The sequence below is a fragment of the Mytilus californianus genome, unplaced genomic scaffold, assembly GCF_021869535.1.
Source record: "Mytilus californianus isolate M0D057914Y unplaced genomic scaffold, xbMytCali1.0.p SCAF_10, whole genome shotgun sequence".
NCBI classification, from domain to species: domain Eukaryota; kingdom Metazoa; phylum Mollusca; class Bivalvia; order Mytilida; family Mytilidae; genus Mytilus; species Mytilus californianus.
In genome coordinates, this window is record NW_026262582.1 from 57,126,593 (window position 1) to 57,198,681 (window position 72,089).

General features: G+C 34.0%; 1 protein-coding gene across 1 annotated transcript; it reads right to left on the reverse strand.

Annotated features, from left to right (window-relative positions):
• Positions 1–5,230: 5,230 nt before the first annotated feature.
• LOC127718919 (protein D2-like) lies at positions 5,231–24,775 on the reverse strand. The gene is made up of 4 exons (XM_052225019.1): positions 24,470–24,775; positions 14,319–14,417; positions 6,440–6,485; positions 5,231–5,473 (listed from the first exon to the last, which is right to left on the reverse strand). The coding sequence occupies exons 1-4, from the start codon at positions 24,668–24,670 to the stop codon at positions 5,289–5,291; spliced, it is 531 nt and encodes a 176-aa protein (XP_052080979.1). The 5' UTR covers positions 24,671–24,775; the 3' UTR covers positions 5,231–5,288.
• Between the last annotated feature and the right edge of the window lie 47,314 nt (positions 24,776–72,089).

The window sequence follows — 72,089 nt, forward strand, 5'->3', positions numbered from 1 at the left end:
AGATCTTTGGAATTTTTTAGTATCCACATCTGATTCACGCCACCTCTAGAATAGGCAGTTTCACAATAACTTTGGAGCCCGGCTTTGATTGCTGATAAAATAGATGTTAATAATTTAGATAGAGGTTTCGTGGAGCACTTGGAAGACCCAGCAATATACCGTTGTTTGTAAGGACACTTATGTAGTTTAGGTATCCCAATACTGTGATGGAAGATCCAGTTCTTCATCTTTGGTTGAAATTCCAAAGGAACATAGAACAGACCTATGATTATCCAGGATTTCCTCTTTGGTAAGTGTCGTGAGGGTATATGTTGAGTTTCCAAGTGAATTGTCAATACCTAATTCATTTATCAAGTTGTCTATGTAATGATATTTACACACAAAAACGATGTTGTTTGGGGCTTTATCTGCAGGGGCAACAACATATTTGTCATGGAGGTAGGACAAGTGTTTTGCAACATTTGGGTCTTTAAAAGTTGACGTAGCGTGGGTATTGATATGCCCATTTAGTTTCTTAATTCGGATTTGTATCAACGACCTCAAAGCCTTAATCCATTCGGAAAGAGTATCTACGTCTTCTTTCTCGCGTTTAGCCCATTGCCTGGCATAATCCTCGACTGAATCCATCAGTATTTTGAAGTTGTATTTCCAATTGATGGATTTAGGTTCACGATATTTCGGACCTTTGCATAACAAATTTCGCATGGAAGTGTTATTGACAATGTTGAGGTCTCCGGTAATAACGTGGCCGGCCGGATTATATGTGAATTGGGAACTAGCACAGGTGCAATCAGGAGGTTTAGACTTGAAGTCGTCAATGTTGAGATCCTGCAAAACGTGTTTGTAATTGAAAATTTTGGTTGCAATTGGTTTGGTATAGGTATAAGAAATTATTGGTACAGACTGATCTTTAAAATAAGGTGGTATTTTCGACTGAACTAATTTATGATGAAGGATATTGCCTAAGTTGACGCCATCGAGACCTTTGTTGGCAAAGGAAAGTTTAAGAAAAGATCTTTTCTCTTTTTCATCTTTTCCAATGCGAACTGGTTTGAAAAGTCTGAGACTTGCAATAACCGAAATGATAGCTGTAAGTTTGTATTGGTTTAAATGAGGGTTTATAACAGTGGTTTCCAAACATAAATTAAACAGAGAATGAAGTTTTGAAAGGGGTAATGAATACAGTTTCGTGCGAATGTGATGAATGCCTAACGGCTTTTGTATAAATGGCAGCAAGTCATTAATAGAGACATCATGCAAAGTAGGTGATGTATAATGACGACGACCATGACTGCGTCTACGTCGAGGAGTAGAGTTGAAAATATTCATTACATTCACCGAGCTACAGGAAGGACTAGATAGAATACCTATACCATCAATTTTGTCATTGCAACCATATGGTGTCGCAGTTCCCAATTGTCGAATCCAGTAGTCCTCTTTTTGTTTTCTTGAAATAATGCTAAATATTTCTTTCGTTTTTCTGCAATTAAATTTTCTTCTAATCATTGCACAAGATCTTTCTTTCTTTACTGTTATGACGTTGCTGTGTGAACTCTTCTATTAGATACAGCAACCGATTTGTTTAGTTATTTGTATCATTAAAAGTATATGTAACGTATACCAAGTATCTCTTTTTATTCAATTGCAATCAATGCTTACTTCAAGCCATATATTTTTTTCATTAAATGAGCAAACCCCAATTTAAAGGGGTCTGATATGACAAACTGAAAACAATTCAAACGAGAAATCTCACGATAAAACAATAAACGAATATGGCAGACAGCAACTAACGACAACCACTTAGTTACAGACTCCTAACTCAATTATCTATCATGGCGAGTTTGAACATGTTTGCAGCGCTTAACCCTTCTCCTAACCTTGTATAGTTGTGTAACAGCCAAACATATTAACAAACTGTAAAAATCAATTGAAAAGGGTTTGTTGACTCATCACGTCAGCACGAAGCACAAAAAAAAAACATCATTAGTGTGTGATAACATTTTGTGAGGGAATTCGATGTTTGCTATACCTCGGTTCATTTCAATGCACTTTATTGACAATACCACTATACCAATCAGAATGAATTATTTTGCAGTGTTTTAAGAAATGATTTTACTTTGCATCCATGTATTATTTGAGAAACATTAAATGTTTTAAAAGGGCGAATTCTGTATAAAGTCAATAATTATGTAGACTTTTGAAGCCCCAACTTTCTATAACCTTAAATACACAAATGAAAAATCCAAAAATTATACCAATACAAAACGAAATGTTTTTACAATTATAGCAAAAGTTTTGGTTGACAAATTTTTATTCGTTTTTGCAAAAAATGAACTTAAAATATCTGTCATTTTCTCCCTACCCAGTTTACCCCCATTACGATATTATGATGTGGACCGGTCATTGTTATTGAATCTGAATACGCAATTTGATTGGATTAAGTTATTATTAGTTTACCTGCAAACTGTTTATTCTTTTCATACACGTATTTTGCTTAAATAGGAACATGCATGAATGTGTACAGTAACTTAAATTACCATTTCATTCCATTAAACAAGTCATTTTTCGAAGGAAATGCCGAAATACATTTTACGCACAGCTACGCCAGGTAAAATTATTGTTTATCTTAACAAAAAAAAATATTTTTCAGTCTCATTATAATGTTTTATTAACCAACTTACTACAATATGTATAGAAATGCCCATGCTTTATAAAAGGAAAATTTCGACAACTGGTCATTATGAACGGAGAAATTGCTACAGCCATGCATAACGAAATCTCAGTCATGCATTACGAAATCACACCGATGCATTACGAAATCACAGCCATGCATTATGAACAAGATGAAACGGGACATCGATTAAATCAAAATGTCGTTTATTTCTTCAAATAAGTGACAATTTTTTTCAAATTTCTTTTAACTTAATATCATAAAAAAATAGTTTAAATGATGTTCAGTGTTTTGTAACGACTTGAAACGGAAATATTACACAGCCTTTTTCGAGTACGACTTTCGATTATTATCACTGTTTCATTTCCGTTGATCAATTATCAGAACGCAGACTACTCAGAGTAAGAATAGTTAAACTGTCTGATTTATTCTTCCCAGCTACTTTATATTTGCTAGATGAAATGAATTGTAATAGCATAAAATAAAGTACTTGGATGAGAAATCAGAAATTACATCTGACAATGTTGACCAAAAATCCATCGTGAATGCGAAAAGACAAGTTCAGCTATGAATTCCTGTATCTTCTTCACGGTAAGATTTTTACTCTTTGTTTAATCGAAGAATTAAACCCATTTACGGTAATAAAAGTGTTATGAACTGGCTTTTTTTTTTTGTATTGGTCCTGTTATAGATTCGTGGTTAGCTGTATTTGGATCCGAGACTCGAAGACTGTTTTTGAATGAAGTTGCCGTAGTTGGTTAATAAAAGTATCAATATATGGACTTTTTCATATTGGCCCTGTAACATGCCCTTGGTATTAATAATGGCCTCGGACAGTTGTAATGGCTCTCGGCGCTGCCTCGGGGCCATTACAACCATCCTTGGTCATTATTAATACCTCGGGCATGTTACAGGGCCAATATGAAAAGTCCATACATTAATACTATAATAATTATTATAATTACAATTAATCCCAAACAAAAATAGTCAGTAGATAAAGCCAAAATATGTCCGATCTTCTTATTTTCGGACATCAAAATTCAATACGATCGTTTTCAGGTCAATTTCGTCTACTTCACAAAATCTTGTAAGGAACTATAATAAAACGAAGAAAGTCACAAAAATACATACACAAATCATATAAAAACAAATTCTGCTTATAAATCTTCAATTAAGTTGCAAGACAAAATTATACAAAATTTCAAAGTTTAGATAACTTGTGCATTTATCTGATAATGAATATGACAGTAAATACGGTGAAATAAAATAAAGGAAATTGATACATGTATAATTATAAAGAAAGAATGAATGAAAAAACGAAACGGAGATTGTATCGCAAGGAAATGATCAGTTTGAACAACAAAAGAAATGTTCATGTTAGGTTAAGTTGACAATACGGAATTCAAAATAAGACACTTTACTTCAGATCCATCAAGTGCCCGCTACTTCTCAGGATAGGTTCTAGTAATCTTTTAAACATTAAAGAATAAGATTTATTATCAATATGATGCAAAAGTGTAGGCTTTGTTTGTTTCAATTCGTCATTAATTAAAGATCTTTTTCCTTTGAGTTATATGTACTTAATTCTTAGGTGAGGGTATTACATGCTGTTTAAAAAGATTAAGTTAAATAAAAGTATAAAGATCCGATACAATCTTGATTTTTTGTTTAGAAAACAAAAAATATCACCAGAAGTTTGGTCTGTCAGCGCAATTTTTCAGCTGTTATAAATCACCACAAAAAAATCAGCAGGGATTTATTCGAAAAACTCGGGAATGTAGTCGTTCTGACAGGAAATTGAAAGTAATTATCTAATTTAGACTTAAAAAAGGAAAAACCTTATAATAGGGCCTCCTGAGATACGTCATTTAGTTAAATCTTTGAATAAGAATGTTCGCTGTAAGCGTTTCTTATGGGAATTTGAGCATAACTAATCGGAAATAAAGACAACAACCCAAAGATAAAGAAGACGAAAATATAACTAGAGATCAACAAACAATCTTCAACAAGTATAGACCGTTGTCTATACAATAGTTCATTTGGTATTTCAAGTCAAAACATTAAATAGAATGCTCTCTTTGGAGATCGTTAAAATGGTTTCGAAGTTTAATTCACTTGTATCGAATAGAATGTTTCAGAATTTTAAACAAATGTATGAAGTAAATACATGTTTACCCAAAGCAATAACAATACCGTCGACCAAAGGTCGGTGGTGTTCCACAGGGCACTACGGCTCCCTCCACCAACTGGCCGCAATGGTATTTAGTGGAACGGAGCAAAAAATCACGATAGACGTACATACAAATTTCCAATTGCATACAAAATAGTCGCAATAAGGTAATTTTCCTAAATACAAAGCATTTGTATCAAGACATTTGTTATGAAAATTAAGCGAATGAAGATCATAGCATTCGCATTGTGTTTACATGCTTTAAAGTACCTGTCCTTCGAAAATGTTAAAACGACCATTTACCGATGAAAATCTAGCAATGACATATAAAGGTGATAACTCATTATGTGTAAAACCTCATTTCCCGTAAACATACAAGGCAAGAGTAATTCACAATCTGTAACTAGTCATTTATTTAATGAAATGGAAAGATCTAGACAGAATTAATTATGCATCGACTTTGTATTGGAAAGTTGCTACATCATTGCAATCAAACTTCTCGTTAGCGAGGAAGTCCTTCAGCTGGAAACGTGCTCTACTGCTTGGCTTTGCAACAGTGATCTGTCCAGTCTGCTTAAGCAACAAGAACTGGTACCTGTGAGTTCCTTTTGGTGGACTTGGCCCTTCGTACTCTACAAAAAAGAGGATCAATAATTATAATCACATATCAAATTGATTTAAATGAAGATCTGTTTGTTCAGTGGTTCCTAACTTCGAACTTATATCATGCATTCAAATGTATTGATAAAGATTGGTTTTTACGTTCCACTTGAAGCAAAACATGACATATTAAGCCAATGATATGTTCTGCATGTCAATCCCGATTGCCGTCATATAATTATCTACTTTGTATGTCCATACCCCCATAACTACTGGGATAATTTTGAAGTATTAAGTTTGTAATGAGTCGTCCGTTTTTCTTCTTATTGATCATTTAATTGTACTTCTTTTTTCCTTTTTTTTATTATACTGTTTTTTTCCAGAAATTGTAACTTCATTACCATGATTACAGTAACAAATCAAATGATTACCAGAAAGCCTTTAAGTCAAAAGATAACCTATTTGAATGTGTAATCTTGTAGAATCAGTATTTAATTTACATCATGTACATGGACATGTATAACTCGGAACTGGTACCATCAATACTGGTGCATTTAAAGGATCATCTTGTTTTTGAATCAGGTGCTACAAGTGGTTTGTGTATTCCCACATATTCTTACAACATTTTTTTTCTGTTTACACGGAACGGTTGCGTTAAACAGGACACAAATCATCATTCTAAAAAGTCCAAACGAATTTTTCCATTGAAACAATAATAAAGTTCTGAATAATAAAGTTCTGCATGAATTTCTGTTTAAACTTTAAGCATGCTAAATGGGTTTTATTTTATTTTTCTACAAATAAAAACCTTCATAATCCTGATTTGTAGTAAAACTCTGCCCAACTTGGTTGAACATGTGTTCTGACTTTAACGCTTTCCTCACCTTATCTAATTAGCTATATCACATGACTCTGATAGGTCCAAAGAGACAAAAAAAATAATACATTGAAAAATGTATCGAGGAATCTGTATGTTTTCACAAAAATGAAAAACTTACTCATAATTGTTGTGCCACCGAGATCTTCACTCCCAAAGTCTGATCCCTGTTGAACAAAAATACAAGCTTGTATCACATTCCAGGTCAAATTATATTCATTGGAATTATTTAAACACGTCTCAACATTTAGAGGATCTCTTTATTTAAAGCATGAGGCTTTCTGTTTAATAAAAACAAAACTGTAAAGGAGGAGGTATACAAAAAGCCCTTATTTCGCCCCTGAAATTGAAAAAATAGTAAACTCATTCGACCTTTTCAAAATTAGGTTAATTTGATTGATACATGAACAGGTTGATATAAACTAGACATTCAGAGCTGTTACACTTTTAAAAAGAAATCGCTGCTGTTCCTTCAGTAACTATAGTATATGCATGATAGTACATGCAGTGCTTTTTTTACTACTAGAAGCCCAGATACAGTTGAGTCATTGTCATTTCTGATGATATTAACTAACCATTGTTTTAATACAACTATTTTATTCATAATATTAATTTTTAAAAAGCATTTTCATCGACTTCATTTGAACTTTGGTGGATAGTTGTCTCATTTGGCAATCATATATCTTTATTTTCATACAGTTCGAACGAGCACATCTAAAAAATGAAGAAAAAAAAAACTGAGGCGATCGTTTGCCGATTGTAGTAATAGTATTTTCTGTTGAACATAGACAGTAAACAATGACCAGTCAAATACAACGTCAACTGAATTAAAAAGGTTTATGTCTTATAGACAGTTTAATTATTTGAAGTAAAAATGTAACAGTCATAAGCTTATTGAAAATTTAAAATCTTATTTTTTTTATCTGAAGTTTTTCAAATGATATTTAAACCTGCATGGCGGATAATACATATATAGCAGGAGAGGCCTATCCTGTGGATGCACATTGTCACACATAGTTTGCATCTCAGGAGAGGCCTATCCTGTGGATGCACATTGTCACACATAGTTTGCATTTCAGGAGAGGCCTATCCTGTGGATGCACATTGTCACACATAGTTTGCATTTCAGGAGAGGCCTATCCTGTAGATGCACAGTCACACATAGTTTGCATTTCAGGAGGGGCATATCCTGTCGATGCACATTGTCACACATAGTTTGCATTTCAGGAGAGGCCTATCCTGTGGATGCACATTGTCACACATAGTTTGCATTTCAGGAGAGGCCTATCCTGTAGATGCACAGTCACACATAGTTTGCATTTCAGGAGGGGCATATCCTGTGGATGCACATTGTCACACATAGTTTGCATTTCAGGAGAGGCCTATCCTGTGGATGCACATTGTCACACATAGTTTGCATTTCAGGAGAGGCCTATCCTGTAGATGCACAGTCACACATAGTTTGCATTTCAGGAGGGACATATCCTGTGGATGCACATTGTCACACATAGTTTGCATTTCAGGAGAGGCCTATCCTGTAGATGCACAGTCACACATAGTTTGCATTTCAGGAGGGGCATATCCTGTCGATGCACATTGTCACACATAGTTTGCATTTCAGGAGAGGCCTATCCTGTGGATGCACATTGTCACACATAGTTTGCATTTCAGGAGAGGCCTATCCTGTAGATGCACAGTCACACATAGTTTGCATTTCAGGAGAGGCCTATCCTGTAGATGCACAGTCACACATAGTTTGCATTTCAGGAGGGGCATATCCTGTCGATGCACATTGTCACACATAGTTTGCATTTCAGGAGAGGCTTATCCTGTGGATGCACATTGTCACACATAGTTTGCATTTCAGGAGAGGCCTATCCTGAAGATGCACAGTCACACATAGTTTGCATTTCAGGAGGGGCATATCCTGTCGATGCACATTGTCACACATAGTTTGCATTTCAGGAGAGGCCTACCCTGTGGATGCACATTGTCACACATAGTTTGCATTTCAGGAGAGGCCTATCCTGTAGATGCACAGTCACACATAGTTTGCATTTCAGGAGGGGCATATCCTGTCGATGCACATTGTCACACATAGTTTGCATTTCAGGAGAGGCCTATCCTGTCGATGCACATTGCCACACACAGTTTGCATTTCAGAATATGCATATCCTATCGATGCACATTGTCACGCACAGTTTGCACTTAATGTCATTCACTCCAATGTGTGTTTATTCATAAATAAACTTTGGTTGATAAGTTGTTTAATTGACAATCATAGATTCATACCACATCTCCTTATTTTAGATTATGTCAGCTACAATTTACTTTTTAGAATAATATGTCAACTTTTTTATCAATCGCACCAACAAAACTTGTGGCGTAATGATATCGTCCTCAAAATCAATTATGAAATCTACCATGAACTTCTAGTCACCAAAAAACCACCAATCTAGTGATAACTTATAGGTAATGTCTTCAAAAAATGAAAACAACACGTAAATACCCTTTAAATGTTTTACCAGCAAGTGTAGCCAGTAAACAACTTAACTAAACCTTATATTTGTTACCAGCCGGTGTAGCCAGTTAGGCACCAAATTTAACGTTCATACATTGTATGTGTTAACTGCCAATGTAGCCAGTTAGCTACCATACTAACCCTCATATGTATCATCAGCCATTGAAACCAGTTAGCCACCAAACTTCCCGTTATAGTGTTACCAGCCGGTGTAGACAATGAGCCACCAAACTTACCGTTTATACGTGTTACTTACCAGTATAGCCAGTTAGTTAGCCACTAAACATTCCTTCATGTGTGTTACCATCCAGTGTAGCAAGTTAGCAACCAAACTTAACTTTATATGTGTTACCTTCCAGTGTAGCCAGTTAGTTAGCCACTAAACATTCCTTCATGTGTGTTACCATCCAGTGTAGCAAGTTAGCAACCAAACTTAACTTTATATGTGTTACCTTCCAGTTTAGCCAGTTAGTTAGCCACTAAACTTTCCTTCATATGTGTTACCAGCCAGTGTAGCAAGTTAGCAACCGAACTAAACTTTTATATATGTGTGATCTGCCAGTGTAGCCAGTATGTTACCAAACTTCATAATGCTTACCTGCCAGTGTACCCTGTTAGCCACCATACTAACTTTCTTATTAAGAAATAAATGTGGATATTGTCCACATGTAGACACATATGATGCCCCCGCTTGCATATCATATAGTTATAAAGGGACATAACTGAAGAACGGTAAAAGTGACACTACCCAAATTTGAACTTGATCTGAGTTTTGTGGTAATAAGCATTGTGTGTACGTCTCATAACATTTGGTTGAGAATAACTTAAGTAGAGAACAGAAATTAAAAATTCAGCAATTTTTCTATTTGTAAACACGCATAACTCTAGAACGATTGTGTATTAATAAGTTTTATAACATTTGATTGAGACAAACTAAAGTTAGAGAACGGAAACGAAAAATTCAGTAATTTTTATGATTATAAAGGGACATAACTCAAGAATGGTAAAAGTATCGCCACCAAATTTCGAACTTGATCTGTATTATGTAGTAATAAGCATTGTGTATAAGTTTCATAACATATGGTTGAGGCAAACAAAAGTTAGAAAACGGAAACAAAAAAATTGTACTTGATCTTAGTTTTGTGGTAATGGATATTGTGTATAGGTTTCATAATGTTTGGTTGGGGCAAACTTAAGTTACAGAATGGAAAATTTTGCAATCTTTCGATTTATAAAGGGGCATAACTCAATAATGGTTAAAGTGACACTACCCAAATTCAACTTGATCTGTTTTTTATCAGTGGAAGTCACAATTAAACATTACATTGTATAGAGTATTGATTGTAGTTGATTAAACTATAATCATGGACAAAGGAAGATAACTCCAATTTTAAAAATTACTTAGAAGAAGAAAAAATTTTGCAATTTTTCCATTTATAAAGGGGCATAACTCTAGAACGGTTAAAGTGATGCCGCCAAAATTCAAACTTGATCTGTGTTTTGTGGTAATAAGCATTGTGTATAGGTTTCATAACATTTGGTTGATGCAAACTTAAGTTAGAGAACGGAAACTAAAAATTTTGCTATTTTTCCATTTTTAAAGGGGCATAACTATAGAACGGTTAAAGTGACGCCACCAAAATTCAACTCGATCTGTGTTTGTGGTAATAAGCATTTTGTATAAGTTTCATAGCATTTGGTTGAGGCGAACTTAAGTTAGAGAACGGAACCTAAAAATTTTGCAATTTTTCCATTTGTAAAGGGGCATAACTCTAGAACGGTTAAAGTGACACCACCAAAATTCAGACTTAATCTGTGTTCTGTGGTAATACGCATTGTGTATAAGTTTCATAACATTTGGTTGAGGGAAACTAAAGTTAGAGAACGGAAACCAACTTTAGGACGTACGGACGTACGGACGTACGTACGGACGGACGGACGTACGTACAGACGGACAAGGGTAAAAATTAATGCCCCCTCCGCTACGGCGGGGGGCATAAAAATTCACTCACCTGATTAAATGGGCATTTAAAAAGTCAGAATGCGAATATATATGCTCAAACCCTTTTAGGTCATTTTTTAATAACAACAAACAAAAGAACTATGTCAATTGGACCTGCCCTTGAATTTTTACTAGATAACCTTTTTGTTCGCAATGGAGATTCCGTTTATCGTCAAGTTATCGGAATTCCCATGGAGACTAACTGTGCACCACTTATTGCGGACCTGTTTCTGTATTGTTATGAGTTACAATTTATGACTAAAATCAGCAAAGGCCCATCGAAACAACATCTGATCACAAATTTAATAACACTTTTAGATAATTAGATGATATATTGGCTCTCAATAATGACGACTTCAGTATGTACACTAAAGAGATTTTTAATTAAATCAAGCTAATACTAACAATGAACACTGCCCTTTCCTGGATCTTGATATCTATATCTTTAACGGGAAGCTTAATACCAAAATTTATGATGAAAGAGATGAGTTTTCATTTCTTATTGTTAATTATCCATTTTTAGATGGTGACGTTCCCTTGTCACCATCTTATGGTGTTTATATATCTCAACTTGTTCGATTCGCTCGTGTATGTAACAACGTATTTGATTTTTACGAAAAAATCTCTGTATTACTGAAAAATTATTACACCAGGGTTTTCGATATCACAAACTTGTCAAAACATTTACTAAATTTTATCATCGGTACAAGGACATCATTTGTAAATATAAATCAACATGCAGACATCTTATACGTTCAGGTATTTCACATAAATTTTTTTATGGTAATATTCTTTACAAAGCACAAAAATGTCGGCATTCATCTCAAAAGCTAACCAAACCTTTAAACAGACTTATTCGAAAGGGATATAGTTACGATACTGTTGTCAGGTCATTAAGGATTGCATATTTTGGTATTAATATTAATTCACTCATAGGGTCTTTGCATCGCAAATAAACACATTTATTACTTTTATAAATTTTGACTTGGATGGAGAGTTGTCTCATTGGCACTCATACCACATCTTCTTATATCTATATACATTTATTCTAAAAACCAGTTGTTGGCATGATACGGGTTATGTTCTTCTCATATATTTTATGATGGTATGATACTAAACCACTAACGGGAGGAATTGTGCTTGATTTTCATATGATGAAGACATAAACTTTCAACCAGTTTGCTGCTCACTAGGAAGCTATTAAACCAAGAGTTCCAAATGGTGAAGATGAAATCATCCCTTCGTAAATTTTACTGACGCCATCACGAGTTGGTTGACCGTTATAGAATAACCGTTTCACAGATGATATCGGATATGTTCCTTATGTCGTAACTACAATACCCTTCCCTTTTCACGAATGTGACCTACCGAATTAGACTATTTACCGGATTTGTAATATTAACATAAGCAACACGACGGGTGCCACATATGGAGCAGGATTTGCTTACCCTTCCGGAGCACCTGAGATCACCCCCAGTTTTTGATAGGGTTCGTGTTGCTTAGTCTTTAGTTTTCTATGTTGTGTCATCTGTACTATTATTTGTCTGTTTGTCTTTTTATTTTTGGCCATGGCGTTGTCAGCTTGTTTTCGATCTATGAGTTTGACTGTCCCTCTGTTATCTTAATTTCGTCCCTCGTTTAATTGAGGTCTGGAGCTAGTATGTCAGTAACTGCTAGTAGTCCTTTGTTAATTTATGTATCACTGTCATTTTACTTAGTTTCTTTTGTTACCTATTCTGACATCGGACTCGGACTTCTTTTAAACTGAGTTTTACTGTGTGTATTGCTGTTTTAACCCCGCCGCATTTTTGCGCCTGTTCCGTCAGGAGCCTCTGGCCTTTGATAGTCTTGCATGTTTTTTAATTTTAGTTCATTTATATGTTTTGGAGTTAAGTATGACGTCCATTTCTCACTGAACTAGTACACATTTTTATTTAGGGACTAGCTGAGGACCACCTCCGGGTGCGGGATTTTCTTGCTGCGTTGAAGACCCATTGGTGGCCTTCGACTGTTATCTGCTATTTGGTCAGGTTGTTGTCTCTTTGACATATTCCCCATTTCCATTCTCAATTTTATTTACCAGCAAGTGAAGCCAGTTAGCCACCAAACTAACCTTTATACGTGTTACCATCCAGTGTAGTCAGTTAGCCACCAAACTTACCTTTATACGTGTTACCATCCAGTGTAGCCAATTAACCACCAAATACTAGTAAACTTTTATGTTACCAGCCGGTGTAGCCACTTAGCCACCAAACTTACCTTTATATATATGTTACCAGTCGATTAGCCATCAAACTTCCCTTGATATGTGTTACCAACCAGTGTAGCCAGTCAGCCACCAAACTTACCTTTTTATGTGTTACCAACCAGTGAAGTCAGTTAGCCACCACGGTTCTCTTTATATGTGCTACCTGCCATTGTCAGTGTAGCCAGTTAGCTACAATACTAACCTTTATCGGCAATTAGTACATTTTCCCTTTGATCTTACTGCCTATCATTTTTCTATATCATGGTCAGGACCTCCTACTCGAAAATATTAGGCAATGACGTCACGTAACAGTGCTGCAACGTCACGTGTTCATGTCCACGATGGCATCCGCAACGTTTTATCAATGAAATGCACGCGACTTCATTCATACAACCGAACGACCATCACGACATTGTGTACTCTTAAAAACGATTTTACTTACAATTTCATTTTATTTCATATTTTCAAACATCAAAAATGTTGTAAAGACAAAATTGCCGATAAACAGAATAATGACATTTCATTTTTAGATGCTGACTTCATCAGCTCGAACATCAGCTCGCCCTTGCGGGCTCGCTTGATATTCTTGTTGATAAAGTCAGTATCAAAAACAAAATGCAATTATCTATATTTATATGTGTTACCAGCCAATGTGCTAGTTACCTACCAAACAAAACTTTATATTTTATACCCGTTGGTGTAGTCAGTCAGCCTGTGCAAGCTTATGTCACCATACTAACCTATATATTTGCCTCAAGCCAGCTAAGCTAATGAGTCACCAAACTAACCTTTATATTTGTTACCAACAAGCGTTACCAGTCAGCGTGTGTAAGGTTTGTCACCAAACTAACCTTTATATTTGTTACCAACAAGTGTAACCGGTCAGCGTGTGAAAGGTTTGTCACCAAACTAACCTTTATATTTGTTACCAAAAAGTGTAACCAGTCAGCGTATGACCGGTTTGTCACCAAACTAACCTTTATATTTGTTACCAAAAAGTGTAACCAGTCAGGGTGTGAAAGGTTTGTCACCAAACTAACATTTATATTTGTTACCAACAAGTGTGACCAGTCAGCGTGTGTAAGGTTTGTCACCAAACTTACCTTTATATTTGTTACCAACAAGTGTAACCAGTCAGTGTGTGTAAGTTTTGTCACCAAACTAACATTTAAATTTGTTACCAGCCAGTGTAGCATGTCAGCGTTTGTAGGGTTTGTCACCAAACTAACCTTTATATTTGTTACCAGCCAGTGTAGCCAGTGAGCCAGTGATGGGTTATCAGGTGCTGGAGCATCCGGATCTACCATAATCAACGTGTACAAATTGTCCTTGAAATAGAAAAAAACGTACTTATAATGCTATGTTAGTTTTACTCGTTTTTAATTCATAAATTCTGGCGTATATATGTCAGAAATTTTTTAATACTTAAAGGTTTTTAAAAGAAATGGGATGGCATCTTTTTCGACATGTGTTCATTTGTTGCTTACTTATTAGTTTAGAAACTTTAGTAACTAAAAAGCAACTTGACCATATTTTTAATGGATATTCGAATCTCAAAATAAGAATCCATGAAAAAGATCAACTTTAAACACAACACATGTAAAAATCACGAAGTTGCAACAATGACGCGAGAAGAGCAATCGAAAAAATTAGGCATGAGATCGTCATTTCACTATTTTTCCGGAGTATAAAGGAGATACGGGGTATATGTCAATGAGACAACAACCAATCGACACAAACAACCAAACGACATACAATTCTAAACAATAGACATCTATACAATGAACAAAGATCAAAATCTCCCCAAGTCAAAACAACTGTTAATAAGTTAAACAAAGACTGTTATAGTTCTACCATCAACAAAAATTCTGCAAATTAACATAGAAATATGACATAAGAGAAGCAATGGCCTTCTTGACTTTGAACAGGCACATGCAGTTTATAAATTTCACAATTATGTATGGCGCGGAATCAGTGTCAAAATGCATAATTTGTGTATACACGTAAATAAAGACGTAATTGAAAACAACGTTCAAACCTATGATTGCGTTGGATAATAACCGTAATTTTTATACATGTGCATGCAAAACAAATTTCTTAGTAGAGGAGTCTAAATACAGCACAAACAACATTTTCCAAAAGATCAAAAAAGTGAAAAAGTATATTTAAACAAATCGCATTTGACTAACAGGTCGAACAACGGATGTTTCTTAAACCCTGTTGACTGCCATTGGCGATTGCCAAATAAACGGATCACAAGATGTCACAAAATGGATCTTTATTATTAATTTAATACCAAACAGAAAACAATAAACTTGCGGAAAAGATGGTATACTGCAAACATGAGGTGCAAAAATTTGTACATCATATCCGGATTTCGACAATTAATGTCTCTTCAGTGATGTTAGGAATCGAAACGGTATTTGGAAGGCCATATAATTTACCTCAATTTAGGATAGACTCTTGAATTTTGAAGAGTCGAAATAGGATGAACGGATCATATAAACCCGGAGGCAAATATAATACAAGCCCAAACGAAAAAATATAAATAAGTCTAAATTGAAAACAACGTTCAAACCTATGATTGCGTTGGATAAAAACCGCAATTTTTATACATGTGCATGCAAAACAAATTTCTTGGTAGAGGGGTCTAATTACAGCACAAACAACATTTTCCATAAGACCAAAAAAGTGAAAAAGTATATTATTAGACATATCCGGATTCGACAATTAATGTCTATTCAGTGATGTTAAGGATCGAAACGGTATTTGGAAGGTGTATTTTTCTTAAATATTTATGTAGATATATACAGAAATAATCAATACTCATGTTTTATTCTAAATATGGTGGCAATGTTTGTCAACTAACCGGAACAAAAAACACAGATTGCATACCAGATACCCAAAGGACTATTGACCCAAAGTAAAGTTGAAAATGGTTCGGTAGTTTCAGGACAGGAAAATAAGTCTAAAATCGTAGTTTACAGTCAAGAATTCATTAAGGAGTTATCTAATGGTTTCCGTCGTTTTGGTATTTTTTGTAGTCTTGTATTGGTGATCATTTTTGCTGTTTAATGTTTCTGTCTATCTGTTAGTTTTCGAGATAATTGGCAAAAAAAATAAATTAGTCAAAATGTGTCATTTAGGGGCAATAACTACCTAGGAATCATCAAATGGTTTCGGTCATATTGAGATTTTTATAGATCTTGTATTGCTGACCACTATTGCTATAAACAATTTCTTCCTATCGATTACAGTTTTAAGGTAATAACCAAAAACACAAAACATCAGTCATAAATCGTCTGTTAAGATATATGGTGGAGTATAAATCAAAATCGATAGCATTTTTGATAACTTGTCAAAATGTAGTTTTAACATCATACTTTTTTCAAAAAATAATAAAATGTATGGGTCACAGAGCTTTTTTTTCATGCTACAGTTGTGCAAAATTGTCATCTGGTATAGATTACGCATAAAAAAAGGCCAATTTGGAGCGATAGAAAGAAAACAAAACGATAGAATTTCAAGGTAACATATAAGAAGATACCTCTTATCATGTGCTTTCAAAAAATAAAAATAAAATTGGGGTCACAAAATTCGTTTTCTTGCTAAAAAACAAAATAAGTACATTAAGTACACATTCCTTTGAAAAAGTTAGAACATCCGAGTTACCTCCTCTTACGTGGCTAATTATCAAACAAGGAATATTCGGTTACTATATATGTAAAAACAGTCGTGATAATAAGATAAGGCACACGATTATCTTCATTTAGATGAAACGGCTTACTAATGAATATCTTTCCTCTCTTAAAATTGGCATATTTAATAAAAGATCTAGACCGATTGTTTTCTGCTATTTTACAAGGATCTTTACCCCATGTTTGGTAGAAATTGCTTCAGTGGTTACAGAGAAGAAGATCTTTAAAAAAAGTTTACGACGGACGACAAACACCATGACTGACGGAGACGGACATCAAACGACGACGGATGCCAAGTGATGCAAAAGCTCACACGGCCTAGTTGTAGGTGAGTTGAATATATATATTTAACACTTTTTTGCCACGGAAATTCAGAAGAATTCTACTTAATTTTTCACATATTTTACTATTCGTCACTAGTTGGTAAGTTCCAGTAAGTTTGTGGTCGTAAGCGAAATCTCCTTTCCTTCATCAAATTAAAGTTTAAACGTTGATTAATGTACTTGTAGTGTTAAAATAAGCCAAGATCACCTTAAACAAATGCAAAGTTTAACTCGAATGATCTAGACGTTATATTCCGCTCACTACAATCGCAACATTAATTAACGAGTTCAGTGCCACAGGGCCGATCATCGGCCTAAAGTACGACTCCTTTCAGTGCCAAAGGGCCGATTCATCGGCCAATTCAAATGATGTTATGAAATACGTAATGTACTATGACGTCGCCGTTTTTGCGCTTCAATTAATTCTACCGTCTCTAAATTTTCGCGCGTTTTTTTCTAATATTAAAAAATACGGAAGTCGAGCTTTTTTCTTGAAAATTATGAAAATAAAATCATGTGAGGATTCCTTTAAAAATATTATGGAAGTACGTTTTATATGTATTGAGTCTTAAATTCACTCTCTTTTTTCCAGCACTTTTGCGGTATGCATTTTAGGCTTACGTTCCTAAAGTTATCATCAAGGGAGTTACTTAAAAAAAAAAATATATACAAATGCAAGTAAAAATGTAAATACATTATAATATAAAATAGAAATTAATCAAATAAGAACAAAATACCTTTACAAAGAAAGATTTAGATAAAATGCAAATAATTTTTTTAGAGACGCGAAAAATGAAAAATACGCCAAAAAGTACGATATTCAATAAATGACGTTATTGATCTTATGACGTCATCCATAAATGCATCTATCGAATAATGGCTGATCCTAATCCCTGGTTTCGAGTGTATCCTCCTGAAATTCGGGATCACACAGAATTTGATCAAAATTTTGGACCTAAAAGAATGCCTCCAAGAAATTCCAGACCCATTGCATATTTTATGCTGATTTTTACAATGGATTTAATGAAGAAGTTTGTCTTAGAAACAAACAGGTATGTGTAAGCCCTTGTTCCTTTAAAAACGACACAATGCACGGAATAAATTTCAAAGCAAAAAACTTTACTGTGTCCAATGTTTAAGATCAATGCGGCATACGTTAGAAAAGGCCGAACATTTAAATAGAAATAAGAAATCAAGGGTTGCCAACTTGGATACAAGAGAAAAAAAAATATCAAAGAAAAGCAAAACACGGGGGACGGAGCTATAGTAACACAGTGCTATGCACTCGATTTCATCATGAAATTAATATTGCATTTATCGTGGGAAAACGCATTGTCCAGTATTGCATCGTCAAAAAGATTATTGAGCTTAACTATAATATATGATATAAAATATGGTTTTTGATCGGTCCATGCATGTGTTTACGCATCTATTAGTTTGTCCCTTCTTATCTCACCACAGAAAAGAGAAGGAAAAAAAACCCACACACAATCCTTAGATTTTTTTGAACAAGTGTGAAATTTTAAACTACAATTGCAGTGAATAAATATTATACGGTTGTCAAGAATTTAAAAACTCATTATTTTTCATATCCAGGTACGCTAGAAATTTTATTAAAAGAAATCAGCACAATATCAGCCATAAATCCAGGGTTCATGGTTGGCGTAAGAAAGGAAAATTAACATTAATAGAGTTTAAAGCCTTCGTTGCTGTGATTTTGAATATGGGCTTAATCAGAAAGGCGACAATATCTGAATACTGGAACAAAAAACATTCTAGTCAGTCAACTCCTTGGTTCCGGAAAGTTTTCACCAGAAATCGCTTCCAATTGTTGTTGAAATTCCTGCATCTTGTTGACAATAGAAAGATATAGCGCCTAGAAATTCACCAAGTTATGATCCTATTGCAAAATTTAAACCCATCGTTGACCATTTCAACCTAAAAGCGAAAACACATTATTCTCCGTCTCAAAACCTGTCTATTGATGAATCCTTAATCGGGACCAAATCGCGTACAGTTTTGCGACAGTACATTCCGACAAAGCACTCTAAATTTGGTGTCAAACTATGGATGTTGACAGAAGCCATTACTGGGTATTGTTTTCACTTTAATGTTTACAAAGGAAAAAGATATGATCCCACTCCAGCAGGAGAGACCCAAGGTTCATATGTTGTTACATCATTACTTCGCGCTGCTGGTTTACTGAATAAATGGTACCATGTGTTTTGCGACTCGTTTTTCACTTCTTTATCTTTAGCGAAACGATTGTTAAACTTACACACATATACAACTGGAACTGTGCGTAGTAATCGCCCGTTACCAAACCTTATCAAATCGGCTAATTTAAGGGCTTCCCAGAGTATGTTCATGCGACAGCAGGAAATTTTGGTATGTGCGTTTAAGGAAAAAGAAAAGCGCAAAAATGTCAAATTGTTGTCTAGCCGGTACAATGCAGAATTAGTTGCAAACCGAAAACCTAAAATGATAACTGGGTATAATAAATATATGGGAGGCGTTGACTTGAACGACATGCTCACTAGTTTTTACGAAGACGGGCGAAAATCGACAAAAATGTGGAAGAAGATCGTGTTTAACATTATACACAGGATGGTAATAAACGCATTTATTTTATATCAACAGAACTCCGACAATGCTAAATCTCGTCTCCATTTTATTCAACTGTTAATTGATGACCTTTCCGAAGATCATATGACAAGAAACCCTGCCAATCTTGGGGTCTTGAATGATGAAAGAAACAACCAACATTTGAGAAAATTGCCGGGAAGAAAAGAAAAAGATTGTTGTGTATGTTCGGTGCGAAATGTTCCTGGTGGTAGGAAAAGGTCGAAACATATATGTGTTCTCTGTCATAAAGGTGTTCATAAAATATGTTATAAGAAACACAGCAGACGATGTAACGCTGATGAATAAAATATCTTTCTTGATAAATGTGTCTTGAATGTTGTATGATCCCAAGCTCATATAATGAAATTATTCATAAAGAATAATCACAAGCTTTCTTTTATAAGTAGTGGCAAATCCATTTGCAATAGTTCTTTTTCATATAACCGACTTTTGACTCGTGAGTAAATGATTTTCCTACATGTTACTTTCTCTGTGGAAGGACATTCGGGTCCCTGTTCAAGTGAGAGAAGAAGTAAACGTCAAGCTTATAAATTGGTGCAATTATTTGATCATGTATAGAGAACATAAAACATAAAACAATTTATTTCATTTTTTTTTACAAATTGTAAGCTTGATTTTACTTTATCTAGTTTGCTCTTACTCAAACATGGACCAGAATGTCCTACAACAGAGTAGGTAACCTATCGAAATATTAAAATCTCCGGAATTCCCGCCAATTTTCAATTAAAATCTTTTGGCGCTATCAAAGCTGTACTGTGACGTCGACGTTAATTCCGTAAACGTAAAGACAATCAAAAAAAGCCTTGGCACTGAAGGGGTTTGTTTACAATTTGTTTGGCAGTAAACTCTGCAAGCAAATTCAAAGCGAGAACGTCAAAAATTCCGTATGATGCAATGAGAAGAAGGGAGAAATGACATAGATCACTATAATTTTATGTTAATGTTTATCAGTAAATACTTGAAATTGCATACAAATATCGATTAGGTAAATGATTAAAGAATTTGAAAAGAAATTAGAACCCCTATATAACAAACATGACAGAAACGTAACCAAACGTCCTGGAATGACCACGTCTTCTTACTTTCATATTTACTCTTTTTTTTAAGTACTGCATAATCCGGACCACTACATGGCAATTTGAATTATGAAGTAAAAACCGCGAACTATACATTTTAAACTCAACCAGTTCTTGACGGAGTTTTTAGCCTATATAAAACAAGTGTGCTAATAAATATATACACATTTCAGAGGAGTTTGCTCTGATTTTTCATTTAATCTATTGAAAATAAGATCTTCATAAGTTCATTAGCCGGTAAACTTAAACATACATGCTCATCTTGAGAATTTTAAGATTTTGCACGGTTTTCAGTGTCTGAGAGAAACATTCAAAGTAATCTGCCACTGGCTAATCACTTAAATTCAAGACGAACGATGGTCGAAATTAAGATTGTAACGTATATATTTATTCTATTATTCTTAAGGGGTGCCAGGGCTTATTTTGTTTTTGTCTCGTTTTTGTTTTGTGTTGGTTTCGTGTCTTGTTTGGTTTTTTTTTCAAGGTTTCCTCTTTTCCAGATTTATAAAATGATATAAAAAATCAACAACGCAAAACATTTAAACAGCTCAACAACATAAATAAATAATGCAACGAATTATAAATACACATACAACTAGTATAAGGCTGGCATATTTATTATTTAAGGAATGACTGAAATATTTTTTCTGTCTATGAAGAAATAATTTAATTTTGGATGTAACGCGTCTTCTGATTGGCTGACGTTGTTTTGTTTATCAGCTCATAGACATAATTTTATCATGTGACCGTGACGTCATCAACGTTTTTTCACGGTTTACTCCGGTTTAAAAAGGAATTTTGAATTAAATTATAAGAAATGACTGTAATATTTTTTCTGTCTATTCGAAATAACATAAAAAATGTGGTGCACACTTTAAAATAACCCGCTACGAGGGTTATTCAGTGTGCACCACATTTTTGATGTTATTTCTTCATAGTTATCATAGACAGAAAAAATATTACAGTCATTCCTTAAATAACATCAAAAATGTGGTGCACACTGAATAACCCGCGTAGCGGGTTATTTTAAAGTGTGCACCACATTTTTTATGTTATTTCGAATAGACAGAAAAAATATTTCAGTCATTTCTTATAATTTAATTATAATTTCATTTAAACCGGAGTAAACCATGAAAAAACGTTGATGACGTCACGGTTACATAACAAAATTATGTCTATGAGCTGATAAACAAAACAACGTCAGCCAATCAGAAGACGTGTTGCATCCAAAATTAAATTATTAATAAAGGGAAAACATTTTTATTTCAAGGGTTCAAAATGCTAGTTTGCTTAGAGGGACACTTACACTTGTAGTATCTACTGTTAATTTTGCACCTGTATAAATGTGTTGCAATTCCTATCGGGAACACTAACGGAAAACAATTTTTTTTATAAAAAATATGTTAAGAAACCGCGACCTTGAATGTCCTTGACCTTTGATAAAAAAAATATGTTAAGAAACCGCGACCTTGAATGTCCTTGACCTTAGATCTGTATACTCCAAAACCAATTGTGCTCTCCCCTTCCCTATATATATCTTTCACATGTATGAGTGTTATACCAATCAAACAAGGAAAACTCAACCTACTATCTGGCCACCATTTTTTTTAAACTACTTTTAGTAACACGACACAGTGACTTAAACATTTGTACTATTGACCCCATAATCACGAAAATGAAAAATAAAAACATAAAAATGTTATGTTGGGAAGAGCAGAGTTTGCCTAAAGTGAATTACGATTAGTACAAAATAGCCGTAGAAACGTCTATGTTTGCGTAGTTCATCAATTACTTAGTGATGATAGCCGTAGAAACGTCTAGGTTTGCGTAGTTCATCAATTACTTTGTGATGTTTGCCGTATCCCATAAACACTTCAGGGTACCCAAATTGCACCTCTTACAGTTTTATCACCTTCATTAATTTACAGAAAAGTCTCCATTCTGTATTTATTTTGTAGATGTATCCTTATTTACCACCAGCCATACATTTAATTTTGCTTTCATACAAAATCATACAATCATCGATTTGGACTAACACCCAGACGGATTCTGTAATGAGGAGTACCTAAATTGCGCAAGTTCAACTTCACATCTTTTAATCCAATAACTAATATTTTGATATCGTCTTGGTACCTGTTTTGACGCGGACCAGAAATGACGCACCGATTTAGTTAACGGTTTTATATTTCTAAACAAAAGCCGTGACGTCATCAACATTTGCTGTACATAACATGATGTTGAAGGTCATCTGACTACAACAAAGATGCCTAAAACTCTGCCCAGAAATGTTATTATTGCTTAAAATATTAAAGACAATGCAATTTCCGCCATTTTATTAAGGTCAAAAAAATTCTACCCTTCCCCGAAAGATTATCAGTCCTATCTCCACTTTGGTCAAGAAAAGTAGGTAACCGTATGCTTCCCCATTTTGTGTTTTTCAAATCACGTGACTGTCATGTGACATGGTTTTACATTTAAGCGGGAATCACTGTAGAACAAATGATCGTCGCTTATATAATTTTCTATGGTTTATTGATTTTTTTTCATTCAATGTATGAAGTATACATTGATAAATGTATTATTGTCAATGTTGTTTAATGAATGCAATTACTTTTTATTTTCAAATATATGGAATATGTATATCACTTTCTTAAATTTTGAACAATTATATACCAAAATATAGGTTACATTTAAATTGATTAAAAATTTGGTGTTACAATCATTATGATCATTAAAGTGAATGAAAATATCAAAAGTTGTTAATAAAATTGAATCTGTTGAACAGTTTTAATTTTAAAGAATCCGGATTGAAGCAATTTTTCGATTATCAGTTACGTGCAAGTGGTTTTTACTGGTTTGTTTACAGTGCGTCATTACTGGTACCCATCATTAGTTGGCAGTCCGTTTGTAATGTTAGCAAACATGAATTTTATTGCTATTACTGTTTCAAATATCAACTGTTTAATGATTGAAATATAATAACAAGTTACCAATCTTTTATTCCATTCCGTTTTTCTAATTCTTTTAAATGGTAGATTAAATGCAGAGACAAAACAACCTTAGGTGCGTCATTACTGGTTCCTCGGGGATATATGACATTTATTCCTCAACATTTTTTAAAAGAACAATTTGACAACAGTCTATGCTTATTATATATTTTGTAAGAAATGGATACCTGTGGCATATTGCTATTGCTGGATTTTTTTAAAGTCGACTTTAAGCGGACGTTTGGTTACGTTTGTTTTTTTTAACCGCGCTGAAGGACGTCCATTATTCATTTTTCATTATTTAAAATTCAATGATGAATAATGATATAGTTCATTATTCATTATTCAACGTTTAGTAATGAATGATGAATAAGTTCGTGTTTCAGTATTCAGTTGAAAAGGGAATACTTCAGCGATGTTGTTTTTTATCAACGGACTGTCGCTTTTAATTTGCAAAATGAGTGCAAATGGGGTACTCGGTGCCATTTTGGTACTGTGACGTTAGTAACGTATTACCTACTGTAGTGTACGTGTTCGAGGGTTAACTGATTGTAATGCTTGAACTTTAATACATTGCCTTGTTTTTTCTGTTTCTCCGGAAATAAAAATCTCGATTCTTAGGACCTCTAACTATTTTATCAGTGACTTACCGAATCTGCATGTTCGAATGATACAATAGGCTGGTGTGTCGTGTCTTCCTTGTCAACTTTGTCATTGCAACTACTGTAGCCACTCAATTCGAGCCCAATATTACCACAGAAGGAGGAAGGTGGAGTGCATGATCCAATGGTTATGTCAATGCAGCTGAATAATATTGCTGCTACACTAAAATACACTGCCCGAACATACATCGTCACACACTTAACGTGTATTTATATACTACATGTTAAACCCGGACGTAGACAAGGTTATTATCCGGCGTTCACTTGTCAATAACTAAAATTGCATTAATCTGATAACAATATATAGAATAACACACTCGAGAGCAACCATATGTTGCCTGAATATAAAAGTAATCTTCTACAAATTGATTATGTATATTTTTATGTGAAATTTATAAATCGATACTCTACATACATGATGTCAGATATACATTAAATTTTATACACGTGCATTTATTACGGCTGTCATTCGGTAAATCGAGAAAATTTATCGTGAAAGAATAAGTAATGGTGGTCAAGTATTGCGATCGGATCTGGTATGATGGTGAGGGAAATCTTATCGAGAACACACGCAAGGTCAACCGATAATTTAATATTAGGCGGACAAATGTATTGAAAAAAAATAATATAATAGTCTGTCAAAATAGTTCATCATGATCAATATCTGAGAATATCAGAATTTAAAAGAAGAAAAGGTAGATTGCTCTTCAATAACATAAAAAAAATGTAAAAAGATAGGATTTTATTCATCATATGAATGACTAAATTACTATTCTTCTCTATACTTATGTACCTTTACACCTTAGTCTTTACTATAGCTTATTACTAGTATATAAAACACATAAATCAACTGCACTATAAAGTTTGTTGGCTAGCTCGCTGCTTGTGTTTTTTTCTAATCTGCCGCTTTAATTACGATAGACAGTAATAAGGGCATAAAAACATGCATTTTGATACTACACTTAATGAAGAAATGGGTCTGTAATAATTTTGTTCACTTCGTTTGGTTTATTACTTTTGTATACAGGGGTGACGTTTGCTCGTTTCCACTGATCTGGAAAAATTCCTTTACTTAATGACAGTCAAGTTAAATAGCTTACATAAGGGATATTTTAAAACAGAGGATGCTTCTTTCAATAATTTTGGATTTATAAGATCTGGACCAGACGCTTTTGATGGATTTATAATGTTAATTATGTCTCCAACTTAATGTGTCTGTAAGTTCTATATTACTAATTATTTCATTACCATTATTGAGTTCGTTTGGTAATTTAGCATTCGAGTCATCAATATTTGAATGTGAAGCAAAAAACATATTGAATTCATTTGCCTTTTCAGCGTCATCAAATATCAAATTATCATTAACGATTAAGGGAGGTATACTTGAGTCATTTTTTGCAAACCGGACACTTCACCAATCGGTAGTAGAAGGATTTTATTTTATCAAATTGTTATTAAAATTTTTTCTTATATTTTCTTATTATGCTAGTGAGTTCATTGCGAATTTTTTTGAATTTCGTCCAATCTGATTGGTTATTAAATAGTTTGGCCTTTTTGTAAATTCTATTTGTCTTCCTTATCTTTTTCTTTATATCAGTTGTGAGCCATTGGAGTTCATTTTTCCTAACTGTTATAATCTTATTTGGAATCCATTTTTCAGCGGCTTCTATAATTGTTTTTGTTATTTCAGATGTGATATCTTCAACGATGTCCGAATTTGTTACTGAATCCCAATCTTTTTCACAAAACATATTTCGATTCCTATCATAATCCCCGCGGTCGTACAAGCAACTTTCTTAAATGTCTTTGGACAACATTTTGGGAAATTAAAAAGACTAATTACAGGACAATGAAACCTTGTTTGATCTAATAATGGCGGACCAACTCCGCAGTATGGTATTGTGTGAACATCATTAGATCTAACAATGATGCCGCTGATTCAGTAAAGTGAGTGGGTTCATCTATCAATTGCGTAAGATTAAATTGAGTTAACAAAGGTGCAATTTTCGAGTTTGAACGAGCAAACTGGTTTTCGTTAAAATCGCCAGTGGCAAATATATAATTAACTGTACTATCATTGGACGCCATATCTAGAGAATTTTCTAATTTTTCCCAGATTTCTGAATTACTATTTGGGGGTAAACAAAAGGTTCCAAGTAATGTTTTCTTTCGATTAAATTTAAGCTCTAGCCATACTGCTTTCAAAGTGTCAATTTCGAGGTCAGTTCGGCGGTTTACATGTATATCATTTCTAACATAAACTATTACCCCCACCAGCCTTATATGGACCTCTGTCGCGACGTAATGAGTCCTGATAATTTAGAAGATTGATTGACTCGTCTTCATGATTAATGTTTAACCAGTCAGATGTAATTACCTTACTCATGGGTGTAGGAATTGAATTATACCGTATAAGAATTTCCCTAGAACTCAGGTTTCAGTAAAAGCTAAAATATCAAATTCAGAGTATTCGGCTTTTATAAGGTAAATTTTCGGAGCTAGACTTTGTATATTAAAGTGAAAAATTAAAACTTATTTTAAGAAAAGCTCGCCAGACGAGTTTATGGAACTATGAGAGGAATCTTTTTCGTCAATTGGACCAGTATTAAACATGCCAAGAAATTGCCTCCGTTGAAATTTTGCAAACATCACATAGAGCAAATTCCATGGATGATTGATATTGACAATTTGGTATATGGCCGTGTTCTAAGCGACACGTACATGCAGGTCATAAATTTAATTTGTTGAATGAAATCAAATCTTTAACTACTGATAGGTGCCGTAGGAGGTCCACCGGAACTTTTAGCGAGGATTTCTTGGCATGTAACAGATAGAAAACTCAGGGTTAGAATTTATAGAACAGACAAGGGGCAGTGGCAAATATTTCATGTATATTATGAACACAAAGAAGATTACCTCGGCACCCTTTGCCAAAAGAAAACCTTCGTTTTCTGCTATGTGCCTTCGGACTTTATGTTTTGAATTGTAGTTTCACTTTCCATATTCGGTATTCATTATAATGTAAGCTCCACGTGGCAAAAATCACGTGATGCAGGAATGTAGTATCTTGGAGTTGAAAACAAGGTTTTAATTTTAATTGGATTGGAAAGCCTTATTTGAGGGTTGAAATTGGAGTGCACCAAAAAAAGAAAAAAAGGGGGGGGGGGGGGGGGGGGGGGGGGGGGGGGTTGTTCCACAGGGAATATTTTTTTCTTATGAACTCAACATCAACTGTCGAAAGGTTTTGTTTTTTTTTATTTAATTAAAAGGGAGAAAAACAAACGTAAGACAAATTGTGACTGGTCTTTCTTCCTTTTTCCCGTGAGGGAATCTCGCATATATCTGGTTTACCGTCAAACCGAGCACATGTCTTTGGGTTATTTCTGCCACTAGGTGGCTGTCTCATTGACGTTTACCCCATATTTTTTCATTGAAGCACAATGCACACGTATATGTTTTAGAACATGAAGTTAAGGTTTCATGTCATAAATAATAAAGTAAAAAAAAGCAAAAAAGAGACTCAAAGAACTAAATAGAAAAAGACGAAATGATCTGATTTTCAAAAATGACCTGTTTGGTTGCTCTTAATCGATTGTCTACAAATATAGTTCCTGTCATTTGTAATGAATGTAAACATTAATATCTGTGGGTTTTTTCCATATAAAATTTTATGGTTAAAATTATTAGTTAGGTTATTTCTTTTATAGTGAACTTTAAGATATTTTTTCATTATGCTTTAGAACAATAGGGCATTGTGGGACTATGTGTCAAAGGTGAATGAAAGCAGAGACATATAATACAATATGTCTCTGATGAAAGGCAACTCGTTCTATAAAAGCCGTGACTGTTTGCATGTGTCTTGTGACATCATTTCATGTCTAAGCAGTTCCGAATAAGTAAATTCTTGAGTATACGCCAAGACGAGCATCAGATTTTCAACTTTTGTTTCATTTTGTAGACTGTGTACCTCAAATTTTTTAACTGAAAAAAAAATGTCTTCATTGGAAACTCTCGAGCTGAAACCTACACTCTTCAGGTTAGCAGGGACAATACTCTGTTTTTAATTTTGTCATTTTTTGCGCATGGGATCGTTAAAGACACTGTCAGTGGTTCACAGTATTGCTTGTCAAAGACATGTCTACTAAGTAAGCGAATGTTGTATCGAATAGGGACTGTTCTATTCATTCTCGGAAATTTTGCAATCTTTTGACATAGAAATTACCCTTTTCTGTTTAAAATAGATATTCTACATTATAAGGTGTCGACATTAAGTTAGTAATGGAACTTGAATAACTTTGAAAAGTTTAGTTTGATTTAAGCCATAAACAAAAGGTTGCCACATATGTAATATGATGGACACACCAACCTTTAAAGACAGACCCCTTCAATGTTGCCTTATCCTTGGAAATCTTTAATATCTTCTCATTACTTAATGCTTTCCCCTAAAATAGCTGACAAAAAATTAAAATAATTCTGCTTTAAAATTCATCTATTCTTCTAGTTATTCAAAATTATTAGAGATTAAGCTTTTTTCATGTCCAGCGGAACATATTACAGTGTTATCCGGATTCACCATTATACGATGCGGGAAAATTGCTATTGTCAAATTCAATTTCAAATCAATAGATTCGTGTTTAACAAAACTATGATATGTGTGTGAAACGTCTAAGATATACAATGATTGATGTATTCATTGTTGGTCTTTAACGCCACTTTTATCATTATTTGCTATTTCATGGCGCCCAGCTATTTTTGTGTGTAGAAAGCTGGGACGCCCGGAGAAAACCACTGACCTTCGGCAAGGAAACTGTCAATCCTAGTCAATTAAGATTGGAGTCGAACCAAGCTACCACGTGTAGGGTTCGAACTCTGAGATAAGCAATGAAGCAGTAATTTTCACTAATGAAAGAAACTTGTTTCTCACTTTATCCAGTTTTCGTTTGATATATAGTTTTATTTTCTATTATTCAAATTGAAGAAACCAAGACGTTTTAAAAACGAATTGAAGTAAAAAAGGTAGCCAAGTGCATAGTTCTTTCAAACATATTCTTTTATCGCTGAGATGCTGTCTCGTCATGCCAAGAAATTGCCTCCGTTGAAATTTTGCAAACATCCCATAAAGCAAATTACATGGATGATTAATATTGACCATTTGGTATATGGCCGTGTTCTAAGCGACACGTACATGCAGGTCATGAATTAATTTGTTGAATGAAATCAAATCTTTAACTACTAATAGGTGCCGTAGGAGGTCCACCGGAATTTTTAGCGAGGATTTCTTGGCATGTAACAGATAGAAAACTCAGGGTTAGAATTTAAAGAACAGACAAGGGGCAGTGGCAAATATTTCATGTATATTATGAACACAAAGAAGATTACCCCGGCACCCTTTGCCAAAAGAAAACCTTCGTTTTCTTCTATGTGCCGTCGGACTTTATGTTTTGAATTGTAGTTTCACTTTCCATATTCGGTATTCATCATAATGTAAGCTCCACGTGGCAAAAATCACGTGATGCAGGAATGTAGTATCTTGGAGTTAGGCTATTTCTTCCTTTTCGGGCGGGGACTCCAAGCAGACAACATGCATTTATATAACGGCACTGTAGATTTTCTTATCAAATAAAGAAAGTTCCCGGTCCAGTACATGAATAGATTGGTTAGAAAACAAGGTTTTAATTTTAATTGGATTGGAAAGCCTTATTTGAGGGTTGAAATTGGAGTGCACCAAAAAAAGAAAAAAAGGGGAGGGGGGGTTGTTCCACAGGGAATATTTTTTTCTTATGAACTCAACATCAACTGTCGAAAGGTTTTGTTTTTTTTTATTTAATTAAAAGGGAGAAAAACAAACGTAAGACAAATTGTGACTGGTCTTTCTTCCTTTTTCCCGTGAGGGAATCTCGCATATATCTGGTTTACCGTCAAACCGAGCACATGTCTTTGGGTTATTTCTGCCACTAGGTGGCTGTCTCATTGACGTTTACCCCATATTTTTTCATTGAAGCACAATGCACACGTATATGTTTTAGAACATGAAGTTAAGGTTTCATGTCATAAATAATAAAGTTAAAAAAAGCAAAAAAGAGACTCAAAGAACTAAATAGAAAAAGACGAAATGATCTGATTTTCAAAAATGACCTGTTTGGTTGCTCTTAATCGATTGTCTACAAATATAGTTCCTGTCATTTGTAATGAATGTAAACATTAATATCTGTGGGTTTTTTCCATATAAAATTTTCTGGTTAAAATTATTAGTTATGTTATTTCTTTTATAGTGAACTTTAAGATATTTTTTTATTATGCTTTAGAACAATAGGGCATTGTGGGACTATGTGTCAAAGGTGAATGAAAGGCAACTCGTTCTATAAAAGCCGTGACTGTTTGCATGTGTCTTGTGACATCATTTCATATGTAAGCAGTTCCGAATAAGTAAATTCTTGAGTATACGCCAAGACGAGCATCAGATTTTCAACTTTTGTTTCATTTTGTAGACTGTGTACCTCAAATTTTTTAACTGAAAAAAAAATGTCTTCATTGGAAACTCTCGAGCTGAAACCTACACTCTTCAGGTTAGCAGGGAAAATACTCTGTTTTTAATTTTGTCATTTTTTGCGCATGGGATCGTTAAAGACACTGTCAGTGGTTCACAGTATTGCTTGTCAAAGACATGTCTACTAAGTAAGCGAATGCTGCATTCGAATAGGGACTGTTCTATTCATTCTCGGAAATTTTGCAATCTTTTGACATAGAAATTACCCTTTTCTGTTTAAAATAGATATTCTACATTATAAGGTGTCGTCATTAAGTTAGTAATGGAACTTGAATAACTTTGAAAAGTTTAGTTTGATGTAAGCCATAAACAAAAGGTTGCCACATATGTAATATGATGGACACACCAACCTTTAAAGACAGGCCCCTTCAATATTGCCTTATCCTTGGAAATCTTTAATATCTTCTCATTACTTACTGCTTTCCCCTAAAATAGCTGACAAAAAATTAAAATAATTCTGCTTTAAAATTCATCTATTCTTCTAGTTATTCAAAATTATTAGAGATTAAGCTTTTCTCATGTCCAGCGGAACATATTACAGTGTTATCCGGATTCACCATTATACGATGCGGGAAAATTGCTATTGTCAAATTCAATTTCAAATCAATAGATTCGTGTTTAACAAAACTATGATATGTGTGTGAAACGTCTAAGATATACAATGATTGATGTATTCATTGTTGGTCTTTAACGCCACTTTTATCATTATTTGCTATTTCATGGCGCCCAGCTATTTTTGTGTGTAGAAAGCTGGGACGCTCGGAGAAAACCACTGACCTTCGGCAAGGAAACTGTCAATCCTAGTCAATTAAGATTGGAGTCGAACCAAGCTACCACGTGTAGGGTTCGAACTCTGAGATATGCAATGAAGCAGTAATTTTCACTAATGAAAGAAACTTGTTTCTCACTTTATCCAGTTTTCGTTTGATATATAGTTTTATTTTCTATTATTCAAATTGAAGAAACCAAGCGTTTTTAAAAACGAATTGAAGAAAAAAAGGTAGCCAAGTGCATAGTTCTTTCAAACATATTCTTTTATCGCCGAGATGCTGTCTCGTCATGCCAAGAAATTGCCTCCGTTGAAATTTTGCAAACATCCCATAGAGAAAATTACATGGATGATTAATATTGACCATTTGGTATATGGCCGTGTTCTAAGCGACACGTACATGCAGGTCATGAATTAATTTGTTGAATGAAATCAAATCTTTAACTACTATTAGGTGCCGTAGGAGGTCCACCGGAATTTTTAGCGAGGATTTCTTGGCATGTAACAGATAGAAAACTCAGGGTTAGAATTTATAGAACAGACAAGGGGCAGTGGCAAATATTTCATGTATATTATGAACACAAAGAAGATTACCCCGGCACCCTTTGCCAAAAGAAAACCTTCGTTTTCTTCTATGTGCCTTCGGACTTTATGTTTTGAATTGTAGTTTCACTTTCCATATTCGGTATTCATCATAATGTAAGCTCCACGTGGCAAAAATCACGTGATGCAGGAATGTAGTATCTTGGAGTAAGGCTATTTCTTCCTTTTCGGGCGGGGACTCAAAGCAGACATTATGCATTTATATAACGGCACTGTAGATTTTCTTATCAAATAAAGAAAGTTCCCGGTCCAGTACATGAATAGATTGGTTAGAAAACAAGGTTTTAATTTTAATTGGATTGGAAAGCCTTATTTGAGGGTTGAAATTGGAAACACCAAAAAAAGAAAAAAAGGGGGGGGGGGGGGGTTGTTCCACAGGGAATATTTTTTTCTTATGAACTCAACATCAACTGTCGAAAGGTTTTGTTTTTTTTATTTAATTAAAAGGGAGAAAAACAAACGTAAGACAAATTGTGACTGGTCTTTCTTCCTTTTTCCCGTGAGGGAATCTCGCATATATCTGGTTTACCGTCAAACCGAGCACATGTCTTTTGGTTATTTCTGCCACTAGGTGGCTGTCTCATTGACGTTTACCCCATATTTTTTCATTGAAGCACAATGCACACGTATATGTTTTAGAACATGAAGTTAAGGTTTCATGTCATAAATAATAAAGTTAAAAAAAGCAAAAAAAGAGACTCAAAGAACTAAATAGAAAAAGACGAAATGATCTGATTTTCAAAAATGACCTGTTTGGTTGCTCTTAATCGATTGTCTACAAATATAGTTCCTGTCATTTGTAATGAATGTAAACATTAATATCTGTGGGTTTTTTCCATATAAAATTTTATGGTTAAAATTATTAGTTATGTTATTTCTTTTATAGTGAACTTTAAGATATTTTTTTATTATGCTTTAGAACAATAGGGCATTGTGGGACTATGTGTCAAAGGTGAATGAAAGGCAACTCGTTCTATAAAAGCCGTGACTGTTTGCATGTGTCTTGTGACATCATTTCATGTCTAAGCAGTTCCGAATAAGTAAATTCTTGAGTATACGCCAAGACGAGCATCAGATTTTCAACTTTTGTTTCATTTTGTAGACTGTGTACCTCAAATTTTTTAACTGAAAAAAAAATGTCTTCATTGGAAACTCTCGAGCTGAAACCTACACTCTTCAGGTTAGCAGGGACAATACTCTGTTTTTAATTTTGTCATTTTTTGCGCATGGGATCGTTAAAGACACTGTCAGTGGTTCACAGTATTGCTTGTCAAAGACATGTCTACTAAGTAAGCGAATGCTGCATTCGAATAGGGACTGTTCTATTCATTCTCGGAAATTTTGCAATCTTTTGACATAGAAATTACCCTTTTCTGTTTAAAATAGATATTCTACATTATAAGGTGTCGACATTAAGTTAGTAATGGAACTTGAATAACTTTGAAAAGTTTAGTTTGATGTAAGCCATAAACAAAAGGTTGCCACATATGTAATATGATGGACACACCAACCTTTAAAGACAGGCCCCTTCAATATTGCCTTATCCTTGGAAATCTTTAATATCTTCTCATTACTTACTGCTTTCCCCTAAAATAACTGACAAAAAATTAAAATAATTCTGCTTTAAAATTCATCTATTCTTCTAGTTATTCAAAATTATTAGAGATTAAGCTTTTTTCATGTCCAGCGGAACATATTACAGTGTTATCCGGATTCACCATTATACGATGCGGGAAAATTGCTATTGTCAAATTCAATTTCAAATCAATAGATTCGTGTTTAACAAAACTATGATATGTGTGTGAAACGTCTAAGATATACAATGATTGATGTATTCATTGTTGGTCTTTTACGCCACTTTTATCATTATTTGCTATTTCATGGCGCCCAGCTATTTTTGTGTGTAGAAAGCTGGGACGCCCGGAGAAAACCACTGACCTTCGGCAAGGAAACTGTCAATCCTAGTCAATTAAGATTGGAGTCGAACCAAGCTACCACGTGTAGGGTTCGAACTCTGAGATATGCAATGAAGCAGTAATTTTCACTAATGAAAGAAACTTGTTTCTCACTTTATCCAGTTTTCGTTTGATATATAGTTTTATTTTCTATTATTCAAATTGAAGAAACCAAGACGTTTTAAAAACGAATTGAAGTAAAAAAGGTAGCCAAGTGCATAGTTCTTTCAAACATATTCTTTTATCGCTGAGATGCTGTCTCGTCATGCCAAGAAATTGCCTCCGTTGAAATTTTTGCAAACATCCCATAGAGCAAATTACATGGATGATTAATATTGACCATTTGGTATATGGCCGTGTTCTAAGCGACACGTACATGCAGGTCATGAATTAATTTGTTGAATGAAATCAAATCTTTAACTACTATTAGGTGCCGTAGGAGGTCCACCGGAATTTTTAGCGAGGATTTCTTGGCATGTAACAGATAGAAAACTCAGGGTTAGAATTTATAGAACAGACAAGGGGCAGTGGCAAATATTTCATGTATATTATGAACACAAAGAAGATTACCCCGGCACCCTTTGCCAAAAGAAAACCTTCGTTTTCTTCTATGTGCCTTCGGACTTTATGTTTTGAATTGTAGTTTCACTTTCCATATTCGGTATTCATCATAATGTAAGCTCCACGTGGCAAAAATCACGTGATGCAGGAATGTAGTATTTTGGAGTAAGGCTATTTCTTCCTTTTCGGGCGGGGACTCAAAGCAGACATTATGCATTTATATAACGGCACTGTAGATTTTCTTATCAAATAAAGAAAGTTCCCGGTCCAGTACATGAATAGATTGGTTAGAAAACAAGGTTTTAATTTTAATTGGATTGGAAAGCCTTATTTGAGGGTTGAAATTGGAAACACCAAAAAAAGAAAAAAAGGGGGGGCGGGGGGGGGGGGGGGGGGTTGTTCCACAGGGAATATTTTTTTCTTATGAACTCAACATCAACTGTCGAAAGGTTTTGTTTTTTTATTTAATTAAAAGGGAGAAAAACAAACGTAAGACAAATTGTGACTGGTCTTTCTTCCTTTTTCCCGTGAGGGAATCTCGCATATATCTGGTTTACCGTCAAACCGAGCACATGTCTTTTGGTTATTTCTGCCACTAGGTGGCTGTCTCATTGACGTTTACCCCATATTTTTTCATTGAAGCACAATGCACACGTATATGTTTTAGAACATGAAGTTAAGGTTTCATGTCATAAATAATAAAGTTAAAAAAAGCAAAAAAAAGAGACTCAAAGAACTAAATAGAAAAAGACGAAATGATCTGATTTTCAAAAATGACCTGTTTGGTTGCTCTTAATCGATTGTCTACAAATATAGTTCCTGTCATTTGTAATGAATGTAAACATTAATATCTGTGGGTTTTTTCCATATAAAATTTTATGGTTAAAATTATTAGTTATGTTATTTCTTTTATAGTGAACTTTAAGATATTTTTTTATTATGCTTTAGAACAATAGGGCATTGTGGGACTATGTGTCAAAGGTGAATGAAAGGCAACTCGTTCTATAAAAGCCGTGACTGTTTGCATGTGTCTTGTGACATCATTTCATGTCTAAGCAGTTCCGAATAAGTAAATTCTTGAGTATACGCCAAGACGAGCATCAGATTTTCAACTTTTGTTTCATTTTGTAGACTGTGTACCTCAAATTTTTTAACTGAAAAAAAATGTCTTCATTGGAAACTCTCGAGCTGAAACCTACACTCTTCAGGTTAGCAGGGACAATACTCTGTTTTTAATTTTGTCATTTTTTGCGCATGGGATCGTTAAAGACACTGTCAGTGGTTCACAGTATTGCTTGTCAAAGACATGTCTACTAAGTAAGCGAATGCTGCATTCGAATAGGGACTGTTCTATTCATTCTCGGAAATTTTGCAATCTTTTGACATAGAAATTACCCTTTTCTGTTTAAAATAGATATTCTACATTATAAGGTGTCGACATTAAGTTAGTAATGGAACTTGAATAACTTTGAAAAGTTTAGTTTGATGTAAGCCATAAACAAAAGGTTGCCACATATGTAATATGATGGACACACCAACCTTTAAAGACAGGCCCCTTCAATATTGCCTTATCCTTGGAAATCTTTAATATCTTCTCATTACTTACTGCTTTCCCCTAAAATAACTGACAAAAAATTAAAATAATTCTGCTTTAAAATTCATCTATTCTTCTAGTTATTCAAAATTATTAGAGATTAAGCTTTTTTCATGTCCAGCGGAACATATTACAGTGTTATCCGGATTCACCATTATACGATGCGGGAAAATTGCTATTGTCAAATTCAATTTCAAATCAATAGATTCGTGTTTAACAAAACTATGATATGTGTGTGAAACGTCTAAGATATACAATGATTGATGTATTCATTGTTGGTCTTTTACGCCACTTTTATCATTATTTGATATTTCATGGCGCCCAGCTATTTTTGTGTGTAGAAAGCTGGGACGCCCGGAGAAAACCACTGACCTTCGGCAAGGAAACTGTCAATCCTAGTCAATTAAGATTGGAGTCGAACCAAGCTACCACGTGTAGGGTTCGAACTCTGAGATATGCAATGAAGCAGTAATTTTCACTAATGAAAGAAACTTGTTTCTCACTTTATCCAGTTTTCGTTTGATATATAGTTTTATTTTCTATTATTCAAATTGAAGAAACCAAGACGTTTTAAAAACGAATTGAAGTAAAAAAGGTAGCCAAGTGCATAGTTCTTTCAAACATATTCTTTTATCGCTGAGATGCTGTCTCGTCATGCCAAGAAATTGCCTCCGTTGAAATTTTTGCAAACATCCCATAGAGCAAATTACATGGATGATTAATATTGACCATTTGGTATATGGCCGTGTTCTAAGCGACACGTACATGCAGGTCATGAATTAATTTGTTGAATGAAATCAAATCTTTAACTACTAATAGGTGCCGTAGGAGGTCCACCGGAATTTTTAGCGAGGATTTCTTGGCATGTAACAGATAGAAAACTCAGGGTTAGAATTTATAGAACATACAAGGGGCAGTGGCAAATATTTCATGTATATTATGAACACAAAGAAGATTACCCCGGCACCCTTTGCCAAAAGAAAACCTTCGTTTTCTTCTATGTGCCTTCAGACTTTATGTTTTGAATTGTAGTTTCACTTTCCATATTCGGTATTCATCATAATGTAAGCTCCACGTGGCAAAAATCACGTGATGCAGGAATGTAGTATCTTGGAGTTAGGCTATTTCTTCCTTTTCGGGCGGGGACTCCAAGCAGACAACATGCATTTATATAACGGCACTGTAGATTTTCTTATCAAATAAAGAAAGTTCCCGGTCCAGTACATGAATAGATTGGTTAGAAAACAAGGTTTTAATTTTAATTGGATTGGAAAGCCTTATTTGAGGGTTGAAATTGGAGAGCACCAAAAAAAGAAAAAAAGGGGGTGGTGTTCCACAGGGAATATTTTTTTCTTATGAACTCAACATCAACTGTCGAAAGGTTTTGTTTTTTTTATTTAATTAAAAGGGAGAAAAACAAACGTAAGACAAATTGTGACTGGTCTTTCTTCCTTTTTCCCGTGAGGGAATCTCGCATATATCTGGTTTACCGTCAAACCGAGCACATGTCTTTTGGTTATTTCTGCCACTAGGTGGCTGTCTCATTGACGTTTACCCCATATTTTTTCATTGAAGCACAATGCACACGTATATGTTTTAGAACATGAAGTTAAGGTTTCATGTCATAAATAATAAAGTTAAAAAAAGCAAAAAAAGAGACTCAAAGAACTAAATAGAAAAAGACGAAATGATCTGATTTTCAAAAATGACCTGTTTGGTTGCTCTTAATCGATTGTCTACAAATATAGTTCCTGTCATTTGTAATGAATGTAAACATTAATATCTGTGGGTTTTTTCCATATAAAATTTTATGGTTAAAATTATTAGTTATGTTATTTCTTTTATAGTGAACTTTAAGATATTTTTTTATTATGCTTTAGAACAATAGGGCATTGTGGGACTATGTGTCAAAGGTGAATGAAAGGCAACTCGTTCTATAAAAGCCGTGACTGTTTGCATGTGTCTTGTGACATCATTTCATGTCTAAGCAGTTCCGAATAAGTAAATTCTTGAGTATACGCCAAGACGAGCATCAGATTTTCAACTTTTGTTTCATTTTGTAGACTGTGTACCTCAAATTTTTTAACTGAAAAAAAAATGTCTTCATTGGAAACTCTCGAGCTGAAACCTACACTCTTCAGGTTAGCAGGGACAATACTCTGTTTTTAATTTTGTCATTTTTTGCGCATGGGATCGTTAAAGACACTGTCAGTGGTTCACAGTATTGCTTGTCAAAGACATGTCTACTAAGTAAGCGAATGCTGCATTCGAATAGGGACTGTTCTATTCATTCTCGGAAATTTTGCAATCTTTTGACATAGAAATTACCCTTTTCTGTTTAAAATAGATATTCTACATTATAAGGTGTCGACATTAAGTTAGTAATGGAACTTGAATAACTTTGAAAAGTTTAGTTTGATGTAAGCCATAAACAAAAGGTTGCCACATATGTAATATGATGGACACACCAACCTTTAAAGACAGGCCCCTTCAATATTGCCTTATCCTTGGAAATCTTTAATATCTTCTCATTACTTACTGCTTTCCCCTAAAATAACTGACAAAAAATTAAAATAATTCTGCTTTAAAATTCATCTATTCTTCTAGTTATTCAAAATTATTAGAGATTAAGCTTTTTTCATGTCCAGCGGAACATATTACAGTGTTATCCGGATTCACCATTATACGATGCGGGAAAATTGCTATTGTCAAATTCAATTTCAAATCAATAGATTCGTGTTTAACAAAACTATGATATGTGTGTGAAACGTCTAAGATATACAATGATTGATGTATTCATTGTTGGTCTTTAACGCCACTTTTATCATTATTTGCTATTTCATGGCGCCCAGCTATTTTTGTGTGTAGAAAACTGGGACGCCCGGAGAAAACCACTGACCTTCGGCAAGGAAACTGTCAATCCTAGTCAATTAAGATTGGAGTCGAACCAAGCTACCACGTGTAGGGTTCGAACTCTGAGATAAGCAATGAAGCAGTAATTTTCACTAATGAAAGAAACTTGTTTCTCACTTTATCCAGTTTTCGTTTGATATATAGTTTTATTTTCTATTATTCAAATTGAAGAAACCAAGCGTTTTTAAAAACGAATTGAAGAAAAAAAGGTAGCCAAGTGCATAGTTCTTTCAAACATATTCTTTTATCGCTGAGATGCTGTCTCGTCATGCCAAGAAATTGCCTCCGTTGAAATTTTGCAAACATCCCATAGAGCAAATTACATGGATGATTAATATTGACCATTTGGTATATGGCCGTGTTCTAAGCGACACGTACATGCAGGTCATGAATTAATTTGTTGAATGAAATCAAATCTTTAACTACTAATAGGTGCCGTAGGAGGTCCACCGGAATTTTTAGCGAGGATTTCTTGGCATGTAACAGATAGAAAACTCAGGGTTAGAATTTATAGAACAGACAAGGGGCAGTGGCAAATATTTCATGTATATTATGAACACAAAGAAGATTACCCCGGCACCCTTTGCCAAAAGAAAACCTTCGTTTTCTTCTATGTGCCTTCGGACTTTATGTTTTGAATTGTAGTTTCACTTTCCATATTCGGTATTCATCATAATGTAAGCTCCACGTGGCAAAAATCACGTGATGCAGGAATGTAGTATCTTGGAGTTAGGCTATTTCTTCCTTTTCGGGCGGGGACTCCAAGCAGACAACATGCATTTATATAACGGCACTGTAGATTTTCTTATCAATTAAAGAAAGTTCCCGGTCCAGTACATGAATAGATTGGTTAGAAAACAAGGTTTTAATTTTAATTGGATTGGAAAGCCTTATTTGAGGGTTGAAATTGGAGAGCACCAAAAAAAGAAAAAAAAAGGGGGGGGGTTGTTGTTGTTCCACAGGGAATATTTTTTTCTTATGAACTCAACATCAACTGTCGAAAGGTTTTGTTTTTTTTATTTAATTAAAAGGGAGAAAAACAAACGTAAGACAAATTGTGACTGGTCTTTCTTCCTTTTTCCCGTGAGGGAATCTCGCATATATCTGGTTTACCGTCAAACCGAGCACATGTCTTTTGGTTATTTCTGCCACTAGGTGGCTGTCTCATTGACGTTTACCCCATATTTTTTCATTGAAGCACAATGCACACGTATATGTTTTAGAACATGAAGTTAAGGTTTCATGTCATAAATAATAAAGTTAAAAAAAGCAAAAAAAGAGACTCAAAGAACTAAATAGAAAAAGACGAAATGATCTGATTTTCAAAAATGACCTGTTTGGTTGCTCTTAATCGATTGTCTACAAATATAGTTCCTGTCATTTGTAATGAATGTAAACATTAATATCTGTGGGTTTTTTCCATATAAAATTTTATGGTTAATATTATTAGTTATGTTATTTCTTTTATAGTGAACTTTAAGATATTTTTTTATTATGCTTTAGAACAATAGGGCATTGTGGGACTATGTGTCAAAGGTGAATGAAAGGCAACTCGTTCTATAAAAGCCGTGACTGTTTGCATGTGTCTTGTGACATCATTTCATGTCTAAGCAGTTCCGAATAAGTAAATTCTTGAGTATACGCCAAGACGAGCATCAGATTTTCAACTTTTGTTTCATTTTGTAGACTGTGTACCTCAAATTTTTTAACTGAAAAAAAAATGTCTTCATTGGAAACTCTCGAGCTGAAACCTACACTCTTCAGGTTAGCAGGGACAATACTCTGTTTTTAATTTTGTCATTTTTTGCGCATGGGATCGTTAAAGACACTGTCAGTGGTTCACAGTATTGCTTGTCAAAGACATGTCTACTAAGTAAGCGAATGCTGCATTCGAATAGGGACTGTTCTATTCATTCTCGGAAATTTTGCAATCTTTTGACATAGAAATTACCCTTTTCTGTTTAAAATAGATATTCTACATTATAAGGTGTCGACATTAAGTTAGTAATGGAACTTGAATAACTTTGAAAAGTTTAGTTTGATGTAAGCCATAAACAAAACGTTGCCACATATGTAATATGATGGACACACCAACCTTTAAAGACAGGCCCCTTCAATATTGCCCTATCCTTGGAAATCTTTAATATCTTCTCATTACTTACTGCTTTCCCCTAAAATAGCTGACAAAAAATTAAAATAATTCTGCTTTAAAATTCATCTATTCTTCTAGTTATTCAACATTATTAGAGATTAAGCTTTTTCATGTCTAGCGGAACATATTACAGTGTTTTCCGGATTCACCATTATACGATGCGGGAAAATTGCTATTGTCAAATTCAATTTCAAATCAATAGATTCGTGTTTAACAAAACTATGATATGTGTGTGAAACGTCTAAGATATACAATGATTGATGTATTCATTGTTGGTCTTTAACGCCACTTTTATCATTATTTGCTATTTCATGGTGCCCAGCTATTTTTGTGTGTAGAAAGCTGGGACGCCCGGAGAAAACCACTGACCTTCGGCAAGGAAACTGTCAATCCTAGTCAATTAAGATTGGAGTCGAACCAAGCTACCACGTGTAGGGTTCGAACTCTGAGATAAGCAATGAAGCAGTAATTTTCACTAATGAAAGAAACTTGTTTCTCACTTTATCCAGTTTTCGTTTGATATATAGTTTTATTTTCTATTATTCAAATTGAAGAAACCAAGACGTTTTAAAAACGAATCGAAGAAAAAAAGGTAGCCAAGTGCATAGTTCTTTCAAACATATTCTTTTATCGCTGAGATGCTGTCTCGTCATGCCAAGAAATTGCCTCCGTTGAAATTTTGCAAACATCCCATAGAGCAAATTACATGGATGATTAATATTGACCATTTGGTATATGGCCGTGTTCTAAGCGACACGTACATGCAGGTCATGAATTAATTTGTTGAATGAAATCAAATCTTTAACTACTAATAGGTGCCGTAGGAGGTCCACCGGAATTTTTAGCGAGGATTTCTTGGCATGTAACAGATAGAAAACTCAGGGTTAGAATTTATAGAACAGACAAGGGGCAGTGGCAAATATTTCATGTATATTATGAACACAAAGAAGATTACCCCGGCACCCTTTGCCAAAAGAAAACCTTCGTTTTCTTCTATGTGCCTTCGGACTTTATGTTTTGAATTGTAGTTTCACTTTCCATATTCGGTATTCATCATAATGTAAGCTCCACGTGGCAAAAATCACGTGATGCAGGAATGTAGTATCTTGGAGTTAGGCTATTTCTTCCTTTTCGGGCGGGGACTCCAAGCAGACAACATGCATTTATATAACGGCACTGTAGATTTTCTTATCAAATAAAGAAAGTTCCCGGTCCAGTACATGAATAGATTGGTTAGAAAACAAGGTTTTAATTTTAATTGGATTGGAAAGCCTTATTTGAGGGTTGAAATTGGAGAGCACCAAAAAAAGAAAAAAAGGGGGTGGTGTTCCACAGGGAATATTTTTTTCTTATGAACTCAACATCAACTGTCGAAAGGTTTTGTTTTTTTTATTTAATTAAAAGGGAGAAAAACAAACGTAAGACAAATTGTGACTGGTCTTTCTTCCTTTTTCCCGTGAGGGAATCTCGCATATATCTGGTTTACCGTCAAACCGAGCACATGTCTTTTGGTTATTTCTGCCACTAGGTGGCTGTCTCATTGACGTTTACCCCATATTTTTTCATTGAAGCACAATGCACACGTATATGTTTTAGAACATGAAGTTAAGGTTTCATGTCATAAATAATAAAGTTAAAAAAAGCAAAATAAGAGACTCAAAGAACTAAATAGAAAAAGACGAAATGATCTGATTTTCAAAAATGACCTGTTTGGTTGCTCTTAATCGATTGTCTACAAATATAGTTCCTGTCATTTGTAATGAATGTAAACATTAATATCTGTGGGTTTTTTCCATATAAAATTTTATGGTTAAAATTATTAGTTATGTTATTTCTTTTATAGTGAACTTTAAGATATTTTTTTATTATGCTTTAGAACAATAGGGCATTGTGGGACTATGTGTCAAAGGTGAATGAAAGGCAACTCGTTCTATAAAAGCCGTGACTGTTTGCATGTGTCTTGTGACATCATTTCATGTCTAAGCAGTTCCGAATAAGTAAATTCTTGAGTATACGCCAAGACGAGCATCAGATTTTCAACTTTTGTTTCATTTTGTAGACTGTGTACCTCAAATTTTTTAACTGAAAAAAAAATGTCTTCATTGGAAACTCTCGAGCTGAAACCTACACTCTTCAGGTTAGCAGGGACAATACTCTGTTTTTAATTTTGTCATTTTTTGCGCATGGGATCGTTAAAGACACTGTCAGTGGTTCACAGTATTGCTTGTCAAAGACATGTCTACTAAGTAAGCGAATGCTGCATTCGAATAGGGACTGTTCTATTCATTCTCGGAAATTTTGCAATCTTTTGACATAGAAATTACCCTTTTCTGTTTAAAATAGATATTCTACATTATAAGGTGTCGACATTAAGTTAGTAATGGAACTTGAATAACTTTGAAAAGTTTAGTTTGATGTAAGCCATAAACAAAAGGTTGCCACATATGTAATATGATGGACACACCAACCTTTAAAGACAGGCCCCTTCAATATTGCCTTATCCTTGGAAATCTTTAATATCTTCTCATTACTTACTGCTTTCCCCTAAAATAACTGACAAAAAATTAAAATAATTCTGCTTTAAAATTCATCTATTCTTCTAGTTATTCAAAATTATTAGAGATTAAGCTTTTTTCATGTCCAGCGGAACATATTACAGTGTTATCCGGATTCACCATTATACGATGCGGGAAAATTGCTATTGTCAAATTCAATTTCAAATCAATAGATTCGTGTTTAACAAAACTATGATATGTGTGTGAAACGTCTAAGATATACAATGATTGATGTATTCATTGTTGGTCTTTAACGCCACTTTTATCATTATTTGCTATTTCATGGCGCCCAGCTATTTTTGTGTGTAGAAAGCTGGGACGCCCGGAGAAAACCACTGACCTTCGGCAAGGAAACTGTCAATCCTAGTCAATTAAGATTGGAGTCGAACCAAGCTACCACGTGTAGGGTTCGAACTCTGAGATAAGCAATGAAGCAGTAATTTTCACTAATGAAAGAAACTTGTTTCTCACTTTATCCAGTTTTCGTTTGATATATAGTTTTATTTTCTATTATTCAAATTGAAGAAACCAAGCGTTTTTAAAAACGAATTGAAGAAAAAAAGGTAGCCAAGTGCATAGTTCTTTCAAACATATTCTTTTATCGCTGAGATGCTGTCTCGTCATGCCAAGAAATTGCCTCCGTTGAAATTTTGCAAACATCCCATAGAGCAAATTACATGGATGATTAATATTGACCATTTGGTATATGGCCGTGTTCTAAGCGACACGTACATGCAGGTCATGAATTAATTTGTTGAATGAAATCAAATCTTTAACTACTAATAGGTGCCGTAGGAGGTCCACCGGAATTTTTAGCGAGGATTTCTTGGCATGTAACAGATAGAAAACTCAGGGTTAGAATTTATAGAACAGACAAGGGGCAGTGGCAAATATTTCATGTATATTATGAACACAAAGAAGATTACCCCGGCACCCTTTGCCAAAAGAAAACCTTCGTTTTCTTCTATGTGCCTTCGGACTTTATGTTTTGAATTGTAGTTTCACTTTCCATATTCGGTATTCATCATAATGTAAGCTCCACGTGGCAAAAATCACGTGATGCAGGAATGTAGTATCTTGGAGTTAGGCTATTTCTTCCTTTTCGGGCGGGGACTCCAAGCAGACAACATGCATTTATATAACGGCACTGTAGATTTTCTTATCAAATAAAGAAAGTTCCCGGTCCAGTACATGAATAGATTGGTTAGAAAACAAGGTTTTAATTTTAATTGGATTGGAAAGCCTTATTTGAGGGTTGAAATTGGAGAGCACCAAAAAAAGAAAAAAAAAGGGGGGGGGGGTTGTTGTTGTTCCACAGGGAATATTTTTTTCTTATGAACTCAACATCAACTGTCGAAAGGTTTTGTTTTTTTTATTTAATTAAAAGGGAGAAAAACAAACGTAAGACAAATTGTGACTGGTCTTTCTTCCTTTTTCCCGTGAGGGAATCTCGCATATATCTGGTTTACCGTCAAACCGAGCACATGTCTTTTGGTTATTTCTGCCACTAGGTGGCTGTCTCATTGACGTTTACCCCATATTTTTTCATTGAAGCACAATGCACACGTATATGTTTTAGAACATGAAGTTAAGGTTTCATGTCATAAATAATAAAGTTAAAAAAAGCAAAAAAAGAGACTCAAAGAACTAAATAGAAAAAGACGAAATGATCTGATTTTCAAAAATGACCTGTTTGGTTGCTCTTAATCGATTGTCTACAAATATAGTTCCTGTCATTTGTAATGAATGTAAACATTAATATCTGTGGGTTTTTTCCATATAAAATTTTATGGTTAATATTATTAGTTATGTTATTTCTTTTATAGTGAACTTTAAGATATTTTTTTATTATGCTTTAGAACAATAGGGCATTGTGGGACTATGTGTCAAAGGTGAATGAAAGGCAACTCGTTCTATAAAAGCCGTGACTGTTTGCATGTGTCTTGTGACATCATTTCATGTCTAAGCAGTTCCGAATAAGTAAATTCTTGAGTATACGCCAAGACGAGCATCAGATTTTCAACTTTTGTTTCATTTTGTAGACTGTGTACCTCAAATTTTTTAACTGAAAAAAAAATGTCTTCATTGGAAACTCTCGAGCTGAAACCTACACTCTTCAGGTTAGCAGGGACAATACTCTGTTTTTAATTTTGTCATTTTTTGCGCATGGGATCGTTAAAGACACTGTCAGTGGTTCACAGTATTGCTTGTCAAAGACATGTCTACTAAGTAAGCGAATGCTGCATTCGAATAGGGACTGTTCTATTCATTCTCGGAAATTTTGCAATCTTTTGACATAGAAATTACCCTTTTCTGTTTAAAATAGATATTCTACATTATAAGGTGTCGACATTAAGTTAGTAATGGAACTTGAATAACTTTGAAAAGTTTAGTTTGATGTAAGCCATAAACAAAACGTTGCCACATATGTAATATGATGGACACACCAACCTTTAAAGACAGGCCCCTTCAATATTGCCCTATCCTTGGAAATCTTTAATATCTTCTCATTACTTACTGCTTTCCCCTAAAATAGCTGACAAAAAATTAAAATAATTCTGCTTTAAAATTCATCTATTCTTCTAGTTATTCAACATTATTAGAGATTAAGCTTTTTCATGTCCAGCGGAACATATTACAGTGTTTTCCGGATTCACCATTATACGATGCGGGAAAATTGCTATTGTCAAATTCAATTTCAAATCAATAGATTCGTGTTTAACAAAACTATGATATGTGTGTGAAACGTCTAAGATATACAATGATTGATGTATTCATTGTTGGTCTTTAACGCCACTTTTATCATTATTTGCTATTTCATGGTGCCCAGCTATTTTTGTGTGTAGAAAGCTGGGACGCCCGGAGAAAACCACTGACCTTCGGCAAGGAAACTGTCAATCCTAGTCAATTAAGATTGGAGTCGAACCAAGCTACCACGTGTAGGGTTCGAACTCTGAGATAAGCAATGAAGCAGTAATTTTCACTAATGAAAGAAACTTGTTTCTCACTTTATCCAGTTTTCGTTTGATATATAGTTTTATTTTCTATTATTCAAATTGAAGAAACCAAGACGTTTTAAAAACGAATCGAAGAAAAAAAGGTAGCCAAGTGCATAGTTCTTTCAAACATATTCTTTTATCGCTGAGATGCTGTCTCGTCATGCCAAGAAATTGCCTCCGTTGAAATTTTGCAAACATCCCATAGAGCAAATTACATGGATGATTAATATTGACCATTTGGTATATGGCCGTGTTCTAAGCGACACGTACATGCAGGTCATGAATTAATTTGTTGAATGAAATCAAATCTTTAACTACTAATAGGTGCCGTAGGAGGTCCACCGGAATTTTTAGCGAGGATTTCTTGGCATGTAACAGATAGAAAACTCAGGGTTAGAATTTATAGAACAGACAAGGGGCAGTGGCAAATATTTCATGTATATTATGAACACAAAGAAGATTACCCCGGCACCCTTTGCCAAAAGAAAACCTTCGTTTTCTTCTATGTGCCTTCGGACTTTATGTTTTGAATTGTAGTTTCACTTTCCATATTCGGTATTCATCATAATGTAAGCTCCACGTGGCAAAAATCACGTGATGCAGGAATGTAGTATCTTGGAGTTAGGCTATTTCTTCCTTTTCGGGCGGGGACTCCAAGCAGACAACATGCATTTATATAACGGCACTGTAGATTTTCTTATCAAATAAAGAAAGTTCCCGGTCCAGTACATGAATAGATTGGTTAGAAAACAAGGTTTTAATTTTAATTGGATTGGAAAGCCTTATTTGAGGGTTGAAATTGGAGAGCACCAAAAAAAGAAAAAAAGGGGGGGTGGGGGGGGGGGGGGGGGTTGTTCCACAGGGAATATTTTTTTCTTATGAACTCAACATCAACTGTCGAAAGGTTTTGTTTTTTTTATTTAATTAAAAGGGAGAAAAACAAACGTAAGACAAATTGTGACTGGTCTTTCTTCCTTTTTCCCGTGAGGGAATCTCGCATATATCTGGTTTACCGTCAAACCGAGCACATGTCTTTTGGTTATTTCTGCCACTAGGTGGCTGTCTCATTGACGTTTACCCCATATTTTTTCATTGAAGCACAATGCACACGTATATGTTTTAGAACATGAAGTTAAGGTTTCATGTCATAAATAATAAAGTTAAAAAAAGCAAAAAAAGAGACTCAAAGAACTAAATAGAAAAAGACGAAATGATCTGATTTTCAAAAATGACCTGTTTGGTTGCTCTTAATCGATTGTCTACAAATATAGTTCCTGTCATTTGTAATGAATGTAAACATTAATATCTGTGGGTTTTTTCCATATAAAATTTTATGGTTAATATTATTAGTTATGTTATTTCTTTTATAGTGAACTTTAAGATATTTTTTTATTATGCTTTAGAACAATAGGGCATTGTGGGACTATGTGTCAAAGGTGAATGAAAGGCAACTCGTTCTATAAAAGCCGTGACTGTTTGCATGTGTCTTGTGACATCATTTCATGTCTAAGCAGTTCCGAATAAGTAAATTCTTGAGTATACGCCAAGACGAGCATCAGATTTTCAACTTTTGTTTCATTTTGTAGACTGTGTACCTCAAATTTTTTAACTGAAAAAAAAATGTCTTCATTGGAAACTCTCGAGCTGAAACCTACACTCTTCAGGTTAGCAGGGACAATACTCTGTTTTTAATTTTGTCATTTTTTGCGCATGGGATCGTTAAAGACACTGTCAGTGGTTCACAGTATTGCTTGTCAAAGACATGTCTACTAAGTAAGCGAATGCTGCATTCGAATAGGGACTGTTCTATTCATTCTCGGAAATTTTGCAATCTTTTGACATAGAAATTACCCTTTTCTGTTTAAAATAGATATTCTACATTATAAGGTGTCGACATTAAGTTATTAATGGAACTTGAATAACTTTGAAAAGTTTAGTTTGATGTAAGCCATAAACAAAACGTTGCCACATATGTAATATGATGGACACACCAACCTTTAAAGACAGGCTCCTTCAATATTGCCTTATCCTTGGAAATCTTTAATATCTTCTCATTACTTACTGCTTTCCCCTAAAATAGCTGACAAAAAATTAAAATAATTCTGCTTTAAAATTCATCTATTCTTCTAGTTATTCAAAATTATTAGAGATTAAGCTTTTTCATGTCCAGCGGAACATATTACAGTGTTTTCCGGATTCACCATTATACGATGCGGGAAAATTGCTATTGTCAAATTCAATTTCAAATCAATAGATTCGTGTTTAACAAAACTATATGTGTGTGAAACGTCTAAGATATACAATGATTGATGTATTCATTGTTGGTCTTTAACGCCACTTTTATCATTATTTGCTATTTCATGGCGCCCAGCTATTTTTGTGTGTAGAAAGCTGGGACGCCCGGAGAAAACCACTGACCTTCGGCAAGGAAACTGTCAATCCTAGTCAATTAAGATAGGAGTCGAACAAAGCTACCACGTGTAGGGTTCGAACTCTGAGATAAGCAATGAAGCAGTAATTTTCACTAATGAAAGAAACTTGTTTCTCACTTTATCCAGTTTTCGTTTGATATATAGTTTTATTTTCTATTATTCAAATTGAAGAAACCAAGACGTTTTAAAAACGAATCGAAGAAAAAAAGGTAGCCAAGTGCATAGTTCTTTCAAACATATTCTTTTATCGCTGCGATGCTGTCTCGTCATGCCAAGAAATTGCCTCCGTTGAAATTTTGCAAACATCCCATAGAGCAAATTACATGGATGATTAATATTGACCATTTGGTATATGGCCGTGTTCTAAGCGACACGTACATGCAGGTCATGAATTAATTTGTTGAATGAAATCAAATCTTTAACTACTAATAGGTGCCGTAGGAGGTCCACCGGAATTTTTAGCGAGGATTTCTTGGCATGTAACAGATAGAAAACTCAGGGTTAGAATTTATAGAACAGACAAGGGGCAGTGGCAAATATTTCATGTATATTATGAACACAAAGAAGATTACCCCGGCACCCTTTGCCAAAAGAAAACCTTCGTTTTCTTCTATGTGCCTTCGGACTTTATGTTTTGAATTGTAGTTTCACTTTCAAATCAAATCAAATCAAGTTTATTGTACAAAAAGGCCTCCAGCCCACGGTACAAATATTAAATTACACAATTTATAATTTTGCCATCTACAGTTACATATTACACAATAAACAATAATCACATTACATATTCACATATCATCATATTTATAAATCAGTCATCAGTAGTGTTCATTTCCACTTATATTTTACTATACATTCAAAATGTCAAAACTTCATCTCGAAATACTTTAGCTTTCATCATATATATTGCCAGATTTTTTAAAATACAAAAATCATCAGTTTTAAACAGATTAATCAGTTTATCTTTGTTAGGATTATTATGACACCATATGGGTAAAAAATTTCTCCTTATATCACACAAAATCGGACAAACAAGTATAAAGTGGTATTCATCTTCAATTTCATTTGTATTACAAATTCTACATAACCTATTTTCCCTAGGTTGATTTTCATGTCTACCTTGTTCTATAGCAAGGCTATGATTAGAACATATAATGGAAAAAATTTCATGTTTGAGCTTAAATGACAGCTTTTGAATATTTTCATTAATAATAATAACATCTTTAATTTTCGAATAAAAGAACATTTGGAAGAATTACCAATATAATCTGACCAAGTTTGTAAGTTCACATCTTTTAGTCTTTGTTTAAATAACAACATAAACAGTTTTATATCTCCAACACTTTGGTTTTCCCATACATATCCAAATCCATATGAAAATAATAGTTTTTGAATTTTCGTACACCAGTTTATTTGTCCATTTTCATTCATTTTGAACATCATACGGTAGCATTGTTTTGGTAGTCTGCTATCATCAAGGTTTTGTAGACTTAGAAAATATTTAATAGGCTTGCACATATAGTTTACGTAGAGTTCATAACGACCACATTCACCTCTTGCTATGTGATGATTAGTTTTTTGACCCATTCCAAGTAGCCATTTACAAAATTTATTTTGAACAGTTTCAATGTCTTTCACTTTATCTGTACCCCATATTTCCGCACCATAATAAAGTATTGGAGCTACCATGGAGTCAAATAATTTAAATCCAAGACTTATGTCTCTAGTTCCAAGTTTACACATACAATGTTTTATCATATTAAGGGCTTTATCACATTGCATACTTAATGTTTTGCAGCAATAAGTCCATTTAAGTCTGTTGGAAAAATAAACTCCCAAATATTTATAGTAGCTGACCACTTTCAAAAGTTCTCCTTTAAAATACCATTTCTCATTAGAAGATAATTTTCCACCATTTTTAAATACAACAATATTAGATTTGTCCATATTCACAGTCATATTCCACTTATCACAATATTTTTCTAAGCAATTTAAACGTCTCTGAAGATCAATCGGAGTATCGGCTATAAGCGCAAGATCATCTGCAAACAGCAGCAGCATAATGTTATGAAAGTCCTCATGAATAAAAATGCCATTTCCACCACAATGTTCCATTTCTGTTGCCAATTCATTTATGTACATAGCAAACAACCATGGACTTAAGGTACAACCTTGTCTTACACCAAAATTACATGTAAAGGTATCAGATAGTGCATCTGCTGTTTTAACTTTAGCTTTAACATTACCATAAATATTTTGTAATAGCTTTATCATTTTACCATGTAAATCTTTACACAACAATAAATAAAATAGCTTAGAACGATTAATACTGTCAAAGGCTTTTGAAAAATCAATAAATGCACAATACAAAACACCTTTTTTCTTTGATAAATATTTCATTATAATACTACACAAAATAAAAATATTGTCTACAGTAGAGTAACCACTACGAAAACCTGCTTGCTCTTCTATTATATGCTCATTTAAATCTGACCATAGTTTTAATCTATTACTTATAACACCCATAAAAATTTTACTCATTACAGATAAAAGTGAAATACCACGATAGTTACCACATTCATTTCTATCGCCTTTTTTAAACAATGTAATAATTATTGCTGTAGTCCAACTTTCTGGAAAAACACCTGTATGCAAAATTTTATTAAATAATTTTAATAATACTGGCAATAGTTGTGTTGATAAACATTTATACACTTCACCTGGTACACCATCTTCACCTGGTGATTTATTATTTTTAAGCTTTTTAATTTTACTTAAAATTTCTTCAATAGTAATATCACGGTCTAAATAAGAAAAATTTTCCTCTTCATGAGCAATACATATACCACAATCAGTATTGTGAGATTTTACAAAATTGTCTACAAATTCAGAAAAGTCCTCCTCTTTATCTAATATTACATCAGGGTTCAAAAGGTTAGAAAAATAGTTTTTCCATTCATCACTAGAAATATTTGACCTAGAAATACTAGATTTAGTTATAACTGATTTTATCAATTTCCAAAATTTGCAACTATCTCCACTTTTAGCAACATTACATAGTTCAGTTCTCTTTTCTTCTTTGTATTGCTTTTGCTTATTATCACACAACTTATGAAAAGTTTGCTTTGTTGATACATATTCATGTAGTATGATACTGTCACTTGTTGCTCGGAAATCATTTAATAGTTTACATTTAATGTTTTTCATATTAACACATTCAGAATCAAACCATTCCTGATGCTTATAAACATTTTTACTTTGTTTGTTATTTTGTAATAAACCAGCTTCATTACAAATATTTTGCAAGTGAAAAATAAACACATTGGTAGCTTCATCTACACTAACATCTATCAAATCTATAGTGTTGATTAAATATTCTAACGAAGACGGTTCATCTATGAGATCCTTGCACAACTGAGATTTGTTACAGTTCCATTTATACCGTATATGGTTCTCTTTACATACATACAAATCTTTTTCCTTTTCAGCACGACTTGTAACAGGAATCTTTAAGCAACATGAAATTGGTAAATGTTTTGACAAATCAACAGGAAGTACGCTAAAATGAGATATCCATCTGAATAAATTGTAGCTAGTAATTACATAGTCAATTACACTAGCCCCACTTGAACACATATATGTAAATTGCCCCTCTTTGTCACCATGTTTACGACCATTAATTATACACAAATCCTTTGTACAACACAATTGTAATAATAAACGCCCAAAATTGTTTGTAGTTTTGTCTTTATTTGTTCGCTTACACTGAGATATATATGGTTTTGAATCATGGTCATTGTTTGTAATGTATTGAAGACCAGGAATATAGTTCGCTTTATTTTCTGTAACAAAATCGTTTAGTTCAGCGGTCCTGGAATTAAAGTCTCCAGCCAAAAATATTTCACATTCATCATACATTGATTCTACTTCAAAAAGAGCTTCATTTAGGATATCTATACCATTATTTGTATTCTTGTCACTGTAAAAAATTGAGTTCTCAGGTGGTATATAAATAAATACCATTATTATTATTTTGTGTTCACAGTTAAATTTAAGGAAAACCATATCCTTGTAATGCTTTAAGATTTGTGACACTTTAAATGTTTTTATAATATTTTTTCTAACTAACACTAAAACTCCACCTGATGCTTTGTTGAAAACAGAATTGTCACTTGAGCGAATACTTTCATAATAGTCAAAATCACAGAACATATTTACAAATTCACCTTCTACTTTTTGAAATGTTTCTTGGAAGCTAATTATATCGTGTTTTTCAACAATCATATCAATGGATTTTCTGTCTCTATTTAATTTTGTTTTTAAACTTTCTATGTTCCATGAAACAATTTTTAATAGAATATCTGAAGAGTCACTGTTAAGATTAAAATCAGTTTTATTTGTACAGTACCGTGGACCTTGACCGCATCCCTATTTGCTAGGAACTTCTTCTATATCTTCTGTTATAAAGTTAAAAGTAAACAGTTTACTGTCTATCAAAAGTTTGTCCTGACGCATTGATACCTTACTACCATTTTCCCTTGCAGCCAGAAGAAACGGGCTTAATTTTTGTCGCACAGTCCTTACATTTGGTGTGAAATCTTCAGCTATCCTATATGTTTTATCCTGTTTTAGTACCTCCTTCGCTTTTTTCAGTATAGTATTCCTGTCCCTCATGCTTAAAAATTTTACTATAACAGGCCGCTTGCTATCTGTGACACGACTAACATGCTCGATTTGAACGTTGTCAGCAAATTCTTTACCCAGCTCCAGAACATGTACCAAGAAACCCCTGATCTTTGACTCACACTCTACCCATGTCTCCCTCCTAAAACCATTGCTAGCACCTGGGTTATCCGACTCATTTTCTTGTTCTGTGCTTTCATTATATGCTTTATCATACTTTCCATATTCGGTATTCATCATAATGTAAGCTCCACGTGGCAAAAATCACGTGATGCATGAATGTAGTATCTTGGAGTTAGGCTATTTCTTCCTTTTCGGGCGGGGACTCAAAGCAGACAACATGCATTTATATAACGGCACTGTAGATTTTCTTATCAAATAAAGAAAGTTCCCGGTCCAGTACATGAATAGATTGGTTAGAAAACAAGGTTTTAATTTTAATTGGATTGGAAAGCCTTATTTGAGGGTTGAAATTGGAGAGCACCAAAAAAAGAAAAAAAGGGGGGGGGGGGGGGGGGGGGGGGGGGGGGGGGGGGGGGGGGGGTGTTGTTCCACAGGGAATATTTTTTTCTTATGAACTCAACATCAACTGTCGAAAGGTTTTGTTTTTTTTATTTAATTAAAAGGGAGAAAAACAAACGTAAGACAAATTGTGACTGGTCTTTCTTCCTTTTTCCCGTGAGGGAATCTCGCATATATCTGGTTTACCGTCAAACCGAGCACATGTCTTTTGGTTATTTCTGCCACTAGGTGGCTGTCTCATTGACGTTTACCCCATATTTTTTCATTGAAGCACAATGCACACGTATATGTTTTAGAACATGAAGTTAAGGTTTCATGTCATAAATAATAAAGTTAAAAAAAGCAAAAAAAGAGACTCAAAGAACTAAATAGAAAAAGACGAAATGATCTGATTTTCAAAAATGACCTGTTTGGTTGCTCTTAATCGATTGTCTACAAATATAGTTCCTGTCATTTGTAATGAATGTAAACATTAATATCTGTGGGTTTTTTCCATATAAAATTTTATGGTTAAAATTATTAGTTATGTTATTTCTTTTATAGTGAACTTTAAGATATTTTTTTATTATGCTTTAGAACAATAGGGCATTGTGGGACTATGTGTCAAAGGTGAATGAAAGGCAACTCGTTCTATAAATGCCGTGACTGTTTGCATGTGTCTTGTGACATCATTTCATGTCTAAGCAGTTCCGAATAAGTAAATTCTTGAGTATACGCCAAGACGAGCATCAGATTTTCAACTTTTGTTTCATTTTGTAGACTGTGTACCTCAAATTGTTTAACTGAAAAAAAAAAATGTCTTCATTGGAAACTCTCGAGCTGAAACCTACACTCTTCAGGTTAGCAGGGACAATACTCTGTTTTTAATTTTGTCATTTTTTGCGCATGAGATCGTTAAAGACACTGTCAGTGGTTCACAGTATTGCTTGTCAAAGACATGTCACCTAAGTAAGCGAATGCTGCATTCGAATAGGGACTGTTCTATTCATTCTCGGAAATTTTGCAATCTTTTGACATAGAAATTACCCTTTTCTGTTTAAAATAGATATTCTACATTATAAGGTGTCGACATTAAGTTAGTAATGGAACTTGAATAACTTTGAAAAGTTTAGTTTGATGTAAGCCATAAACAAAAGGTTGCCACATATGTAATATGATGGACACACCAACCTTTAAAGACAGGCCCCTTCAATATTGCCTTATCCTTGGAAATCTTTAATATCTTCTCATTACTTACTGCTTTCCCCTAAAATAGCTGACAAAAAATTAAAATAATTCTGCTTTAAAATTCATCTATTCTTCTAGTTATTCAAAATCATTAGAGATTAAGCTTTTTCATGTCCAGCGGAACATATTACAGTGTTATCCGGATTCACCATTATACGATGCGGGAAAATTGCTATTGTCAAATTCAATTTCAAATCAATAGATTCGTGTTTAACAAAACTATGATATGTGTGTGAAACGTCTAAGATATACAATGATTGATGTATTCATTGTTGGTCTTTAACGCCACTTTTATCATTATTTGCTATTTCATGGCGCCCAGCTATTTTTGTGTGTAGAAAGCTGGGACGCCCGGAGAAAACCACTGACCTTCGGCAAGGAAACTGTCAATCCTAGTCAATTAAGATTGGAGTCGAACCAAGCTACCACGTGTAGGGTTCGAACTCTGAGATAAGCAATGAAGCAGTAATTTTCACTAATGAAAGAAACTTGTTTCTCACTTTATCCAGTTTTCGTTTGATATATAGTTTTATTTTCTATTATTCAAATTGAAGAAACCAAGACGTTTTAAAAACGAATTGAAGAAAAAAAGGTAGCCAAGTGCATAGTTCTTTCAAACATATTCTTTTATCGCTGAGATGCTGTCTCGTCATGCCAAGAAATTGCCTCCGTTGAAAATTTTGCAAACATCCCATAGAGCAAATTACATGGATGATTAATATTGACCATTTGGTATATGGCCGTGTTCTAAGCGACACGTACATGCAGGTCATGAATTAATTTGTTGAATGAAATCAAATCTTTAACTACTAATAGGTGCCGTAGGAGGTCCACCGGAATTTTTAGCGAGGATTTCTTGGCATGTAACAGATAGAAAACTCAGGGTTAGAATTTATAGAACAGACAAGGGGCAGTGGCAAATATTTCATGTATATTATGAACACAAAGAAGATTACCCCAGCACCCTTTGCCAAAAGAAAACCTTCGTTTTCTTCTATGTGCCTTCGGACTTTATGTTTTGAATTGTAGTTTCACTTTCCATATTCAGTATTCATTATAATGTAAGCTCCACGTGGCAAAAATCACGTGTTGCAGGAATGTAGTATCTTGGAGTTAGGCTATTTCTTCCTTTTCGGGCGGGGACTCCAAGCAGACAACATGCATTTATATAACGGCACTGTAGATTTTCTTATCAAATAAAGAAAGTTCCCGGACCAGTACATCAATAGATTGGTTAGAAAACAAGGTTTTAATTTTAATTGGATTGGAAAGCCTTATTTGAGGGTTGAAATTGGAGAGCACCAAAAAAAGAAAAAAAAGGGGGGGGGGGGGGGGGGGGTTGTTCCACAGGGAATATTTTTTTCTTATGAACTCAACATTCGAAAGGTTTTGTTTTTTTTTTATTTAATTAAAAGGGAGAAAAACAAACGTAAGACAAATTGTGACTGGTCTTTCTTCCTTTTTCCCGTGAGGGAATCTCGCATATATCTGGTTTACCGTCAAACCGAGCACATGTCTTTTGGTTATTTCTGCCACTAGGTGGCTGTCTCATTGACGCTTACCCCATATTTTTTCATTGAAGCACAATGCACACGTATATGTTTTAGAACATGAAGTTAAGGTTTCATGTCATAAATAATAAAGTTAAAAAAAGCAAAAAAGAGACTCAAAGAACTAAATAGAAAAAGACGAAATGATCTGATTTTCAAAAATGACCTGTTTGGTTGCTCTTAATCGATTGTCTACAAATATAGTTCCCGTCATTTGTAATGAATGTAAATATTAATATCTTTGGGTTTTTTTCCATATAAAATTTTATGGTTAAAATTATTAGTTATGTTATTTCTTTTAAAGCGAACTTTAAGATATTTTTTTATTATGCTTTAGAACAATAGGGCATTGTGGGACTATGTGTCAAAGGTGAATGAAAGGCAACCTTTTCTATAAAAGCGGTGACTGTTTGCATGTGTCTTGTGACATCATTTCATGTCTAAGCAGTTCCGAATAAGTAAATTCTTGAGTATACGCCAAGACGAGCATCAGATTTTCAACTTTTGTTTCATTTTGTAGACTGTGTACCTCAAATATTTTAACTGAAAAAAAAATGTCTTCATTGGAAACTCTCGAGCTGAAACCTACACTCTTCAGGTTAGCAGGGACAATACTCTGTTTTTAATTTTGTCATTTTTTGCGCATGGGATCGTTAAAGACACTGTCAGTGGTTCACAGTATTGCTTGTCAAAGACATGTCTACTAAGCAAACGAATGCTGCATTCGAATAGGGACTGTTCTATTCATTCTCGGAATTTTGCAATCTTTTGACACAGAAATTACCCTTTTCTGTTTAAAATAGATATTCTACATTATAAGGTGTCGACATTAAGTTAGTAATGGAACTTGAATAACTTTGAAAAGTTTAGTTTGATGTAAGCCATAAACAAAAGGTTGCCACATATGTAATATGATGGACACACCAACCTTTAAAGACAGGCCCCTTCAATATTACCTTATCCTTGGAAATCTTTAATATCTTCTCATTACTTACTGCTTTCCCCTAAAATAGCTGACAAAAAATTAAAATAATTCTGCTTTAAAATTCATCTATTCTTCTAGTTATTCAAAATTATTAGAGATTAAGCTTTTTCATGTCCAGCGGAATATATTACAGTGTTATCCGGATTCACCATTATACGATGCGGGAAAATTGCTATTGTCAAATTCAATTTCAAATCAATAGATTCGTGTTTAACAAAACTATGATATGTGTGTGAAACGTCTAAGATATACAATGATTGATGTTTTCATTGTTGGTCTTTAACGCCACTTTTATCATTATTTGCTATTTCATGGCGCCCAGCTATTTTTGTGTGTAGAAAGCTGGGACGCCCGGAGAAAACCACTGACCTTCGGCAAGGAAACTGTCAATCCTAGTCAATTAAGATTGGAGTCGAACCAAGCTACCACGTGTAGGGTTCGAACTCTGAGATAAGCAATGAAGCAGTAATTTTCACTAATGAAAGAAACTTGTTTCTCACTTTATCCAGTTTTCGTTTGATATATAGTTTAATTTTCTATTATTCAAATTGAAGAAACCAAGACGTTTTAAAAACGAATTGAAGAAAAAAAGGTAGCCAAGTGCATAGTTCTTTCAAACATATTCTTTTATCGCTGAGATGCTGTCTCGTCATGCCAAGAAATTGCCTCCGTTGAAATTTTGCAAACATCCCATAGAGCAAATTACATGGATGATTAATATTGACCATTTGGTATATGGCCGTGTTCTAAGCGACACGTACATGCAGGTCATGAATTAATTTGTTGAATGAAATCAAATCTTTAACTACTAATAGGTGCCGTAGGAGGTCCACCGGAATTTTTAGCGAGGATTTCTTGGCATGTAACAGATAGAAAACTCAGGGTTAGAATTTATAGAACAGACAAGGGGCAGTGGCAAATATTTCATGTATATTATGAACACAAAGAAGATTACCCCGGCACCCTTTGCCAAAAGAAAACCTTCGTTTTCTTCTATGTGCCTTCGGACTTTATGTTTTGAATTGTAGTTTCACTTTCCATATTCGGTATTCATTATAATGTAAGCTCCACGTGGCAAAAATCACGTGATGCAGGAATGTAGTATCTTGGAGTTAGGCTATTTCTTCCTTTTCGGGCGGGGACTCCAAGCAGACAACATGCATTTATATAACGGCACTGTAGATTTTCTTATCAAATAAAGAAAGTTCCCGGTCCAGTACATGAATAGATTGGTTAGAAAACAAGGTTTTAATTTTAATTGGATTGGAAAGCCTTATTTGAGGGTTGAAATTGGAGAGCACCAAAAAAAGAAAAAAAGGGGGGGGGGGGGGGGGGGGGGGGTTGTTCCACAGGGAATATTTTTTTCTTATGAACTCAACATTCGAAAGGTTTTGGTTTTTTTTTATTTAATTAAAAGGGAGAAAAACAAACGTAAGACAAATTGTGACTGGTCTTTCTTCCTTTTTCCCGTGAGGGAATCTCGCATATATCTGGTTTACCGTCAAACCGAGCACATGTCTTTTGGTTATTTCTGCCACTAGGTGGCTGTCTCATTGACGTTTACCCCATATTTTTCATTGAAGCACAATGCACACGTATATGTTTTAGAACATGAAGTTAAGGTTTCATGTCATAAATAATAAAGTTAAAAAAAGCAAAAAAGAGACTCAAAGAACTAAATAGAAGAAGACGAAATGATCTGATTTTCAAAATTGACCTGTTTGGTTGCTCTTAATCGATTGTCTACAAATATAGTTCCTGTCATTTGTAATGAATGTAAACATTAATATCTGTGGGTTTTTTTCCATATAAAATTTTATGGTTAAAATTATTAGTTATGTTTTTTCTTTTATAGTGAACTTTTAGATATTTTTTTATTATGCTTTAGAACAATAGGGCATTGTGGGACTATGTGTCAAAGGTGAATGAAAGGCAACTCGTTCTATAAAAGCCGTGACTGGTCGCATGTGTCTAGTGACATCATTTCACGTCTAAGCAGTTCCGAATAAGTAAATTCTTGAGTATACGCCAAGACGAGCATCAGATTTTCAACTTTTGTTTCATTTTGTAGACTGTGTACCTCAAATTTTTTAACTGAAAAAAAAATGTCTTCATTGGGAACTCTCGAGCTGAAACCTACACTCTTCAGGTTAACAGGGACAATACTCTGTTTTTAATTTTGTCATTTTTTGCGCATGGGATCGTTAAAGACACTGTCAGTGGTTCACAGTATTGCTTGTCAAAGACATGTCTACTAAGTAAGCGAATGCTGTATTCGAATAGGGACTGCTCTATTCATTCTCGGAATTTTTGCAATCTTTTGACATAGAAATTACCCTTTTCTGTTTAAAATAGATATTCTACATTATAAGGTGTCGACATTAAGTTAGTAATGGAACTTGAATAACTTTGAAAAGTTTAGTTTGATGTAAGCCTTAAACAATAGGTTGCCACATATGTAATATGATGGACACACCAACCTTTAAAGACAGGCCCCTTCAATATTGCCTTTTCCTTGGAAATCTTTAATATCTTCTCATTACTTACTGCTTTCCCCCAAAATAGCTGACAAAAATTTAAAATAATTCTGCTTTAAAATTCATCTCTTCTTCTAGTTATTCAAAATTATTAGAGATTAAGCTTTTTCATGTCCAGCGGAACATATTTCTTTGTTATCAGGATTCACCATTATACGATGCGGGAAAATTGCTATTGTCAAATTCAATTTCAAATCAATAGATTCGTGTTTAACAAAACTATGATATGTGTGTGAAACGTCTAAGATATACAATGATTGATGTATTCATTGTTTGTCTTTAACGCCACTTTTATCATTATTTGCTATTTCATGGCGCCCAGCTATTTTTGTGTGTAGAAAGCTGGGACGCCCGGAAAAACCACTGACCTTCGGCAAGGAAACTGTCAATCCTAGTCAATTAAGATTGGAGTCGAACCAAGCTACCACGTGTAGGGTTCGAACTCTGAGATAAGCAATGAAGCAGTAATTTTTACTAATGAAAGAAACTTGTTTCTCACTTTTTCCAGTTTTCGTTTGATATATAGTTTTATTTTCTATTATTCAAATTGAAGAAACCAAGACGTTTTAAAAACGAATTGAAGAAAAAAAGGAAGCCAAGTGCATAGTTCTTTCAAACATATTCTTTTATCGCTGAGATGCTGTCTCGTCATGCCAAAGGATTGACTCCGTTGAAATTTTGCAAACATCCCATAAAGCAAATTACATGAATGATTAATATTGACCATTTGGTATATGGCCGTGTTCTCAGCGACACGTACATGCAGGTCATAAATTAATTTGTTGAATGAAATCAAATCTTTAACTACTAATAGGTGCCGTAGGAGGTCCACCGGAATGTTTAGCGAGGATTTCTTGGCATGATTCAATACCTGCCATAATGAGCAACATGTGTGCAACAATAAGCAAATAAGAAATACACAATAAGTAAATTAAATTCATATTTACAGTTACATCTTTATGTACATTTGTATCTTTATGCTTTACCTCGCTAAGGTTGTGCTTAATGCAATCGTGGGTCAATATCAAAACCAACAGTGATAATGCCATTGCCTGTGAAGCATTTTTACAATCTAAAAATAAGTTGATACAGATAATATCAATATAATTTAGACTGCACTTGATGTTTTTTCGTGGTGAGTATAGGCCAATTCTCATACGGTATAATTCAATTCCTACATCCATGAGTTAGGTAATTACATCTGACTGATAATGGTAAGACAGAGAATGGCCGTTTACAAGATGTTGCTCAATACTGAGCTGTCTGGCTTTGTAGGCGATGGCGTTTCTCGGCTTAGTCAGGTCCTCGTTCATTCTAACGAAGTTATATTCCCTTTTTCCATAAAGGAATTTTCTGCATCTGAGGATCCTCTTTTTCACATAGTGATCCTTAATCTTGACAATAATTTGTCTAGGAGGCTGAAAATCGTTGTTGTCTCGGCCTTCTTTATTGCTTTCTCTTGCGCGTGGTCTACCAATTCTGTGTGATCGAATGATATCTTCGGGAATATGATCTTTATCGATAGTTTTGATAAGTTCCATAACTAACTCATTAGTTTGAATGGAAGATTCATCTATCCCACCGTCATGTATGCCATTAATACGCATTAGGTCACGTCGACCATATTGTTCTAGCGCGTCCATGTCCTCACGCAGCGATTGATTTTCTTTTTTGAGCTTGTCGATTTTGAATTTGTACTGGTCTATTGTGGCTGTAATTGTGTAATCGATCTAGCAATGTAGCATTTCTTTTAATTGCAAGGCTATTTGGACGATATCTGACTTGGCTGAAGTGCATATAATTGGCTGTATGAAAGTATCAGATGAAGTTCCAGTCGTTGGCTGGTGTTGCAGAGAACTGAGTCCTGCAGGGACAGAAGCATGATGAATAGTGTTAGGGTCACATGAACGGGTGAGGAACCTGGAGATGACATGGCGAATTTTTTACTTGACTCTTGTTCAGGCGGTGTAGGCTTGCTATGATGACGGAGCGTGTTTGTATTTTCTGGAGTTTTGGGCTGCATTTGTTAGTTATTAAAGATGAATCGACGTAGTTTTTATGATAAGAAGATGGTGAACAGAGGTAGACTGGTTTGGAAAACAGGAACGTAGAATGTTTATATTGTTTATGTTTTTATTTATTATTACACAGATAACAGTCTTAAACGAACACCTACAAATCTGTTGAGAACCTAATATAATATCAGATCATAATCAGAATAATAACTTCAAATATTAGTTCATCGTCACTTTCACATTAATACTTTCATCTTGGATACTCAATCCTTCGTTTAAAGGATAATTAGAAGTCCATTTTTTTTTTAATTTTCTCAACAAAAAAAAAGAAGTCAGAGCATGCGCAAATACATCGACGACAATACATTCCCATTTTACTGCGTGTCACGGGAAATATCTTTCTCTGGACAATGTCGTTCTAAAAAGGTAAGATCCTTGATTATTTTTGTTAAAAAAGGGGGATGGAAACAATGAACGATACTAGTCCTGCTTAAATGTTTTAGATCAGCCGAGATAAATAGTTTTACGTTCGAGCAGAAAAAAATGAAAGTTCGCAGTATCACTGCATCCGTACATATGGTTTTCTCTTATAGTTAAACAATGTTAGCTGTTATTACTAGTTCAGCTTGCATTCATCACCAGGCAAGTGAATCCAGGCTTGTAACGATCGGGAATAAAACAAAATTGGTAAATTTACAGTACGGAATTGATCACACTACACACGAGGTACGTACGTTCGTTTAATCACCACATGCATATTTTGGAAATATGATTCATATATCAATGCGTAAACATTCAATGTGTTTCAAGGGAACATCCCCAGAACACCTCTCGCTTCGTGCATTCGCAAATGCATTTAGCAGTATAGATACAGTGGTATTTATTTTTCTACAAGAAAGGCTCCTGGTGACCTTGGAAGTCTTTAATGATTGCATCTAAGTAAGAACCGTGTAGTCTTACATGATTTTCTTCGTATTGTTATTGGCTTTTAAATAACTTTCAGTAACTGCGAGTACTCTTAGATCTGTATTTTTCATCGCCTCGGTGGTCTCGTGGTAGCGTGTTCGCCTCGACTGCGGGAGGTCGTGGATTCGAACTCCGACCGGGTAAAAACCAAAGACTTTAAAATTGGTATTTGCTGCTTCTCCGCTAGCACGCGGCATTAAGGAGTAAGAGCAAAGACTGGTCGGCTCGAAATCAGAATAATGTGTCCGGGTAAGGTGACATGTCTTCCTGCTGACTGTTACCTTGTGAACTAGCACGTTAAAATTCCAGCTCGGCGTGTCGGTCTAGTACAAAGCAGGGTTAATATTCATATAACATTAGCATGTTCTCGTCCTGAATATGCATATTAATTTGCCGCTGGACGTTAAGCAGCCATACATCATCATAAAATCTGTACTGTGTCTCTTGAGTTTTTGGTTAGTTGTTTTTTAGCTTTGTATCGATCTGATGAGTTTAGCTCCTTTCAACTGATTTTTTTATTTTGTTCTTGTGTTGTATTGTTACACCACTAGTCCCAGGTTAGGGGAGGGTTAATTAAAACTAATAAAATAAAAATTAATTATTATTAATTGCTTTCACGATCCAATCGCAATGCGTGACCACCGTTTCTTATTCTTTCACTATCATTTTCTCGATATACCGAATGATAGCTGTGTTTATAGTTTTTTATATTCAATGTAAACATTTTTAACCGTGGAACCGTAACTCTTATGGTCCTTAAGATGGTCCACAAATTGTCAAAAAATATCATAAGGATCATAAGAGTTATGGTTCTACAGATAAAAAATGTATAGATATACATAATAAAGTTATTTTTTTACCAAAGCACGTCTCCACATTGAATGGACTCCAGACAAAGGCAACTTTACATTTGAAATTAAGGAGTAATTCTCCCCCATGCATACATCCGATTCCTTGTCCTGTCGGTTTGACAATACTTTTGGTCCCCCTCAACCACCTCGTCAACTATTGTATTAGGTTTTGGATTTTCAATTGTTTTTGCCTCGAGCATCACTGAAGAGACATTAATTTTCGAAGTGTGCCTCTGATGACTACTCAGATAATTAACGATGTTTACGACTGAAGCTAAAACCAAACCCCGCTTCATATTGGTTATAATTTTATATTCTTTCTAAGAAAGTGTCGAAATTAAGGAATAACAGAACTGTCATTGAAGAGGTGCTGCCGTCAATTTGGGATTTGACGGCCATAGATGCAGTTTTACTAGCGACTTAAACGAATATTTGCATCCGTCAAATCGATCCCGATTGAAAGATGGCACCTCATCAAATCTAATAGAGTACTGTTATTCCTTTTCTAAAGCACAACTTGTAGAAACATTAAAATAATTAATCACTAAAATATCCCTGAAACGTTGAATGAGATACCATGGCGTTTTCCCCAATGACTCCGACCGAAAAACCTGAAAGTGACATGATCCTACATGTACAAAAGTGGTGTTATATTCCATATTGCATTAGAAGTCATTTATAGTTTTTTTGCTAGAAAAGCAATCTGCGAATTGGAAAAAATAGAAAATTAAAAGTACAGATTCGCTGTTATACATTGTATCAGGTTACAACGTTTTCTCCAAAAAGAACCTTCAAATGTTTGGCACAATGTTTTCATTTTGAAAGTTCCCGTTATAATCACGTTGTTGCATGTTGATGACCGAGCAAACCGGTGCGCTCGAAAACTTACTTGTTGTAAAGTATCTCATTAACACATACAAACATTCAACATCGTCGTTTTAAGTATTTCTATAAAACGGACTTACATTGTATCTGGACACCGGTGACCAAGAGGACACCTAGTTAAGATTAAATAAAAAAAATAAACTCTTTATTATAGGAGGTAAAAATGGCCAAGTTAATTGTCAAATATATGATTTGTTTCAATCTGTGTGTGTGAATGCTCATTAAAAGTTTAATAAAACTGTACGATTTAAGAGGTTTCGTTTGTAATATACATAGATTTATTTATTCATGCAAACATTTTAGTTTGGAGTTTAAAGACATTACGCATCTTTTAACTTAAACATTTCTAGTTTACATCTCATCTGAATTTGGTAGGTGTAAATCATCTGATCTTGACGATACATATTCATGAAATTCATTGAAAAAAAAAGAGTTTACAGAAAGATAAAATGCAAGTTGTTGATCTCTTGAAAATACTGATTTACATCTGTGCCCACGGTAACAGTATAAAAAAAAACAGTTCTGAAAATTAGTAGTAATCTCAAAGCTCGGATACACCTTTTTCGAAATTACAACAAAAAAAGAATTACAAACTAATACATATATTTAATCATTTACAGTTCTCTACAAAAAAAATATCATCCTCTGTGATCTCTTATTAATAAGCTTGTTGACGATCGTGGTTTTATTCAAAATCAGCTCAGGCACTTGTCTCTGTAAACACTAACCTATATACATTCTGACACTTGTCTCTTCAAACAAACTCTTTAACAGGTCGGGAACACTACCTTATATGGATATGCATAAATTAACATACTTATGTCCTCGCAAAGGAAACTGTTTATTTACGTTTGACGCAATTGTTTTACCTTGATTTTTGACCAATCCACTAAATGAGTAAAAATGCATGATGGACTACTACGTCTTTATATATTAAATACGATCAACCGAGAACACGTGTTATTTACTGAAATACTACACGTTATGTTATGTAGATACAATGGATAAGCGTGGATTCTTGAAAAAGAAACCATGAGCCCGGAGGGCGAATGGTTTGTTTTTCATGAATCTACGCTTATCCATTGTATCTATAACTTAAACAATTGTGTTAATAACTTTTCAAAATTAAAGCCTTTTCTTAATTAGAAGGTATTGTAAGTGAGTTTAAATAACCATGTTATCGTGTCCAACGATGTATTGATAAATCTCAGATCACAATTAATTGGTTAACAAAATACAAATATAGCACTTCTACTTTTAAAGATCTTTATATTATCAGGCATCTGAATATTATCTGTTTTTACAAAATAAGACATATTCGAACTAATTTCTAATAAAATTGAGAATGGAAATGGGGAATGTGTCAAAGAGACAACAGCCCGACCAAAGAGCATATATTAAGTGTATATTATAAGTATGTTACCGAAATTTCTAGCACTCTAGGCACATCACGATTTTCACGCATAGGAATTTGCGAACAAACATTTGTAAAATTATGTAGTAGAACAGATGAAATCATACTATATTTATACAACAAAAATTGACAAATAGAATGTAATCATTTTTGTTTCAAACATGTAAAATAGCCAATAATAATCCAAAAAATAAACGGTAAAACTCGCTATTATAACAAAAATATCAACTATAACATGCAAAATTAGAAAAAAAAACAGAATTGGGACAACAGAGATAATACAGGGATTAGAACCTAAACCGACAAATCCCTATCTTTTAACTCATTGATTTTAAGCATGCTAACCTCGCGGCTACCAACTTATACTATACGACTGCCCATTGTGTATATATAAAGGTACAACCCCTGTGTGTCCGATGTTCATTTATATATATAAAATAGACATCTAAACTGTAACCCATTGGTAGCTGAGAGGTTTCGTCGATGTGTTGATGTCAGTCATTCATAACAGATTTCAAGGAAGGGTTCGATTCCCAGTGAAGGCATTTACAAATTACAAAAATTAAAGGCAAGTTTTTAAATTAATTCCATAAGTGAACAGAAATCAGTAAATTAGCCAATTCAAACTTAATGAAATTAGACACACAAAGGAAACAATTGAATATAATTTGATGAGTCCATTTCAGCGGCAGATTTAGGAAGCGTTGATTCTAGAAAAAGAATCCACGGTAAATGAATAGGCTGACGTCACCACAATGGTTTAATTAGGGGTTCACGCATATATATTAATTGATGTTGCAGTCTTTCGGAATACCGGAAATACTAGCCTGGCATCCTGACCAATCTTTATACTTCGTCGATAGGTAAGCGTTAGCAATCAGTGAGCCAGGACCCCAGGCTTCGGAAATGCCATCTGTTCTTTTCTGTGGCCACCTGCGTAATAGGTAATTAATTGACCTAATGAATATGTATTAGCGTCTTACAGTTGCTATAGAGATAAGTGTTAATCGAGAGTCGAAACTGATTGATAATTTACATCAGTAGTTAATTAAATTATAGTCGCATATGTTAATTTTTCTGAAATACAAGCTGTGTTAACATTCGACATTAGATTTTAAGCGAAAAAAATACCGTCAATGGTTAGGCGTTTTTAAGATTTTAAAACTGAGCAATTTTAGCGAAATAAAAAAAGAGCTAAGTCCGTTTATGCAGTAACTAAGGAGTTTTTAAAAATTATTCCTATTTTAATTGAAATAGCAAAAATGGAATTATTATAATCATAATATTTAATTGGTAAAATATTGGAACAACATATTTTTGCGTGAACCCCCTGAGGGCGAGTTTTGGAAGCTTCTATGGGCCATTCGATATTCTCGGAAACAAGATTCTCGGAACGTCTCGAAAATTTTCGATCATTTATACAGGTAGTTATCTATGTCTTTGATACGGTCCCTCTATTGCTATGTTACCACGTGACATTATAGTAATATTTCGACAACCAAATTAAAGTTCATTTGTAGATCGGAAAATAAAAACTTAAAGAATAGATTGCTGTAAGAAAGCCATTTATATATTACAACCTATTTGCTTTTGACAGCATATGCGTTTTTATTTGAAAGTGTATATAATTCATGTTTTGAGACGGTCCCTGTACGCATTGTTTGTGTAGTATTTAATACAACGTGCTATTGTCCATTGTGACAATACACATGGGAATAGTATACTGACATTACATTATGTCCCAGAATAAACTGAGTTCTCTGAACGTTTAATATGTCATATTTGTAATTCCACCATAGCCTGAGCAAATGTCGGAATACAAGAAAAAGATGAACAAAACGATATTACTGTTAAACATATTTATCTTAGGTCGGAACACAGAAAGATAATTAAACAAAACGGTATTGTGTCTAAAATAGTTATTTTCATTAATAGATACTAACAGACCAAGGAAACATTCATTAAAATTATTAAAAGTTTAAAATGAAACTTAAGGAGAAGGTCCTGTAAGGGCTTGTTTTGGCCTAATATTCGCGAAATACATGTACATCTAATAAAAGATTTTTGACATTTTTTAAACACGTACGTGTCTACTTCAGTCGATTTAATTAGTGTATGTAAAAGAGTTGTACTGATTTGGTCATTAAAGACGCTCAAATAGAGGCTTAAATATGAAAAATCTATCAAATATGCCATAAAATGTCACTTTTCAGATGGTTTTTGTCTAAAATGAAAGTGGCAGCATTCGTGTTCTGTCTCAACCTTTATATATGGTATGTATTATCATCAAATACAACATATATTTAAATATTAAGACTGAACACAAATGCGGCCACTTCCATTTTAGACAAAAACCGCCTTAAAATTAGCACAAATGATAAAATTGTGAAGGTTTCAGTTATATTGCATGAATTTATGATGCTATTATACCTGATGCATGTGCATGGTATTGTCAAAATCAGCCCATATCAATGGAACAGAAGTATTCTTCTTTCCAATAAATAGCTAAAAGTTTACATGTTAACTTTCAAAAATGCTATATTTTGGGGCCAAAAATGGGTCTTACGCCCTACTCCATTATTAATAGAATATAATTAATTTTTTTATTATCACCACGTGGGTCTTAACAGTGAATACATTTATGAAAATCAGTATCTAATGTTTAAACTGTAGGGAATGAAAAAAATAGTTGCATGGTTATAATTCACGAGAATTTTGAATCCTTGCATTTCACAATAAATGTAATAAATATTTTACAATAATAATTACTACGTATACGTTACTAAATTTATACCGTTTACATATGGTTGATAAGTCTCGGCTTATATTTTGTATAGAAATAAAATAGAAAGTTAGACTTGAGGAAGAGATTGATTTGATAAAAAAATTGCCATTGGTAAATACTTGACGTTTGTGTATATTGATAGTATATTTTAAATTTCTGGAAAAGATTTATTAACAGTTAGGAATGAATGTTAATTGAATTTTAATCCTTTGTTTTGTTTGTAATAGTTCAAACTTATAGCACCTAAAACTTTGCAATGCTTGTGCGATTTTGAAAATTGTATGCATTGCGTTGACCAGCTACCCTACAAACATCTTGTCGTTTATTTACATAATATTACTTATTATTATACCCTGTTCACACGACACAATAAAATCGGATTTAAAATCTGGTTTGACAACAAAATTGGTTTGCGTTGACACAAATTCCGGATTAAATGGCAAAGAATCCGGAGTCAAACCACTAGAGGTAGGCAGTATGACACCCGAAATCAACTAACATTAGATTTGAACCTAGAATAAATATACGTGATGACGCAAATGCAACTTCTTATCCAGAATGTTTGTGCGTATGCTTGCCATTTACTATTTCTTGCGCAAGAAAATTACGTGCATGCGTAAACATTGATTTCTAACGTGGTAGGTGATTTTTTGCATTACTTATATAAATCTAGGACACGGCAGTGAGAGCTTAACGTGATTTTGAAGCATGCTCATCATTGAGGTACTCCGACATCTAATTGTTTTTCTAATCTTTTTCTTTCTTTTTGAGTGACTGTCCTAAGTATTATAAATTGAAATTTTCGAAATACTAAGGATAACCCGAGGAATAGATTACCTTGGCTGTATTTGGCAAAACCGTTCGGAATTTTGGGTCCTCAATGCTCCTAAACTTTGTTCTATATTTGGCCTTTTTAATACTGTTGTGTAGTCGTAACGCGCGTCTGGCGTACAAAACTTTAATCCTGACCACGTGTTCATGATGAGTTTATTGACTTTTACCATATATAAATTGGTTCTTTTGAGTGCATGTTCGGGTATTCACAAGACTTATGAAAACAAGATATTTTTCAAAACTAAGACTTCCTGTCGAATTTTTTAATTGATTTAAGTTACTTTAGGAAATCCTTAAAATTTGAAATGCTTTATCTGACCAAATAATTGTCAGTATATGAGAGGTCCTAATAAAGCTGGTGTGTTACTGTGAAGATCAAAATACGAAATATTCTTATAATTTGTGTCACAGAGTTACACTTCACATGGAAATCGGACTTTCAATTTCTCTATACAACCTCTTCCATGAGTACAGACATCTTCAATGAGTATAAGAATAATTTAAAGCATCCAGGAAACAAAATGTGAAGATATGAAAAATAAAATAAACGCATCCAGATTATGAAGCAAATTGAGTGCTGAACTTTATATCTTGATCGGTCTGTGCAATTTGCTTTAGACATCCGGTTTGCAGAAATTGAGAATTATAATAGGATTAGGTCTTTGTACATAAAACACGGACAAAAAAATGTTGTATACTCCCAAGTAATAAATAAAATAGTCAAGCCTTAACAGATAATTTCAAATGGTAGCTGTATACAATTTTCTATTTACAACTAAATCCAACAGTGCTTTTAATTGAATTGTGCAAGAACCTACACACAATAACATATTTTCAATAGAGGTGTTTTAATATCTTCATGACCCCATTCTAGTAACAGTCAAATATTTCAAATGAAAAGCAAAAATAAATTCAGCAAAAAATATTTGGTGACCAGTCAGTGGTCTCGGGTTCACGTATTGCTTTTCTTATTTCAAAGAAAGCAACTTGTTTTATTGTTATCAAAATACAAATTGAAATAAAAAGAAAACAAATTAAAAGAAAAACAAGCTGAACCTCAAAGAATCATTGAGATGTGTAAAATGCAAATATGAGATGCTACAACGAAACATTTCATTTTTAATAAACATAATTTATTAAATATTTTAAGCGGTATGATGATGATTCTGAACGAATAATTAAATTTTAGGACTTGATGTCTGAGATGACGGATAATAGAAAAGTTGATTATGCATAAATTATGCAATATCAGGAGTGAAATACTAATGCAGGGTCAG

Bases quoted from the DNA above. Each gene is read 5' to 3' on its own strand.
- LOC127718919 (XM_052225019.1), bottom strand. From the start codon at position 24,670: ATGTATGTTCGGGCAGTGTATTTTAGTGTAGCAGCAATATTATTCAGC. The intron at 6,486-14,318 runs GTTAGTTTGGTG...TTTGTTCAACAG, and splicing joins GGCTGGTAACAAATATAAAG to GGATCAGACTTTGGGAGTGA. The intron at 5,474-6,439 runs GTAAGTTTTTCA...TCTTTTTTGTAG, and splicing joins CGGTGGCACAACAATTATGA to AGTACGAAGGGCCAAGTCCA.